A 71,900-nucleotide genomic window follows, 5' to 3' on the forward strand; every position below is an offset into this window, starting at 1 on the left:
ACGGCCTCATCACAGTGACAGGCTTCCCCAACATCCACTAATACTTTTCCAGCAGCTCACCCTGGCCCTGAACATCCTTCCTGGTGTTTGAGTGGTTGAGTTCGGTCTTAGTCCCTGTTATCAGAGCCTTGAATAGTCTTCCTGGCCTGGTTGCCTTTGTCTGCTGCAGTGGTTGCTATTGTTGTTGTTTTTATTCTTAATTGGAGGATGATTACTTTACAATATTGGGTTGGTTTCTGCCATACGTCAACATGAATCAGCCATAGGTATACATATGTTCCCTCCCCCTTGAATCTCCTGCCCACCACCCATCCCACCCCACATCTCTAGGTGGTCACATAGCACTGGATTTGAGCTCCCTGCAACATACAGGAGATTCCCACTGGCTATCTATTTTGCATATGATAATCATGGTTGTTGTCTTAATTTATCTTATTTACTTAGAGTTGACTTACAGTGTGGCGTGTGCTAAGTCACATCAGTCATGTCCAACTCTTTGCGACCCCATGGACTGCAGCCCACCAGGCTCCTCTGTCCTTGGGTGTTTTCCAGGCAAGAATACTGGAATGGGTTTCCATGCCCTCCTCCATGTATCTATATCTATGTATTCTTTTCCAGATGATGGTTTATTGCAGGATATTGAATATAGTTCCCTGTGTTATACAGTAGGACCTTGTTGTTTATCTATTTCTATATACAAGAGATTGCATCTGCCAATCCCAAACTCCCAACCCTTCCCTCTCTGCTTGGCAAACATAAGCCTGTTGTCTGTGAGTCTGTTTTACAGATAAATTCATTTGTGTCATATTTTAGGTACCACATATAAGTGATAGAACATTGTATTTGGCATTCTCATTCTGACCTACCTCATTTAGTACGAAATCTTGAAGTCCATCCATATTGCTGCAGATACCATTATTTCATTCTTTTTTATGGCTGAGTACTATTCCATTGTATATGCCTATACACCACATCTTCTCTATTCAGTCATCTGACGATGGACATTTAGATTGCTTCCACATCTTGGCCATTGTAAATAGGGCTGCTGTGAATGCAGGGATATGGATCTTTTTAAATTACAGTTTTGTCTGGACATATACCCAGGCGTGGGATTGCTGGATCCTATGGCAACTCTGGTTCTAGTTTTTTGAAGATCCTCTATACTGTTTCCACAGTGGCTGCTGCAGTTGGTTTTGACACCTCCCCTGGGGTTTGGCTTCTGTTGCCCTTTGCTGTGGAGGCTACAAGGACAGATCCTCGTCTTCCGGGCTGACCTCATGCCCACGGGGAAAAGCATGCCTCCGAGGTCCAGGTTTTTGCTTTGACCTGGTAGTTGCTTATTGTCTTCTTGCTTCTTGGATGTTTTTAAGAAGATTTAAGCATCTTTATCCTGTTTAGTTTTAGTTATTTTCAGTGGGAGGTTGGTGTGAATAATGTGGTAAATAGGGACCAGTCATGACCTTTTGGATTTCTCTGCCTGCCCTGACTCTAGAGCCTTAAACTCAGTGTCCACAAGCTCATCTCCCCGGAAAACCCCAGCCTCTCATAGCCTGAGCTCCACAAAGGCCACTAGAAAGTGTGTGATCCCAGCCATCCCACAGCTGGTCAGCCTTTATATAAAATGAGAATATACCTCTTCTTCAAGTTAAGTGTTTATAAATAGGCATGTTATTTCCTAATAATAAATATTGTAGTAAACAAGGACTCTGCTTGAATAAGACATTTAATTTCATCCCCAAACTGTCAAAATATACAAATTTAGTTACAAGACACTTTTACTGCCATCTGCCAAAATTGTAGTAAACACACATGTCCTGTCTTTGAAAGAAAACAACATATAATTTTTTTTTCTGAAATAAGAAATGTCTATGTTGTAAGTAGCACTCCCTTTGATCTGGCAACTCGAACGCTTGTAACAGACATGCCGAATGAGTCTTTTTTATTCTTGTGCCATTTCTAGCTCCTAAATCTGTTCCTTTCTCCATCGTCCATTTTCCTGTCACTGTTTTAGTTCAGGTCTTTATTCCTAGCTTGGACTATTGCAGTAGCCTCTCACTGGTCCTGCAGCCTGACCCTGTTCCCTCCATGGGCTCGAGCTGCTCTCCTTACTCTGCCTGCCCCTGGCACTGACCACTCTCCTGCCTGAAAGTCCTTCCTAGGTAAATTTCCAGATGCCTTTCAAGTCTGCGGCTGGGCTGGAGCGCCCCTATGTAGTCTCCTCCTCCTCAGTGCATGCTGCTCCCCTCATTCTAGTACCTGCTGCAGGAAATGGCTGGTTTACGGGTTGGTTGATGAGTTTTTTCCCACTTGTTTTTTTCCTCCATCTTGCAGGGTTGACAGGCTTCCTCTTTGCTTCCATGGCCCCCTGAACACACCTCTATAGCAGCATCTACATATATTTTGTATCCACACATTTAGTCTCTTTTCCCTCATTTGATTGAGCTCCTTGAATCAGAGACGCATCTGGAGAGTCTTTGAACCTCTGTGTCTGACACTGTGCTTGGTCCTGGTAGCTTCTTCCTTTCTCGCAAAACATGTGCCTTCCTGGCTTATCCTGTTTCTGGAAGTCCAGCCCCTCTTCCTCCCCCTGCTGGAGGGGAGGAAGGGTGTCTTACCGGTAGAGCCCTTGCAGAACACCCCTCACTTCAGTTCAGTCTCTCAGTCGTGTCCAACTTTTTGAGACCCCATGGACTGCAGCACGCCAGGCTTCCCTGCCCATTACCAACTTCTGGAGCTTGCTCAAACTCACGTCCATCCAGTCGGTGATGCCACCCAGCCATCTCATCCTCTGTCGTCCCCGTCTCCTCCCGCCTTCTGGGGAGTGGTTTTGCTGCCCTTGTCATTACCCTCAAGGCCACTAGGGGGCAGAGAAGGCTCATCCTTTCCTGGATCACGGCCCAACCAGAACAGCTGCCTTCCCTGAAGAGAGGTCCATTCTCCAGGAGCCAATGTGTTGAAGATCATTTTGCAAACTGGTCGACTCAGCAAATAACTTCAGCTTATCTGAAGCTTTGATATTCCTCAGAGTGCTTCCCACAGCTTCTATTTCATCTAAAAAGGACGGAGTTTTTCTTGATCTCAGTTCATCGTCTTCTCAATTTTGGGGACATGAGATCCCATCAGGCCTGTGACCCTGCCATGACCTGACCTCCACTTCCGGCAGTGACACAGCTGGGATGTTAACTGACCGAGTGGCAGGCTTCTACCTGATGATTTTTAATGAGTCTATTTTATGTGAAATGATCCAGTGCCCCAGGCAGGATGAAGAGAGTCTTCTTGGAGGAGGGTCCTCTTTACTAATGAGTGGTGTTGGAGAAGATTCTTGCGAGTCCCTTGGCCAGCAAGGAGATCAAACCAGTCAATCCTAAAGGAAATCAACCCTGAATATTCATTGGAAGGACTTACGCTGAAGTTGAAGCTCCAATACTTTGGTCACCTGATACAAAGAGCTGACTCATTGGAAAAGATTCTGATGCTGGGAAAGATTGAGGGCAGGAGGAGAAGGAGGTGACAGAGAGGGAGATGGTTAAATGGCATCACCGATTCAATTGAGGATGTGAATTTGAACAAACTCTGGGAGATGGTGAAGGACAGGGAGGCCTGGTGTGCTGCAGTCCATGGTGTCACAAAGAGTTGGACATGACTGACTGAACAGCAACAAGTAGGATAGGGGATGGGTGAGCCTTTGTCAGTTTCCCCTCCAAAGTGTGTCCCTCTTGGTGGCAGACTGAACTTGAAGACCAGCCCAGAGGGGAGGGGGACCCCACGGGGACAAAGTGGCCCCTCAAACCCGGTGCAGTTCCCACTGCTCCTCCTTCCACGGGTTGGTCCCTGGAGGCTCAACCCACCGCAGACATTTCAAGGACTGCAGCCTGGTGTAGCAACGCGAGCTCAAGGGCCTCTGCACGGTGACTGAAAGTCCTCTCACTGGAAGGACGTTAAGCTAAGCGGAAAAAGTCAGTCACAGAGGACAAACACCATCAGATTCCAGTTTCAGGAAGTATCCAAAGTTGTCCAAAATCATAGACGCAGAAAAGTAGAAGGTGGTTACCAGGGGCTGGAGGAGGGGCATTTGCATTGAATGGGCCTGGGCTTCAGGTTTTCGGATGGAAAAGTTCTGGAACTCTACACAATGTGGAGAAGACACGTGCTGCTGCTGAGCTGTACACTTAAAAATGGTCAAGATAGTGGATTCAGTGTTACACAGTTTGAGGTGGGTTTTTTTTTTTTTTAACCACAATCAAATAAAATAAGGTCTTCCTCTGCGTTCGACCTCCTCCTCTAGTAAGAAGCTTTGAACACTTATGGCTCAGGGAAAAGGGTTTCGTTTTATGAACTCTAGGAAAGCATCAGAGGTCTAGCATTTCAAATGTTTGACTAGCTCCGGGCAAAGAACTTGACTTCCTCCAGGAAGCAGCGCGAGTCCGAGGCCCCAGTTTCTCCGGGGATGGGATTCAAGGAGGGCCCCCACCTCGAAATGCAGGAGAGCCGCTGTTACAGGAAGCCAGGAGCGCTCCTGCAGGGCCGACGGAGGGCAGGGACACGGTGGGAGAAGGTAAACTGTGTTTGCGGGTTTCCATCCGGATCCACAGGAAAGCTGGGGATTGGGGTCCTGCGACCCCTCCCCACCGCTGGCCCGCTGCCCCCAGAGGAACCCCGTCCTGGGCCCTGGGCACAGCCAGCCTTCTCCTCCGAAGGCCCTTTCGGAAGGTCGGCTGAGGCTCAGCCCCTCGGCCCCGCGGGGGCCCCGCCTGTGGGCGCGCCGAGCTGGGTGGGCGCGGTCCCTCCCGGACTCCGACCGCCCTGACCCTGACGTTCTCACCCTGCTGATCTGGCGTAGCTTACTGAACTTCCCCTTCCACCGCCCTCGAAACCTATTTCTAGAAACCTCTTCCTCTTCCGAATTGCTCCTGACTCTGCCCTGCTCTCCTCGCGCGGCTCCTCCATCCCCTGAACTGACCGAGCGGCTTCCTCACCCAGCCCAGCGGCAGGCGGGACCCGGCGGCGCTGAGGCTGAGAGACCAGGGGACCGAGGTGCGGGTGCTGCGGGGTGCCTGGGCACGGGGCGGGGGGCGGGGATGGGGCAGGGGAAGGCGGCCGACCCCCAGGGCGGGGCACGGCCACCTGGAGGGCTTGCTTTCAGGGGCTCTGGGATGTCTCTCCCGCTCCAGCCTGCGGGGCCGGGGTTTTCGGGGAGGGGTCACCCAGAGGTTCCCGCCGTCCCAGGAGTCATGCCCGAGGGCAGCCTTCCCAGGAAGGGGCAGGTCTGGAGGGGCTGCTCTCCCCACCTATGAAGGCCTGGAAGAAAAACAAGGGGCGCGATCCGCTCCTCGAATCCCCTAATTTCACGACTGTGACACAGAGTACTATCCCCCCACCCCCGCCCTTGGGAATTCAGCGATAGCTGCCTGCCTCCTTGAGAAGCAGGGGGCAGGGAACCTGGCCATTTGGACACTGATTTTCCACATTCACTTTCCTGTTATTTCCCAGTTCAGTTCAGTTCAGTCGCTCAGTCGTGTCCAACTCTGCGACCCCATGGACTGCAGCACGCCAGGCCTCCCTGTCCATCACCAACTCCCAGAGTCTACTCAAACTCACGTCTCTTGAGTCGGTGATGCCATCCAACGATCTCATATTCTGTTGTCCCCTTTTCCTCTCACCCTCAATCTTTCTCAGCATCAGGGTCTTTTCCAATGAGTCAGTTCTTTCAGTCAGGTGGCCAAAGCTCATTTGGAGCTTCAGCTTCAGCATCAGTCCTTCCAGTGATCATTCAGGACTGATTTCCTTTAGGATGGGCTGGTTGGATATCCTTGAGGTCAAAGGGATTCTCAAGAGTCTTCTCCAACACCACAGTTCAAAAGCTCAAAAAAAAAAAAAAAAAAAAAAGTTCAAAAGATATTTCCTAGCCCTTGCACAATTAAGATTCCATTAACTGTGCATTGAAAGTGGTCAGTGTTTGGTCAGAAAGACAAAATACTTTCGGATTTTATCTAAATTTAAGTCTCCTAGGCTGTCGCATGTGAACTCTTTTCCTTCCTCCTGCTGGGCTGGGACTGAGATCTCTCCAAGAAGGGCTCCAGAAGCTTCTATGACCACCTTTTTCAGTACACGTGGACTGCCCTTGATATGGGAGGAAGCTTTGGTTGGATGAATGCCTGAAGCCATGTTCCCCTTTGGGCTATATCCTGAGAAGAAGGTGGAGGCTGCCTCAGAATGTCAGCAGGAGTTCTGGAGAAAGTCTGTTTGTCTGTCCTTTTCTCTCTGTTGCTCTCTTGGAGTCTCCAGAGTGGTCTGGCAGATGATGAGAAAATGTGAGTTGTCAAGGAGAGAGTGGGAGTGGGTTGGTTCCCTTTTGTCCTTAAAAGGATTTTCTGTACCCTTGGGAGAAGATGGTACAGGTTGGACAATTGTATGTATGTATGTGTGTGTGTATATATATATATATATTCACACACAGAGGGAGAGAGAATTAGTTCTGATTGAATATGGCATCATTGGCTGGAAGGGGTCTAATAAACACTCATCCATTTCATCATGATGAGGAACAATATGAAACAATGATGTATACTTGGGGAATAAATTCCTTTTTTCTTTGGCCTGCTGAAGGTCTCTGCTTCCTCAAGCTTATTTACTCACTAATCTTTTAAAAAATTTAATGTACAAAAATATACCACTTCTTCACTTGATCAGGAAACAATGTAAAGTCACTTCTCTTTTATTATTCAAAGTTATTCAAATTATTACTCTTTTGTTATTTATTATTCAAAGGGACATCACTTCAGTGTCCCTCTCCACTTCTAGAAACAATTTTTCTTCCTTTCCTCACATCTGTCACTCTCACCATTTGTTTCACACCATTCATTGAGCATGTACTATATGCCAGACATAATATTAGGACTCAGGGACATAGAACAAGACAGGCATGGTCTCTGCTTATAGAGTTTCATGCTAAGGGCAGCAAAGAGAAAATGAAAAAAGTAAACACAATAAATAACACTAGATAGAAGCAGTGTTACGATGGCAATAAGGAGAGTCAGGATATGGGGAATTAGGGTGAGGATGTCTTTGTACAGGGGTGTGTCTGGGTCAGAAGAGGCTCTTAGAAGGGTCCCAACAGTGACTGGGCTTCTCTCCTTGCCGTAACCTTGGAGGTGCCTGTTTTGAGCTGAGATGGGCTTTGCCTCTTGCATCATGTGGACATCCAGCAGATGCCTGTAGGGAGGAGCCAAGGCCTCCATCCATGGCCCTGATGAGCTTCTCCTCAGCTCAGCCCTATATTTCCTCTAAGGTGAAGCTTCTTGAGGGCAGGTGTATGTCCTTCCTTTGCTACCTTCTCTGATTCCTTCCTCACAGTCCACCAATACTCTTCTCATAAGAGGCGGGAACTTTCAAAATAGCTGCACAGAATAAGGGCTTTTCTCCTTCACTTTCTTCAGCTGTGGTTCTTTGTCCTTCAAGTCAGTAACCATCTGCTCAGTCATAGCGAGTATTTATTGAACGTCTTCTTGACGTTGTAGATATGTTAGTGAATGAAACAGAACAATTTCCTTCTAGTAATGGGGAGACAAAACAAGAAAGTGATAAGCAAGTGAATGCACCTTTCATTGAAAATGGCTACTGTGGAGAAAAATAAAGCAGGGCAGGGGATGGGGTGTGTTTGTGGGGTGTGGGGGGAGAGTAGCTTTTAAATATAGGATGACTGAAGAAGGCTCTTGAACCACAGAGACAGGTCTGGTGGAGACCTAAAGGAAGTGAACCTGCCTGGCATAAGTCTGGGGGGAGAATGTTCTAGCTCAGGTAAGCCACCAGCATGAAGCCCCAAGGTCACATATTTGAGGACTATCAGGGAGGCAGACAAAGCAAGGTGGAAACAGGTGGTGGATGAGGCCAAATCAGGAAGGGTCTTGTTCAGTTCAGTCACTCAGTCGTGTCCGACTCTTTGCGACCCCATGGACTACAGCATGCCAGGCCTCCCTGTCCATCACCAGCTCCCAGAGCTTGCTCAAACTCATGTCCATTGAGTTGGTGATGCCACTGTGAAGGCTTTACCTGCTCTTTGAATGGGTAGAAGGCCAATGGGGGACTTGGGGCGGATGAGTGATACCGTCTGTCTCTGAGTGTAGAAGGATGACAGATTCTAGGAGAAGGGTAGAAGCAGGAAGTTAAGTTATTGAAGTCCAGTTCAATCTGGAAAAACCAGGAGGGGCTTGACACAGAGGTGACATGCTGCTGCTGCTGTGTCGCTTCAGTCCTGTCCGACTCTGTGCGACCACATAGACGGCAGCCCACCAGGCTCCCCCATCCCTGGGTTCTCCAGGCAAGAACACTGGAGTGGGTTGCCATTTCGTGGTGTAAAATGGAGGGTTTCCAGGCAGACAGGAGGTGGGGGTGCATACTAGGGGACTGGAACTAAGGGAGCAGATGTGAGGTGGGGTCCCTGATTGTGAAAGGCATCTATGATTACAGGCCACACATTCCTTCCAAGCCCACAGGAGACATTTACAAAAATTTTATTCGGCCAAAAAGTAAACCTCTACCAGTGACAGCTATTTCATACAGATGTTGTTCTCTGACCATAGAGCAATAAAATTCAAAAATAAATGAAAAGATAGTTAGTCTCCCAATGTATTTTTTAATAATCGCTTTTTAAAATTTATGGGTTGGAGGAGAAGGAAATGGCAGCCCACTCCAGTGTTCTTGCCTGGAGAATCCCAGGGACGGGGGAGCCTGGTGGGCTGCCGTCTATGGGGTCGCACAGAGTCGGACATGACTGAAGTGACTTAGCATATGAGTCAGACTTAGGGTGGCAGTTGTGTTAAGGTGAAGGTAATTGTGTTTGATTTCTTTGGACTGTTGTATTTTCATAGATAACCACCTGTGGGAGAGATTGGTCTAGAAAAAAAAAAGGTTTCTGTAGTTCCTGGAGAAGTTAGACATTCTGTTGTTCTTTTCTCTTAGAATTACGCAGTCATGCTTGAGAATATTTTCTAAGTTTCTAAGAAGTTGCCATAGATATAGCTTGGTCTGTTTGTATTGAAATCAAAACATTGACATGGTAGGTTTTAAAAAGAAGTGACAACTTTTTGACAATAAAACTGGGTGGGGAAATTACCCAGTCTTGGGCAAAAAAAAAAAAAAAAAAAAAAATTATGGGTTGGAAAGAAATCACAGTTGAAATTAAAACATATTTAAAACTGATCAACAAAAAGCAGCAGCATTGGGATGTCAGTTCTTCTCAACCAAAGCTGTGAATTCAATGCAATAATGTTCACCATTTCATCAGGAAAGTGACAACTGATTGAAAAGTTCTAGAGAAGATGAAAAAGCTAAGAGTAGCAAGAAAATTTTGAACACGTGCAAGGGGTTGGGACTTGCTCGATCAGAAAAGTAGGACTTATTTTAAAATTATACTAATGGAGTCATATTGATTTTGGTGATTAAGGCTTTCTGGTTCACAAATGGACCAAATCCAGGGGACACAACAGAGAACCTTGGGGCACACTTGGACAGTAGGGTCCCTGGTACCTGACAGAATCATCTGGGAAGGACGGACTACTGGAGAAATGGACGAGGAATCTTGGTTCTTTCTGTGGATTCTGAATCAGTTAGGAACTAAAGGTGACTCCCACCCGGGCTTCTCAAACGTGAAGGTTCATGAGAATCACCTGGAATTTGTGAAACTACAGGTGCTGATGCAGGGGGCTGGGGTGGGGCCCAGGACTCTGGGTTTCTAACAGGGACCCAGTTGTTGGCAATATTGCTAGTCTGTGAATCCCATTTTGAGTAGCAGCATCTTAACTTGTAAGACTATTAATTGTTTATTTAACCAAGGGGTCCAGAGGGTGTTCCAGCAGCTCAATGACATCATCAGGGACCCTCTTTATCCTTCTGCCCTGCCAACTTTAGCTTGGTGATAAACGTTGACTTCTCGTCCCTCCTATTTGTTGCCTCATTGCCCACAATATCTGCTGTGATTTCCTGCAATCACATTAAAATTTCATGCAAGAAGAAGGGGCAAGTGGTGACAAGAGGAGCTCTCGACTTGAGTCTGCCCTCACCATCAGGAAAACAATAGCATTTCCAGAAGGCCCAAGCAAGTATTCCCTAAGCTCTCACCAGGGAGAAGGGGGTCCCTTGGACACCCTTAGCTGGAAGGGAAGTTGGGAGAGAGAATGTATTAGTTTCCTACTGTTGCTGTTACAAATTGACACAAACTTAATTGCTCAAAACCCAAAGATTTATTATTTGACAGTTCTGGAGGTCGCATGTCCTAAAATCAAGGTGCTGGGCAGGGCTGTGATCCTGAGAATCTGTTTTCTTGCTTTTTCAAGCTTGGCTCATGACCTCTTCCTCCCATCTTTAAAGTCAACAGTGTAGCATTTTCGAGCCTCTCAGTCTCTGATCTCTGCTTCTGTTCACCCATCTCTTCTCACTCTAGAACCTCTCATAACGTGATTATATTGGACCCACCTCAGTGACCCTCATAGCTAAGTCGGTAAATAAGATGCCTGCAATGCAGGAGACCCAGGTTTGATTCCTGGGTTGGGAAGATCCCCTGGAGAAGGAAATGGCAACCCACTCCAGTATTCTTGCCTGGAGAAACCCATGGACAGAGGAGCCTGGCGGGCTACAGTCCACGGGTTTGCCAAGAGTTGGACACAACCTAGCGACTAAACTACCACCACCATGGTGACCCAAGGATATCTCCCCATCACAAGGTCCTTAGTTATACTGGCTAAGCCCTGAATCAGGTAAAGTAATGCACTTGGTCACAAATTCCAGGGATTAATTAGCACATGGCCATCTGCGTCCCCCCCGTATCTGAGTGAGTGTGTAGATTTCCTCCAGCATGTAGAGTTGGTGAAGTGTATTGAGAAGGGGTCAGTGTTTGTTTAGGCAATCAACAATATTTTGACATTTTTACCAATATGGATTTATTTTTAAATTTATTTTCTTTTTGCTTTTTTTTTTTTGGTGTTGGGAGTACAGATGAATTTTATTTTCTCCTTCATCATTTTTAAGGTTTTCCCAAATTTTACAACAAACACTTATAACTTAATAAACCCCACCCCTCCCAGTCTGATTTTCAAAAAGGAAACTGGAGGGTGGTAAAATACCCAGCTCTGAATTGAGCTCTAGCTAGCAAGGACATGGGTTTGTTTTAGAGACAAGAGCACAGAGAAGAATCTGGGAAACAGGATTCCTTGTCCCCGTCTAGTCTGAGTCTAGGACTTCAGTTGTCCAAATCCTCAAAGAAAAGAGTCAGAAACAGAAGGTACTTTCATGCCGTTCCTCTATTCACTCTGTGAGTTGATTACTGAAAGTGAAAGTGGCTCAGTCATCCGACTCTTTGCAACCCCATGGACTGTAGTCCATGGAATTCTCCAGGCCAGAATACTGGAGTGGGTAGCTTTCCCCTTTTCTAGGGGATCTTCCCAACTCAGGGATCAAACCCAGGTCTCCCGCATTGCAGGCAGATTCTTTACCAGCTGAGCTTTGACTACTGATGTGTTTCTTTTTTGTCCCAACAGAAGCACTCGAAGCCCAAGTCACGAGAGCAAGTCAGAGCGGGGCTCCTCCACGATGGAAGTGAGGCTTCTTCTCTTAGGGAAGCGTGGCGCAGGGAAAAGTGCCACAGGAAACAGCATTCTGGGCAAAGCTGTGTTTGAGTCCAGGTTCAGTGACCAGCCGGTGACTAGAAGCTGCCAGAGAGAGAGTGGGGTCACGCAGGGGAGGGAGGTTGTGGTCATCGACACCCCCAACCTTTTCTCTTCAATAGATGACATCGCTTTTGCGGATAACATTAAGCGCTGCTTGGAGCTCTCGGCTCCCAGCCTCCATGCTCTGCTTCTGGTAGTTTCCCTTGGCAACTATACGGTGGAGGACAGACAAACAGCCGAGCACATCCAGAAGGTGTTTGAAGAGAAAGCCAGGAGGCACACCATTATCGTCTTCACTCGGAAGGACGAAGATGGCTCGCTGGAGGACTACGTTAAAAACAACACATCTCTTCAGGACTTGGTTCAGTGCTTTGGTGGTCAATACTGCGCTTTCAACAACAAGGCAAGTAAGGATGAGAAGGATGCCCAGGTGAAGGAGCTCCTCTGCAAGGTCAAGTATTTGGTGGAAAACAACGGACCATATGTGGTGAACTTAAGGGATGAAGACAGTAGACTCCAGGTGAGAATTCTTGTTAAGGTCTCCAAGGATCTCTGTTGTTAGAGCTGGTGAGATAAAGGCACAAATAAGTGAAATGTTGCATAGGATTTTTTTTTTTTTTTTTTAAGGACACGGCAACGCACTCCAGTATTCTTGCCTGGGAAATCCCATGGACAGAGGAGCCTGGCAGGGCTCCATGGGGTCGCGAAAATGTTGGGCACGACTTATCCACTAAACAACGACAGCAATAAGGGGACATTTATCCATAAACTGGAAAGATGAGGCTACTTTACTGGCAAATTAATAGATACATTTAAGTCCTTTTCTGACTTTACCCTTCATAGTACTGGACACACAAATGACTCATTAGACCCTCTCTTCCCTTGGCTTCAGTAAAACCACACTCTCCTTGTTTTCTTCTCCTCTCCTGCTACCGAAGAGTTTGCTGAGTCCACCTCTACGATCTCTAACAGCTGACATCTTCAGGGCTTGATTCAAGCCCTTCCTCCACTCTTGACACTTTTTTCTCCCTCAGGTGATTCCGCATTTTTACAGCTTTGAGCTTTAGCTATGGCTGATAGTTTCCAAATTAATCCCTTCAGTCTAGGTCCTTCCTCTGAGTTCTGATTCCTTTATCCATCCGATTGCTATTTGACGTTGCTCTCTTGACGTATCTCAAAATTAACATGTCCAGAATTTTGTTTTTCCCTCTGAAATCTGTACAACTTCAGTTCTCTCCTCAATGACTGTCTTGCTCACCATGCTTTTCAAACCTAAGCGCAGACGTCAGCTTTGAAACCACTGCCAGCTGGCATCTGGCTTCCAGGGTGTCATCGTCTTGTGTGACTGAGGCACCTGGAAGCACCTGCTTCTTTCTGTCACCATGACTACCATCTGATCCAGGTCATTCTCTGCTCCTGCCTGTTCAGTTCAGTCGCTCAGTCATGTCTGACTCTGTGACCCCATGGACTGCAGCATGCCAGGCCTCCCTGTTTACTCCCAGAGTTTACTCAAACTCGTGTCCATCGAGTCAGTCATGCCATCCAACCATCTCATCCTTTGTCATCCCCTTCTCCTCCTACCTTCAATCTTTCCCAGCGTCAGGGTCTTTTCAAATGAGTCAATTCTTCACATCAGGTGGCCAAAATATTGGAGTTTCAGCTTCAGCATCAGTCCTTCTAATGAATATCCAGGACTGATTTCCTTTAGGATGTACTGGTTGGTTCTCCTTGCTCTCCAAGGGACTCTCAAGGGTCTTCTTGCCTGTACTATTTTACAATTACTCTTTTTCCCCCTTATTCATTCTTGTGCCTTACCCTTCCTGCACCCATCCATTTCACACAAATAGGTGGAGTGCTATTTTAGTTGATTTTAAGACTTCCGATTTCATGCCAATTTAAGAAACATTTTATTTATTTATTTTTTATTTTTGGCTGTGCTGGGTCTTCATTGTCGCCCATGGGCTTTATCTAGTTGTGACAAATGGTGGCTACTCTAGTTGCAGTGCACGGGCATCTCATTTCAGTGGCTTCTCTTTTTGTGGATCACGGGTTCTAGAGTTTTCGGGCTTCAATAGCTTTGGGACTTGAACTCCAGAGCACAGGCTCAGTAATTGTGGCACCTGGGCTTAGTTGCCCTGCAGCATATGGAATCTTCCTGAACTAGGGATTAAGCCCATGTCCTTTGCATTTTCAGGCAGATTATTAACCACTGGACCACTAGGGAAGTCTCATGATTTCATGTCAGTTTAACTGTGGGGAGTGAGGCTTCTCCAGGCAGTTGAAGGGGATGTTAATTATGTGTTTGGCTGTCCATCCTTCATTGTCTCCAGTTGCCTGTCTGGATGGGGAAGGATCCAAATTGTGCTGGATCTCACGTTAGAAGCATCATCTCTCTCCTGGGGGTGCAGTGAAGGAAGAAGACCTTGGAGATAACATGGGAAGCTTGATTTCCAATCTCCTCCCTTCCCTGTCCTTCAAAGGCACTGCACAAGCCTCACTTGACTAGTTTCTTCTTCCAGGGAGTCCAGAAGCTCTCCTTAAGCTTCTGGATTTTCTCCAGGAATAGCAAGGACCCTGGGAGACTTTGGAAAGAATTACTATTACTAGTGGAGTAATAGTATGGGCTTCCCTGATGGCTCATAGTGGGGACTGTGGGAAAGTAAATTTAGAAAGTGCTTTAGGAACAATCCCTGGGTGAGATGGCATTTAAGCCCCACAAATCCACCTAGACATGGAAGTAATCCAGATGTCCATCAAAAGACAAATGGATAAAGAAGCTGTGGTACATATATACAATGGAATATTATTCAGCCATAGAAAGGAACATCTTTGAATCAGTTTTAATGAGGTGGATGAACCTAGAATACAGGTAGATGAACCTAGATACAGAGTGAAGTAAGTCAGAAAGAGATAAACAAAGAGAAACCCAACCTTCTTACTTCTGGGAAGCCTATTGCAGCAGTAGCAACAGTGGGGTCCCAAGATCAGTTTCATCATGGATGAAACTACACAGGCCAGCAGGGACCATGACCATGACCATGACCATGACTGATGTGACCACATTCTAATCATCAAATTACTCTGAATTATATACTTGTGTCTCCATTCCTTTACTTTGTGAAAAACTGAGATTTTAGATCTGTGTGCCTCATTTCCCCTTTTCGTTTTCTTTCTAGGATTCTGTGAATGAAGACACATCTCAGCATAGTATGAATGAAGACACATCTCAGAGGAAGGACCATCCACATGGTAAGATAATCCTTAAAAACTGTTAAGCTCATATCTGTATTCTTTTGAATGCATCATGCATCAAAATAAAGTGGAAAATTATCTAGATAAGTTAGAACAAAAACTCATCCTGTAATAATGAGCGATGTTGAGCATCTTTTCATGTGTCTATTAGCTATCTGTATGTCTTCTTTGGAGAAATGCAAGCTTAGGTCTTCTGTCCACTTTTTGATTGGGTCATTTGTTTTTCTGGTATTGAGTTGCAGCACTGTTTGCAATAGCTAGGACATGGAAGCAATCTAGATGTCCATCAACAGATGAATGGATAAAGAAGTTGTGATACATATATACAATGGAATATTACTCATCCATGGAAAGGAACACATTTGAGTCCATTTTAATGAGGTGGATGAACCTACAATATAGGTAGATGAACCTAGAATACAAAGTGAAGTAAGTCAAAAAGAGAAAAACAATTATTGTTTATTAATGCATATATATGGAATCTAGAAAGATGGTGCTGATGAACCTATTTGCAGAGCAGCAATGGAGACGCAGACACAGAGAACAGACCTGTGAACATGGTGGGGGTGGGGAGGAAAGGGTGGGATGAATGAAGAGATTGTAGCATGGAAACATATACATTACCCTATGTAAGATACATAGCTAGTGGGAATTTGCTGTATGACTCAGGGAATTCAAACCGGGGCTCGGCAGCAATCTAGAGGGGTGGGATGGGGTGGGAGGTTCAAGAGGGAAGGGCCATATATATATATATATACACACCTATGGCTGATTCATGTTGATGTACGGCAGAAATCAACACAATATTGTAAAGCAATTATCCTCCAATTAAAAATAAATATTTTTTTGGCAAAAGCTGGAAAAAAATAATGCATCCTGGAGCCCTAGCTGAGGCTGGGGCCCACAGTTTGTCCCCGAGGGAGTCTCAAACATTTGTGAATAAGTGCAGCACCAGCAGAGGCTCTGGACATGGCACAGGTGCCCCCAGCCTTCTTGCAAATGTTTCAGAGCTGGGCTTGCCTCTTGCAACTTCTTTCCTGCCTCAGCCTCTTCTTCCAGCCTGGCATCCCAATGTTGGACTCCTGCTGGAAGCAGAAATAAATCCACATATATGCCTGCTCAGTGGTGCCTGACTCTTTGCAACCCCATGGACTGTAGCCCACCAGGCTCCTGTGTCCATGGGATTCTCCAGGCAAGAATATTAGAGTGGGTTGCCATGCCCTCCTGCAGGGGATCTTCCAGACTCAGGGATTAAACCCTAGTCTGCATCTCCTCACTGGCAGGCACATTCTTTACCACTGGGCCACCTCAGTTCAGTTCAGTTCAGTTGCTCATTTGTGTCCAACTCTTTTGGACCATGTGGACTGTAGCATGCCAGGCTTCTCTGTCCATCACCAACTGCTAGTCGTGGTGGTGGTGGTTTAGTTGCTAAGTCATGTCCGACTCTTATGATCCCATGGACTTTAGTCCTGTCAGGCTCCTCTGTCTGTTGGATTCTCCAGGCAAGAATACTGGAGTGGGTTGCCATTTCCTTCTCCAGGGGATCTTCCTGACCCAGGGATCAAACCAGGGTCTCCTGCATTACAGGCAGATGATTTACCAACTGAGCTATGAAGGAAGCTGAGCAACTCCTGGAGTTTGCTCAAATTCATGTCCATCGAGTCAGTAATGCCATCCAACCATCTCATCTTCAGTCATCCTCTTCTCTGCCTGCCTTCAATCTTTCCCAGCATCAGGGTCTTTTCCAGTGAGTCAGTTCTTCACATCAGGTGGCCAAAGTATTGGAGTTTCAGCTTCAGCATTAGTCCTTCCAATGAATATTCAGGACTGATCTCCTTTAGGATGGACTGGTTGGATCTCCTTGCAGTCCAAGGGACTCTCAAGAGTCTTCTCCAACACCACAGTTCAAAAGCATAAATTCTTCAGCACTCAACTTTCTTTAAAGAAAGCTTTCTAAAGAAAGCTGTGCCACCTAGGAAGCCCAAAATAACTTCATGGATAACACTAAACAGAATAACATCTTCAGAATTCCGAGATGGAGCTCAGTATCCATGTGGTGATTGCCTTTAATGGTGTATCGTGCACAGAGTATGAGTCAGTATGCACAGATCTGCCTTGTTTTGTTCAGTGGATGTAACTGGTTCATGGTATGGGCATATACAACTAATTCAGCCATTTTGTTGTTGTTGTTGATGGACTCCTGGGTTATTTCCAGGCTAGTTCTGGGCAAGAACTGAATATTTCACACTAAGGTAGATGAGATCTGTGTTCTTGTAATTGTAAATCAAATTTACAATTTTAATAATGAAAATTATTGCAGCTGAGGGCTTCCCCAGTGACTCAGAGAGTAAAGAATCTGCCTGCAATGCAGGATCGACACTGAAAATGAAAGTGCAGTCACTCAGTCGTATCCGACTCTCTGCAACCCAATGCACTGTAGCCCACCAGGCTTCTATGTCCATGGGATTTTCCAGGCAAGAATACTGGACTGGGTTGCCATTTCCTTCTTCAGGGGGTCTTCCCAACCCAGGAATCCAAGTTGGGTCTCCCACATTGCGGGCAGACTCTTTACTGTCCACCAGGGAATCCTGACATTATGTGCTGGGAAATATATTGGGTTGGCCAAAAAGTTTGTTCAGATTTTTTCATCACATTCTATGGAAAAATCTGAAAGAACTTTTGGACCAAATATATATATATATATATATAAAGCCCATAAATTATTTAATCTTCATAGCATATAATATATAATTCTCACAATAACCCAACAATATAGTCCTCATAACAATCCTATAAATAAGGTGCTATTTTCATTATTCTCATTCTACAGATGAGTGAAATTAGCCAGAAATACGTGAACTTAGACAGTGGTAGGGAGTTAAAGTTCTGTCTATGGCCTTCAGCCAAGACCCCCAGAAATATTTCTGTTATTGAACAAAATTGGGTCGAATGATTTGAGACAGTAAGGGAATATCACACATGATGGGGACCAAGAAGCACCATAGAAATGATGGGGTTGGAGAAGACTTTCCATAGGACGTTGGCTTGTGTGAGGTGATTTTGGGGAAAGTAGTAACTCTCCCAGGCTTCCTTGCTGGTTCAGCACTGAAAGAATTTGCCTGCAATGCAGGAGACCCAGGTTTGATCCCTGAGTCAGGAAGATTCCCTGGAAAAGGGAATGACAACCCACTCTAGTATTCTTGTCTGGGAAATCCCATGGACGGAGGAGCCTGGTGGGCTACAGTCCATGGGGTTGTGCAGAATCGGACATGACTGAAGTGACTTAGCAGCAGCAGCTAAAAATACGGGGCATTTCCATCACCTTAGGAGTTCTTACTCTCCCTTCTTGAAAGGAGCCTCTCTCTAGACTTCCATTGATATGAGTTAATTTTGTGTGTTCTTGAACTTCAGATAATGACATTACATAGCATGTGGCTTTGTGTTTGGCTTTCTTCACTTAGCGTGTTTTGGAGACCCATCTAGGCTGCATATCAGTCCATCACTTTTTGTTAAATTCCCGAGTTGTGTTCTATTTTATGAATATACCACTAAGATGCATTTTAAACTCACTCTTCATGGTTCTGCCTTAGGCCATGAACTTCATGCCCCAGTACTTAACTTTGGTAGCAAAATAAGAGGAATTCCAAGGCTCAAGACCAGTTAAGGCCACGTTTAACGTTTTCACGTTCCTGAGAAATCTCAAGCCCTTTACACCTCTCTTAAGTTGGTCATGGCCCTTTTCATGGCTTTCACTGACGGGTAGCTTCTGGCTGGGACTAGAGGTCTCCTGGTTCAGAGCATCATGGCCGTTCTCTACAAAAACTGGCAACAAGAGATTTTCGAAAACGCAAAAGAGGTTTATGAGCTATCCTAAAAGCTGTCCACATCTCTGTATTCTACTGTGAGAATCGACTCTGAATCTGTCCTTTTGTCCCAGGGTCAGGGGAGCAGCATCAGCAGACGACAGGATGGGAACCGAGCCCCAGGCCACCAGCCCTGAAGGTCCTGCTGGTGGGGAAGCGTGGTGTGGGGAAAAGTGCAGTTGGAAACAGCCTTCTGGGGAAGCGGGTCTTTGAGACTCGATACAGTGAAGAGCCAGTAACCCAGAGGTGCATGTCTGAGAGCAGAATCTGGAGAGAGAGGCAAGTTTTGATCATTGATACTCCAGACTTCTTATCTTCAAAGGACATTGAACAAGACCTTGAGAACAACACCTACCCAGGTCCTCATGCTTTCCTGCTGGTGACCCCCCTGGGCTCCTTCAATGAGAAAGATGACATGGTGCTGAGCACCATCCAACGCATTTTTGGGGACAAATTCATCGAGTACATGATCGTTCTCCTCACCAGGGAAGAAGATCTAGAGAATCCAGACCTAGAAAAGTTCTTAGCCAGAAGTAAAAGGCTCAAGGAGCTCATCAACAAATGCAAAAACCAATACAGTGTCTTCAACTACAGAGCTACGGAGGAAGAGAAGCGATGCCAGGTGGATAAACTCCTGCAGGAAATTGTGAGCATGGTGCAGCAGAATGGGGACAAGCCTTGTACTTTCAGAGAGAAAGGTAAGTGAGGTCTAGAAAACCTTTTATGCATACTTAAAAAGTAGACCTAAATGTCCAAGAACTGTATTTTCTGAAGGGCAGAGAGGACATCAAAATGACAGGTATCATCTATTGACCAACTCTTCTCTCTTTCTCCTTTATTTCTCAAATATTTTTTTAAATTTTATTTTATTTTTAAACTTTACAAAATTGTATTAGTTTTGCCAAATATCAAAATGAATCCGCCACAGGTATACATGTGTTCCCCATCCTGAACTCTCCTCCCTCCTCCCTCACCATACCATCCCTCTGGGTCGTCCCAGTGCACTAGCCCCAAGCATCCAGTATCGTGCATCGAACCTGGACTGGCAACTCGTTTCATACATGATATTATACATGTTTAAATGCCATTCTCCCAAATCTTTCCACCCTCTCCCTCTCCCACAGAGTCCATAAGACTGTTCTATACATCAGTGTCTCTTTTGCTGTCTCGTACACAGGGTTATTGTTACCATCTTTCTAAATTCCATATATATGCATTAGTATCCTGTATTGGTGTTTTTCTTTCTGGCTTACTTCACTGTGTATAATAGGCTCCAGTTTCATCCACCTCATTAGAACTGATTCAAATGTATTCTTTTTAATGGCTGAGTAATACTCCATTGTGTATATGTACCACTGCTTTCTTATCCATTCATCTCCTGATGGACATCTAGGTTGCTTCCACGTCCTGGCTATTATAAATAGTGCTGTGATGAACATTGGGGTACACGTGTCCCTTTCCCTTCTGGTTTCCTCAGTGTGTTTGCCCAGCAGTGGGATTGCTGGGTCATAAGGCAGTTCTATTTCCAGTTTTTTAAGAATCTCCACACTGTTCTCCATAGTGGCTGTACTAGTTTGCATTCCCACCAACAGTGTAAGAGGGTTCCCTTTTCTCCACACCCTCTCCAGCATTTATTGCTTGTAGACTTTTGGATTGCAGCCATTCTGACTGGCATGAAATGGTACCTCATAGTGGTTTTAATTTGCATTTCTCTGATAATGAGTGATGTTGAGCATCTTTTCATTTGTTTGTTAGCCATCTGTAAGTCTTCTTTGGAGAAATGTCTATTTAGTTCTTTGGCCCATTTTTTGATTGGGTCATTTATTTTTCTGGAGTTGAGCTGTAGGAGTTGCTTGTATATTTTTGAGATTAGTTGTTTGTCAGTTGCTACATTTGCTATTATTTTCTCCCATTCTGAAGGCTGTCTTTTCACCTTGCTTATAGTTTCCTTTGTTGTGCAGAAGCTTTTAAGTTTAATTAAGTCCCATTTGTTTATTTTTGCTTTTATTTCCAATATTCTGGGAGGTGGGTCATAGAGAGGATCCTGCTGTGATGTATGTCGGAGACAGTTTTGCCTATGTTCTCCTCTAGGAGTTTTATAGTTTCTGGTCTTGCATTTAGATCTTTAATCCATTTTGAGTTTATTTTTGTGTATGATGTTAGAAAGTGTTCTAGCTTCATTCTTTTACAAGTGGTTGACCAGATTTCCCAGCACCACTTGTTAAAGAGATTGTCTTTAATCCATTGTATATTCTTGCCTCCTTTGTCAAAGATAAGGTGTCCATAGGTGCGTGGATTTATCTCTGGGCTTTCTATTTTGTTCCATTGATCTATATTTCTGTCTTTGTGCCGGTACCATACTGTCTTGATAACTGTGGCTTTGTAGTAGAGCCTGAAGTCAGTAGGTTGATTCCTCCAGTTCCATTCTTCTTTCTCAAGATTGCTTTGGCTATTCAAGGTTTTTTGTATTTCCATACAAATTGTGAAATTATTTGTTCTAGCTCTGTGAAGAATACCCTTGGTAGCTTGATAGGGATTGCATTGAATCTATAAATTGCTTTGGGTAGTATACTCATTTTCACTATATTGATTCTTCCAATCCATGGACATGGTATATTTCTCCATCTATTAATGTCCTCTTTGATTTCTTTCACCAGTGTTTTATAGTTTTCTATATATAGGTCTTTAGTTTCTTTAGGTAGATATATTCCTAAGTATTTTATTCTTTCCGTTTCAATGGTGAATGGAATTGTTTCCTTAATTTCTCTTTCTGTTTTCTCATTATTAGTGTATAGGAATGCAAGGGATTTCTGTGTGTTGATTTTATATCCTGCAACTTTACTATAATCATTGATTAGTTCTAGTAATTTTCTGGTGGAGTCTTTAGGGTTTTCTATGTAAAGGATCATGTCATCTGCAAATAGTGAGAGTTTTACTTCTTCTTTTCCAATTTGGATTCCTTTTATTTCTTCTTCTGCTCTGTTTACTGTGGCCAAAACTTCCAAAACTATGTTGAATAGTAATGGTGAAAGTGGGCACCCTTGTCTTCTTCCTGACTTTAGAGGGAACGCTTTCAATTTTTCACCATTTAGGATAATGATTGCTGTGGGTTTGTCATATATAGCTTTTATTATGTTGAGGTATGTTCCTTCTATTCCTGCTTTCTGGAGAGTTTTTATCATAAATGGATGTTGAATTTTGTCAAAGGCTTTCTCTGCATCTATTGAGATAATCATATGGTTTTTATTTTTCAATTTGTTAATGTGGTGTATTACATTGATTGATTTGTGGATATTGAAGAATCCTTGCATCCCTAGGATAAAGCCCACTTGGTCATGGTGTATGATATTTTTAATGTGTTGTTGGATTCTGAGTGCTAGAATTTTGTTAAGGATTTTTGCATCTATGTTCATCAGTGATATTGGCCTGTAGTTTTCCTTTTTCGTGGCATCTTTGTCAGGTTTTGGTATTAGGGTGATGGTGGCCTCGTAGAGTGAGTTTGGAAGTTTACCGTCCTCTGCAATTTTCTGGAAGAGTTTGAGTAGGATAGGTGTTAGCTCTTCTCTAAATTTTTGGTAGAATTCAGCTGTGAAGCCATCTGGACCTGGGCTTTTGTTTGCTGGAAGATTTTTGATTACAGTTTCAATTTCTGTGCTTGTGATGGGTCTGTTAAGATTTTCTATTTCTTCCTGGTCGAGTTTTGGAAAGTTGTACTTTTCTAAGAATTTGTCCATTTCTTCCAAGTTGTCCATTTTATTGGCATATAATTGCTGATAGTAGTCTCTTATGATCCTTTGTATTTCTGTGTTGTCTGTTGTGATCTCTCCATTTTCATTTCTAATTTTATTGATTTGATTTTTCTCCCTTTGTTTCTTGATGAGTCTGGCTAATGGTTTGTCAATTTTATTTATCCTTTCAAAGAACCAGCTTTTGGCTTTGTTGATTTTTGCTATGGTCTCTTTTGTTTCTTTTGCATTTATTTCTGCCCTAATTTTTAAGATTTCTTACCTTCTACTAACCCTGGGGTTCTTCATTTCTTCCTTTTCTAGTTGCTTTAGGTGTAGAGTTAGGTTACTTATTTGACTTTTTTCTTGTTTCTTGAGGTATGCCTGTATTGCTATGAACTTTCCCCTTAGGACTGCTTTTACCGTGTCCCACAGGTTTTGGGTTGTTGTGTTTTCATTTTCATTCCTTTCTATGCAAATTTTGATTTCTTTTTTGATTTCTTCTGTGATTTGTTGGTTATTCAGCAGCGTGTTGTTCAGCCTCCATATGTTGGAATTTTTAATAGTTTTTCTCCTGTAATTGAGATCTAATCTTACTGCATTGTGGTCAGAGAAGATGCTTGGAATGATTTCTATTTTTTTGAATTTACCAAGGCTAGATTTATGGCCCAGGATGTGATCTATCCTGGAGAAGGTTCCATGTGCGCTTGAGAAAAAGGTGAAATTCATTGTTTTGGGATGAAATGTCCTATAGATATCAATTAGGTCTAGCTGGTCTATTGTATCATTTAAAGTTTGTGTTTCCTTGTTAATTTTCTGTTTAGTTGATCTATCCATAGGTGTGAGTGGAGTATTAAAGTCTCCCACTATTATTGTGTTATTGTTAATTTCTCCTTCCATACTTGTTAGCATTTGTCTTACATATTGCAGTGCTCCCGTGTTGGGTGCATATATATTTATAATTGTTATATCTTCTTCTTGGATTGATCCTTTGATCATTATGTAGTGTCCTTCTTTGTCTCTTTTCGCAGCCTTTGTTTTAAAGTCTATTTTATCTGATATGAGTATTGCTACTCCTGCTTTCTTTTGGTCCCTATTTGCATGGAAAATCTTTTTCCAGCCTTTCACTTTCAGTCTGTATGTGTCCCCTGTTTTGAGGTGGGTCTCTTGTAGACAACATATGTAGGGGTCTTGTTTTTGTGTCCATTCAGCCAGTCTTTGTCTTTTGGTTGGGGCATTCAACCCATTTACGCTTAAGGTAATTACTGATAAGTATGATCCTGTTGCCATTTACTTTATTGTTTTGGGTTCGAATTTATACACCGTTTTTGTATTTCCTGTCTAGAGACTATCCTTTAGTATTTGTTGGAGAGCTGGTTTGGTGGTGCTGAATTCTCTCAGCTTTTGCTTGTCTGTAAAGCTTTTGGTTTCTCCTTCATATTTGAATGAGATCCTTGCTGGGTACAATAATCTGGGCTGTAGGTTATTTTCTTTCATCACTTTAAGTATGTCTTGCCATTCCCTCCTGGCTTGAAGAGTTTCTATTGAAAGATCAGCGGTTATCCTTATGGGAATTCCCTTGTGTGTTATTTGTTGTTTTTCCCTTGCTGCTTTTAATATTTGTTCTTTGTGTTTGATCTTTGTTAATTTGATTAATATGTGTCTTGGGGTGTTTCGCCTTGGGTTTTTCCTGTTTGGGACTCTCTGGGTTTCTTGGACTTGGGTGAATATTTTCTTCCCCATTTTAGGGAAGTTTTCAACTATTATCTCCTCAAGTATTTTCTCATGGTCTTTCTTTTTGTCTTCTTCTTCTGGGACTCCTATGATTCGAGTGTTGCAGCATTTAATATTGTCCTGGAGGTCTCTGAGATTGTCCTCATTTCTTTTAATTCGTTTTTCTTTTTTCCTCTCTGATTCATTTATTTCTACCATTCTATCTTCTAATTCACTAATCCTATCTTCTGCCTCTGTTATTCTATTTGTTGCCTCCAGAGTGTTTTTAATTTAATTTATTGCATTCTTCATTATATATTGACTCTTTTTTATTTCTTCTAGGTCCCTGTTAAACCTTTCTTGCATCTTCTCAATCCTTGTCTCCAGGCTATTTATCTGTGATTCCATTTTGATTTCAAAATTTTGGATCATTTTCACTATTATTATTTGGAATTCTTTATCAGGTAGATTCCCTATCTCTTCCTCTTTTGTTTGGTTTGGTGGGCATTTATCCTGTTCCTTTACCTACTGGGTATTCCTCTGTCTCTTCATCTTGTTTAAATTGCTGAGTTTGGGGTGTCCTTTCTGTATTCTGCCAGTTTGTGGAGTTCTCTTTATTGTGGTGTTTCCTCACTGTGTGTGGGTTTGTACAGGTGGTTTGTCAAGGTTTCTTGGTTAGGTTAGCTTGTGTCGGTTTTCTGGTGGGTGGAGCTGGATTTCTTCTCTCTGGAGTGCAATGAAGTGTCCAGTAATGAGTTATGAGATGTCTATGGTTTTGGGGTGACTTTGGGCAGCCTGTATCTTGGATCTCAGGGCTGTGTTCCTTTGTTGCTGGAGAATTTGCTTGGTATGTCTTGCCCTGGGACTTGTTGGCCCTTGTGTGGTGCTTGGTTTCAGTGTCGGTATGGAGGCATTTGATGAGCTCCTGTCAATTAACATTCCCTGGAGTCAGGAGTTCCTTGGAGTCAGGGTTTGGACTTAAGCCTCCTGATTCCAGTTATCGGTCCAATTTTTACAGTCATTTCAAAACTTCTCTTTCTATACAGCACCACTGATAAAACATCTACGTTAAAGATGAAGAGTTTCTCTACCATGAGGGTCACTCAGAGAGGTTCACAGCATTACATGGAGAAGAGAAGAGGGAGGAGGGAGTTAGAGGTGACCCGAATGAGATGAGGTGGAATCAGTAGAGCAGAGAGTGGGCTAGCCAGTAATCACTTCCTTATGTGCACTCCACAACTGGACCACTCAGAGATGTTCACAGAGTTATACAGAGAAGAGAAGAAGGAGGAAGGAGACAGAGGTGGCCAGGAGGATAAAAGCGGGGAATGAAAAGGAGGGAGACAGATCCAGCCAGTAATTAGTTCCCTAAGTGTTCTCCACCGTCTGGAACACACAGAAATTCACAGAGTTGGGTAGAGTAGAGAGGGGTTAGGGAGGAGACACAGGCGACCTGGTGGAGAAAAAGGAGAGTCCAAAGGGAGAGAGAGCAGTCAAGCCAGTAAGCTCGCCCCCTAGTGAAAAATGGGTACTGAAGATTGGGTTCTTAAAGGTACAAAATTGGTAACAAATACATAAAAGCAAAAATTAAAAATCTAGAGTAGAGTTTGGAATTTCAAAAATACGATGTTAAAGAAAAGAAGAAGGAAAAGAAAGAGAGAAAAAACAAACAAACAAAGTCACGAAAATTATAAAGAAAATATAGGTACAAAATTGATAACAAATACCAAAAAGCAAAAGTTAAAAGTCTAGAGTAGAGTTTGGAATTTCAAAAATACAATGTTAAAAAAAGAAGAAGAAGAAGAAAGAGAGAAAACAAACAAACAAACAAAAACAAACAAAGTCACAAAAATTATAAAGAAAATATAGGTACAAAATTGATAACAAATACCAAAAACCATAAATTAAAAATCTAGAGTAGAGTTTGGAATTTCAGATATACAATGTTATATAAAAGAAGAGAAAGAAAGAGAGGGAAAAAAAGTCACAAAAATTATATATATAAAAAATATATATATATATAGGTACAAAATTGATAACAAATACCAAAAAGCTAAAATTAAAAATCTAGAGTAGCATTTGGAATTTCAAAAATACAGTGTTAAAGAAAAGAAGAAGAAAAAAAAAGTCAAAAAAATTATAAAAAATATATATATGAAGTTTGCTTTTAAAAAAAAAGGGGGTCTTTTTTTTTGCTAAGTAATAGTAGGTTATAAAAGTAAAAATTAAAGGAATAATAGAGGACTTAAAATTCTTTAAAAATTTAAAAAAAAGGAAAGAAAGAATGATCGTAAGAATAGTAAAAATATATCTAGGACTTTCTCTAGTTTTGTTGTGGGTATTGTGGGTTCAGTTCATTTTTGGCTAATTCCTTGGTCTGACTTACATTTCTCAAGATCTATAGGCCCCTTCCTATGAAGTCGGTACGAACCACAGGGTTTTAATCTATTGCCTGTAGCTTCCAAGGCGGTTCCCTCTGTTATAGCTTCTTCTGTTTGCTGGTCTCTTTGGTGTCTGCTTTCCTCTCTGACACAAAGGTGATGGTAGAGGACACTTTTTTTTTTTTAGGCTCACTTGTTCAGTCGTGCTGTGGGGAGGGAGGGGCGCTGCAAACAAATAACACTGGCGTGTGCTCGCAGTGCCTCAGCCACACTGGGCCTGCCCCCACTCATGGCTCGTGTAGCCTCCCTGCCCACACTGCTCAGGCTCTAGGTTGCTCCGCTGGGAACCATCCATGTCCGGCCGTGGGCTACTTGCACCTCCCAGATCCAAGCCGCTCAGGTTCAGGCACTTGGGCAGTCCTCAGAGGGGCAGACTCGGTTGGGCCTGCGTTTTGTGCCCTTACCAGGAACGAGCAGCTCAGGTGATGAGGTGTTTGGCAAGCGCGATTGCTGCGACTTATCGCCTCCCCGCTGCTCAGTTATCTAGGTGTACAACCAGCACACCTTCTCAGGTGGATGTTGACCGTCCAGACCCCCGAGAAGTTTTAGTTAGCAAAACTTGGCTGCTTACAGTTTTATAGATAATGTCTCACTGGGGCTGCGAATGCCCCCTTCCGGCTCTGACTGTCTGTCACCAGAGGGGGATGGTCTGCAGCCGGCTATCTCTGTTCAGTCCTTTGTTCCGTGCACGGGCCTGGCGGTGTCTTAGGTTAGGGCTGGCTTTTTGCGTGGTAGATATCCCACAGTATGGTTTGCTAGCCCAAATTATTTCGCTCAGATAGTGCTCGGGTTATTCAGGCCAGATCCTTACTCTAAGCGATGCAGCCTGCGCAGTGCCGCGCCTCCCTGCCCAGCCCCCGCTTGCTAGTGGAGTGTGCAGGCATCTGCGCTGCTTCTCCGCTGGGGGAGTTACCATAGGGCTCCTAATCTGCAGGTTTTAATTGTTTATTTATTTTTCCTCCCTGTTATGTTGCCGTCTGTGCTTCCAAGGCTCGGCACAGATTCGGCAGTGAGAAGGTTTCCTGGTGTTTGGAAACGTCTCTCTTTTTAAGACTCCCTTCCAGGGATGGAGCTCCACCCCTCCCTCTTTTGTCTCTTTTTTTGGCTTTTATATTTTTTCCTACCTCCTTTCGAAGACTTAGGTTGCTTTTCTGGGTGCCTGATGTCCTCTGCCGGCATTCAGAAGTTGTTTTGTGGAATTTACTCGGCGTTTAAATGTTCTTTTGATGAATTTGTGAGGGAGAAAGTGTTCTCCCCGTCCTACTCCTCCGCCATCTTAGCTCCTCCCCTTCTCAAATTTTACTAAATTATTTTCTAAACTATTTATTTATGGCTGTGCTGGGTCTTTGTTGCTGCCAGGGCTTTTCTCTAGTTGCAGGAAGTAGCCCCAACGAGATCAGGGGCTACTCTCTCGTTGTGGTGGGCTCAGTAGTTTCGGCTCCTGGGCTCTAGAGCACAAGCTCAATAATCGTGGCATGTGGAATCATCCCAGATCAGGGATCGAACCCATGTCTCCTGCATCGGCAGGCAGATTCTTTACCACTGAGCCTCTAGGGAAGCCCACATTTTACTAAATTTATGTTCCTTTCCATGCAGTGTCCTGTAAGTAAGTTAGCAAGTGTTAGTCACTCAGTCGTGTCTAACTCTGTGACCCCATGGACTGTAGCCCACAGGCTGCTCTGTCCATGGGATTCTCCAGGCAAGAATACTGGAGAGGGTTACCAATCCCTTCTCCAGAGGATCTTCCCTACCCAGGGATCAAACCTGGGTTTCCTGTATTGCAGGCAGATTTTTTACCATCTGAGCCACCTGGAAGTCCTGACTTGGTCTCTAATTCTCTCCTGACTCTTCTCCTGTCTTCAACTGGATGGTGAGCATCTTGAGGGGAAAAGTTGACCTTTTCCAGTCTCTTGTCTTCCCTGTAGTGTATCTGTTGCCCAGGGCTTAGCACTTAGTGCTGGTGATGAGACAGTAAAGAACCAAGAGAGTGGATAAAGAGGTCAAGGCGGGGGAAAGGTAGAGGCAGAGGGAGGGAAGGAGAGGAGAGGGGAGGAAGAAGAGAAGTGTAGAACCAATGATCCAGGACTGCCTCCTAGCTCTTTACTCTTCCCTCTGTTGGAGAAGGGGGGCCATTTTACTGGACAAGCACAGGGAGCCTGGGTGCTCCTGAGGGTCATGCCCCACATGGCCCTACGTGGGTTTGATTGATCCAGCCACACTACCCTACCCACAGCTTAAGCAGAAGTCCCCATCTACTCAGTGCTACAAGTCCTATTGACCTGAGCTCAGATTCTTCCAGCCTAGTTCTACTCATCCTGTCCTCTTCTGCTTCAAAGATCCTCACTTGTAAAGAACATCAGACCAAAAGGAGCATGTCTGTTCAATGTGCCTTTTCACATTCTTAATGGAGATCCTAAAAGCACAGGCATGTGGGAAAGTCAGAGGGGCTGCGTGGAGGAAGCCTGACTTGAAACAGGCTTTGGAAAGTGGATAGAGTTTAGAGGACTGAGCAGAATGTTCCAGAGGGTACACTAGCAACTTGAAGGCAGGGTGTAGAACTGAGCATCTACTTGTGAGGGGACCAAGGGGCGTGGTCTTGATGGAGATGAAGGGCTCACACCTCTAGAGGTGGAATGGGGACGTGAGACAAGATTGTAGAGGTAGGTGGTAACCACTTTCTCTCAGGGTATGAGAGAGGGACTTAAGATATATACATATATTTTTATCCTATAAGTATAACCATGAGATTGTGGGTTCAGGATAAATAATTCAATAATTTCTCTTGGAGAGAAGAGCATGAGATAGGCTTCTTTCTCTCTTTGTTTTGAGGTGGATATTAGTAACTTGGTAAAAATTCACAATTGAGAACTATGAGGCCTGAACAGAAGAGTGAGATCGCAGTACAAGTGCAAAGTCATAAGGAAAACCCCAATAAAATGTATTGTAAGAGCTCTGTGCATCTCTGATCTCATTTATAGGGTAATGTCTCCTGCTTTCCTTTCAACAGAGCCCCTGCGCATTATCCTCGTGGGGAAGAGTGGGACTGGGAAGAGTGCCAGTGGGAACACCATCCTTGGGAGCCCGGAGTTCCACTCTCAGCTGAAAGCACAGCCGGTTACCACGAGCTGCCAAGTTGGCAGGAGAACATGGAATGGGCAGGATGTTGTGGTTATGGACACTCCAGCACTCTGTCAGGAGTCCAGAGCTGAAGGGGACCTATCCCAGCTGGAGAAGGCAGTCAAGGACTGTAGGCCCTACTATAAAGAAGGGAGTACAGTTCTGGTTTTGGTGTTACAGCTGGGACGGATCACTACAGAGGACAAAAAGGCAGTGGTGGACCTAGAGCGCATCTTTGGAGCAGAAGTTATGAAATACATGATCGTGCTGTTCACCAGGAAGGAAGACCTAGAGACTGGGAAACTTGATGATTATGTCAATAACACAAATAACAAGTATCTTAAGAACATAATTGAAAAATGTAAGGGGAGATATTGTGCTTTTAATAACAAAGAAACTGACCAAGCCAGGGAAGACCAGGCAAAAGAGCTTTTGACAATGGCTAGTGAAGTGATAAAGGGCGGTGGACAGCATAAACATCCCCGTACATGGAATGTAGGCAAAATAATGAAAAAATATTCAGGAAAAGCCCTCAAAATTACTAACTAATTTAAAGGAAAGGTTCTAGGAAAATGAAATGCCTGGGGTCTCCTTAAGTTGAAGATACCCTCAGGCTACAATCATGGGGGAGGAATGGCAGGGGGATGGGAAGAGGGACCATGACTTTGAGAGCTTGAGATATGAATGCATCTCAGCTTGTGATGCTTCAGCTCTTTGTAGGTAAATATACAGGGCATGTAGTAGGGGATAATAAAGGAGAAGGAAGAAATAAGGTAGGGAAATCTTGGAAAGGGCTTCAGATATTAGGCTGATATTAAGGATCAGAGTCAAGTCACAAGAATCACTTCACTTATGTAGGTAGACTGGAGTCAGGACAGACACTGGAACTAAGGCCACAGCGAGCCTGGGGTCAGAATACAGATAGTCACATGAGAACCAGGGGATTCAGCTACATGAGAGTAAGACAATGTCCTGCCAACTCCTGGGCATGGCAGAACGGAGAAGTTGGACTCTTGTGAGCCTCTGTTGCTGGGCACTGCTTGCCAGGTTCTCCTAGCTCCCCAGCTCTCAGGACCTTCTTTTCCTTATGTGGTTACTCCTTACTCCTTTGTTCCAAGCTGGAGTGGAAAGTGGGACCCAGTCTACCCTTCTTTTCTCTCCCTGAGGAAATGGACATGAATCTGTGAAGTATCAAAAGATTTTATTGCTAATCATTCATGGTGGCACAGACTAGAACAAAAATTAGAAGCATGGTAAAATTGCTAATTAGATAATCTTGCAAAATTTAAAATTCTAAGTAAAATTCTAGATTTCCTGTAGAATTTTCAGAAAAAGTTACTGAAAACTCCTTTGCATTTATTTCTCTCTTCGTCTCCCTTTCTCTTTCTCTCCACCCCCATCCCATTCCCTGAGGCTTATGCATCCATGCTCAGTCATGTCCAACTCTTTATGACCCCACGGACTGTAGCCCACTGTGGACAGGCTCCTCTGTCCATGGGATTTTTCCAGGCAAGAATACCGGAGTGGGTTGCCATTTCTTCCTGCAAGGGATCTTCCCAACCCAGAGAATGAAACCAAGTCTCCTGTGTCTCCTGCATTGGCAGATGGATTCTTTACCACTGAGCCAACTGGGAGTCTCCTCCCCAAGGCTTAGGAACTCAAATAATAATGGCTTAAACACATTAAGGGTTTATTGTGTGTCTTATGTCAGGAAATCCAGGAGTAAGCAGTTTGGGGCCAGTGTAGCACTGACATTCCAGTGTCTTTCTGCCTTTCTGCCCCTAGTCATTGGCATGGGTGTCTCCATACTTAAGGTTGCTTCTTGGTTCCTACTCACAGCTAGGCAGATTATGTTGAGAGCTATCTAGTGTGGGTGATAAATGAGAACTATGAAATCTCCCAGTTAGGTGTAAGGTCAGATGTTTTCAATACTAACCATGTTTTGAGGACATGATCTATATCATCTGCTTTTTTAAAATTTCAAAATATTAGGTTATCTCAAGATTAACCCATTTATAAGAGCATGGATTGTCATCATTAATACTTTTGTACTCTGTATAACTCTTAATAAATTCTGGAAGGTGTGTGTAAATATATTCAGTTGAGTGAAATAATAAAGAAGAAATTTATTATGAATTCATGTCCTCCTCATGATCCCTATTTTTCTGACTTGGGGGAAGATCATGCTTCCATATAGAGGAAATGAAGATGTTTAGATTACTTGACTCTGATGAAGTTTTTGTATCTTTGATGCATGAAGACCTTTAAACTGGGTGACAGTCACTTTACTAGCCTCTGCCAACTCAAGAATCTTCTACTCTGAGCATTTCACAACAGCGAGGACAAACAAAAGTAACTGGTATTAGAGGCAGGTATATAGAAGCCATTCTGTGCCTCTTGCCACAGCTTCCCTTTGGCTTAAATGTGGGAACAAATCCCAAGGTGCTACCCGTGATTGAGCAGGTGACATCAGGGACCTGCATGAGGTGAGTATTGTGTGGGCTGAGCAACATGATGTACATTGCCAGAGGAGAAGAAAAAGAGGCAGGAAGAATATTTGAAGACTTAATGGCTGCAAGCTTCCAAAATTTGATGAAAAACATTAATCTACACTTTTAAGAAACTCAATGAACTTCATGTAGGATAAATTCAAAGAGACTCATATCCACTATAAATTACAAAAGACAAAGAAAGAATCTTGAAGGCAGAAAGAAAGAAGTGACATTGAATTCAAGGAATCCTCAACAAGATTAACAGCTAATTTCTCATCAGAAACCATAGAAGCCAGTGGTCCTTAGGATGGCACATTCAAAGTACTGAAAGAAAAGTCTGTAAACCCCACAGGATTTATCCAGCAAAACTGTTCTTCAAAAATTAATATTTAAAATATCCTCAGATAGAAGTGGAAAGAATTTATTGACTTCAGAACTACCCTACAAGATAAGATCCTGAGGAAAAAGAACAAAGCTGGAAGTATCATGTTCCCTGACTTCAGATTATACTACAAAGCTTTAGTAACCAAAACAGTATGGTACTGGCACGAAAAAAGATACACGAAAATGAACTCAAAATGGATTAAGTCTCTAAATGTAGGACTGGAAACCATAAAAATTCTAGAAGAAAACATAGTTGTTATAACACTCTTTGACATGTCTTGAAGTGAAGTGAAGTGAGTGAAGTGTTAGCTGTTTAGTCATGTCTGACTCTTTGTGACCCCATGGACTGTAGCCCACCAGGCTCCTCTGTACATGGAATTCTCCAGGCAAGAATACTGGAGTGGGTAGCCATTCCTTCTCCAGGGGTTCTTCCTCACCTGAACCTGGGTCTCTTGCATTGCAGGCAGATTCTTTACCATCTAAGCCACCATTTACCATCTAAGCCACCAGAGAAGCCCAGCCCTAAATGTAGGGCTGGAAACCATAAAAATTCTAGAAGAAAACATAGTTAGAACACTCTGACATGTCTTAGTAATATCGTTTTGGATCTGTCTCCTCAGACAAGGGTAACAGATGCAAAAATAAACAAATAGGACCTAATTAAGTTTAAAAGCTTTTGCACAGCTAAGAAACAATCATCAAAACAAAAAGGCCACTTACTAAATGGGAAAAGATATTTGTAAATGATGTGCTTGATAAGGGGTTATTACCCAAAAAATATAAAGAACTCATACAACTTAATATGAAAAAAACACAACCAAACCATCTGATTAAAAAATGGGTTGAATTCTTATTGACAGGAATATGTGGAAATTAAACAGCACATTCCTCAATAACCAATGGGCCAAAGAGGAAATCACAAGGAAATTTAGAAAATATTTTGAGATGAATGAAAATGAAGACATATCAAAACTTATGAGATGCAGTTAACACAAGGATGCTTAGAGGGAAATATAAAGCTGTAAATGCCTTTATTAAAAAATTAATAATATAATCTTCCACCTTAAGAAATCAGAGAAAGAAGAGTCACTAAACATAAAGCAAGTTGAAGAAAGAAAACAATAAAGCTCAGAGTAGAAATAAATGAAACAGGCAATAGAAAAGCAATAAACAAAATGAATGAAACTACAACTTGGTCCTTTGGAAAAAAAATCAACAAAAATTTTGTGGCTAGTCTGACTAAGAAATAGAAGGCTAAAATTACTAAAATTAGAAATGAAAGAGAATATAGTGCTATTGACCTTACAGAAATAAAAAGGATATAAGCAAAAACAAAGACAACTGTACACTGACATATTAGATACCTTGGGTGAAATGGACAAATTCCTAGAAAGACACAAGCTACTGAATGTGACTCAAATTGAAATAAAATCTGAACATATCTATAACCTGCACATAAGAGATTAAATTAGCAATTAAAATAACTACCCCCAAAGGAAAGCCAGATAGTTTCATCGATGAATTCCACTAAACATTTAAAGGGAGAATTAACACCAATACTTTTTTCCAGTAGTCATGTATGGATGTGAGAGTTGACTATAAAGAAAGCTGAGTGCCTAAGAATTGATGCTTTTGAACTGTGGTATTGGAGAAGACTCTTGAGAGTCCCTTGGACTGCAAGAAGATTCAACCAGTCAATCCAAAAGGAAATCAATTCTGAATATTCATTGGAAGGACTGATGCTGAAGCTGAAACTCCAATACTTTGGCCACCTGATGCAAAGAACTGACTCATTGGAAAAGACTCTGATGCTGGGTAAGATTGATGGTGGGAGGAGAAGGGAATGACAGAGGACGAGATGGTTGGATGGCATCACCGACTCAATGGACATGAGTTCAAGCAAGCTTTGGGAGCTGGTGATGGACAGGGAGGCCTGGAGTGCTGCAGTCCATGGGGTCGCAAAGAGTCAGACATGAGTGAGTGACTGAAATGAACTGACTGAACACTAATACTTCTCAAACAAAAAGTAAGAGAGGAGAAAGTACTTCACAACTTTTGTATGAGCTCAGTATTATCCAGACAAAGATATTACAAGAAAAGGAAACTACAGACTTATGAATATAAACATAAAACCCTCAACAAAATACTAATAGAGTACAGCAACTTATAAGAGCAAGTATATTCCTGGATTTACCCCAGGAAAGCCAGATTGATTCAATATATGAATGTCAGTCAATGTGTTCCACCATATCAGTAGAATGAAGGGCAAAAATCAAATGATCATCTCAATAGATACAGAAATAAGTTTGACAAAATCCAAGACCCATTTAATGATAAAAACACTCTATAAACTAGGAAGAAATAGAGTCATGATATCCTTTCACTTATTATCCTTGTATGCTTCTCAACTGTTTTACAAATTCTAGACTCCTTGGTATTTTAAGCAAAGCTCTTCATGATGGGGCATCCATTCAGATCTCCACTATTCTTAGTCCTGCAGTCATACCCGAGGCTCCTGCCCCTCTGCCTGCATTGCTTCCTACAACAGCTCTCACACTTCTCCCAGTTCCCCCACCTTCCCAGACATACACACACATGCTGTGGATGACTACGACCCCAGTTCATCATGGAATATTCATTTTAAATCTCACTTTTTTTTTTTTTTTTTTTTTTTTAGGTTCTTGCCATGTGTTACATGAGATCTTAGTTCCTCAGCCAGGGGTTGAACCTGTGCTCCCTGCAGTGGAAGCCTGGAGTCTTAACTCCTGGACAACCAGGGAAGTCCCTTAAATCTCATATTCTAAGGGAAAGATTTCTGACTCACCCAAGACTGACTGAAGTGCCTCTATTTGATTCTATCATGTTTATTGCACACCCAGATCAGGCTTGCTATGCATATTTCTTGTCTGTCTCCCCAAGTATATTGTAAAATCCTTGGTGACAGAAGACTCCATTTTGAATTATATCCTGATATTTAATATGTCCAAGACCCTCAATTTATGATTTGTCACTCAGATGTCACTTGAGATCCCCTACTCCTTGATGAATTGGTGAAATTTGGTCCAGGCTGAAATTACCACAAATGTAAGAGTTCAAAGTCCTTCCCACAATTTCTAAGTTCTTTTTACTTCTTCAGCTTTTTCTGTTTCCTCATTCCTATGAAATTATGCACTGTTTCTATTTCAGCCTATGACTCTAACACAGAGTTTTCACTGATTTTTTAAAAACCAGCATTCACATACATTTATTCATATTCAGCCTTTTCTTTCTTTTTTCAGTTTTAGACAATTTACCAGAGACTCTGTAGAGTACAAAACTCAGCACACAGGATTCCTCTCCCTTTTTTGTCACTCACTTTTCTTTGCTCTCCTCTCTTAAAAACAAACAAACCAACAAACAAAAAAAACAAATAAAGAGACTTCCTTGATGGTCCAGTGGTTAGGAAGCCTCCTTCCAATGCAGGGGATGCAGTTTCGATCCTTGGTCAGGGAACAAAGATCCCATGTATCGTGAGGCAATTAAGCCCATGAGCCACAGCAAAGATCCTGTGTGCCACAGCTAAGACTCGACACAGCTAAATAAGCAAATATTTACAAAATCTTTTTAAGATGTTTTAACTCATGTATGAGATCCTGTCCCTGAGTACATAGTAATATCTCTCTTTTAGTTCAACAAGCTTTGGTTGAAAAAACAACAAACTCCTCATCCTCCCCACATTGGAAACATATCAATTGAACAAACATTAGAACCTTTCCTGTGTATTCAGAATATTAAATAAATAACAGGTGACCAACAAATGTGGGCCAAAGAATATTCAGAACATTCCATCAGGTTTAACAAGAAGATATATTTGTACTGATTTCTGGTATGCAACTTGTTTTCTATGAATATGTAAAAGACTCAATTCTAAATCTTTTAGCTGCTGGAGAAGATCTGTCTCTTTTAAAATTTTCTCCTTTTTTTCCCCCTCCAGCTGTTTGCTGCCTGTTATTTCAGGCTGTTTGAGTGCTGAAAGCACTGAAAGTGTCTTCTCTAGGTTCCTGATTTCCCCCTCCGTCTCAGGGTCTCCTGATGTTGACTGAGCGAAGATACTTGATGATGCACTTCCTGTTTCACAGATTTTGGCCTCCTTTGCCCTTTATTTTGTAGGGGCTGTTTATGATAATGGCTTACTATTTCTCCCTTGTGGTTTCATATTCTGGGGTGGTTTCTCATACAGCTTGAGAACAGTACATGTTTGTTTCTTACCACTGGATTTCTTAAAGTCTTTCCAATCTTAGCTCCTCACTGGGTACCTCACTTAGAATTGCTTTGTAAATAACTGATTTCGCTGGAAATACTATGCCCCCAAATTTCTACTAATACTGTGGCCATATTTCTCTATTTGATGGCAGGTTGTGTCTGTGAAGAACAAAGCTGGTAGAATCCAATTGTGTAGTCATTGACACGTAACCTGGCAGCACACGTAGCCATTTACACTGTGCTCCTCTGCATTTGGGTACCAAGGAAAGTCTGTATAAGTAGAGGCCACTGGTTTGGAAATATCTGTTTTTAACACCGCTTGCCTCCCTTAGTCTCCTTGATTTCCAAACCCAAACAGTACTAATACGGCTGTATGAAAGTTTCAATAGACTGCATTTCAAGAACCAGGTCCAAAGTGAAATTTACAACCACATAACAAGTGGCAACAAGCAAATTTTTGCTTTGACAAGAGTTTGGCTAGAAGGCCAAGCTCATCATCAGTGGCATCTTTTTTTCTTGTTGTTGTTGTTGCAGAGTTTATTTTTTAATTTAGAGAACCTTGGGTATACTGACAAGCTCATGGAGTTTTAACAGCCAGGGCCTATTTCAAAAGTGTAATCTGACAGAAAGGAAGAAGTAAGCAGAGAGCTCTTTGCTTGCCTCTGGAGTTGATGACAAGTGGCCCCACCAGTGTTGCTCAAAATATTCTGGAACCTGTGCTTCCAGTTTGACCAAGACAGTCCATTTGCCAGGTTTGCTCATGGTTGTGTTGGCAAGTATTGGTCTGAGCAAAGAACTGATGGGAAAGTAGACACAAAGGCTGAAAAAGCAGAAAGAACAAAGGTTGGGACCTCAACAAACCCAGGCAGCCCTCACTGCACCAAGACAGTCAGACAGTAAAGCCATTGGCATTTCTTTCTTTCTTTTTTTTTAAATTTATTTTACTTTACAATATTGTATTCGTTTTGCCATACATCAACATTAATCCACCATGGGTGTACAATGTTCCCCATCCTGAACCCCCCCCCCCACCTCCCTCCCCATATCATACCTCTGGGTCATCCCAGTGCACCAGCCCCAAGCACCCTGTATCCTGCATCAAACCTGGACTGGCGATTCGTTTCATATATGATATTATACGTGTTTCAAGGCCATTCTCCCAAATCATCCCACCCTTTTCCTCTTCCACAGTCCAAAAGACTGTCCTATACATCTGTGTCTCTTTTGCTGTCTCACATACAGGGTTATCATTACCATCTTTCTAAATTCCATATATATGCGTTAGTATACTGTATTGATGTTTTTCTTTCTGGCTTACTTCACTCTGTATAATAGGCTGCAGTTTCATCCACCTCATTAGAACTGATTCAAATATATTCTTTTTAATGGCTGAGTAATACTCCATTGTGTATATGTACCACTGCTTTCTTATCCATTCATCTGCTGATGGACATCTAGGTTGCTTCCATGTCCTGGCTATTATAAACAGTGCTTCAGTGAACATTGTGGTACACGTGTCTCTTTCAATTCTGGTTTCCTCGGTGTGTATGCCCAGCAGTGGGATTGCTGGGTCATAAGGCAGTTCTATTTCCAGTTTTTTAAGGAATCTCCATACTCTTCTCCGTAGTGGCTATACTAGTTTGCATTCCCACAACCAGTGTAAGAGGGTTCCCTTTTCTCCACACCCTCTCCAGCATTTATTGATTATAGACATTTGGATCGCAGCCATTCTGACTGGCATGAAATGGTACCTCATTGGTTTTGATTTTCATTTCTCTGATAATGAGTGATGTTGAGCTTCTTTTCATGTGTTTGTTAGCCATCTGTACGTCTTCTTTGGACAAATGTCTGTTTAGTTCTTTGGTCCAGTTTTTGATTGGGTCGTTTATTTTTCTGGAATTGAGCTGTAGGAGTTGCTTGTATATTTTTGAGATTAGTTCTTTGTCAGTTGCTTCATTTGCTATTATTTTCTCCCATTCTGAAGGCTGTCTTTTCACCTTGCATAGAGTTTCCTTTGTTGTGCAGAAGCTTTTATTTTAATTAGGTCCTATTGGTTTATTTTTGATTTTATTTCCAATATTCTGGGAGTGGGTCATAGAGGATCCTGCTGTGATTTATGTCAGAGAGTGTTTTTCCTATGTTTTCCTCTAGGAGTTTTACGGTTTCTGGTCTTACGTTTAGATCCTTAATCCATTTTGAGTTTATTTTTGTGTATGGTGTTAGAAAGTGTTCTAGTTTCATTCTTTTACAAGTGGTTGACCAGATTTCCCAGCACCACTTGTTAAAGAGATTGTCTTTAATCCATTGTATATTCTTGCCTCCTTTGTCAAAGATAAGGTGTCCATAGGTGCGTGGATTTATCTCTGGGCTTTCTATTTTGTTCCATTGATCTATATTTCTGTCTTTGTGTCAGTACCATACTGTCTTGATGACTGTGGCTTTGTAGTAAAGCCTGAAGTCAGGTAGGTTGATTCCTCCAGTTCCATTCTTCTTTCCCAAGACTGCTTTCACTATTTGAGGTTTTTTGTATTTCCATACAAATTGTGAAATTATTTGTTCTAGCTCTGTGAAAAATACCGTTGGTATTTCAATAGGGACAGGGAGGCCTGGCGTGCTGCGATTCATGGGGTGGCAAAGAGACGTACACGACTGAGCGACTGATCTGATCTGATCTGCATTGAATCTATAGATTGCTTTGGGTAGTATACTCATTTCCACTATATTGATTCTTACAATCCATGAATATGGTATATTTCTCCATCTATTAGTGTCCTCTTTGATTTCTTTCAGCAGTGTTTTATAGTTTTCTATATATAGGTCTTTAGTTTCTTTAGGTAGATATATTCCTAAGTATTTTATTCTTTTCGTTGCAATGGTGAATGGAGTTGTGTCCTTAATTTCTCTATTTTCTCATTATTAGTGTATAGGAATGCAAGGGATTTCTCTGTGTTGATTTTATATCCTGCAACTTTACTATATTCATTGATTAGCTCTAGTAGATTTCTGGTGGAATCTTTAGGGTTTTCTATGTAGAGGATCATGTCATCTGCAAACAGTGAGAGTTTTACTTCTTCTTTTCCAATTTGGATTCCTTTTATTTATTTATTTATTTATTTTCTGCTCTGACTGCTGTGGCCAAAACTTCCAAAACTATGTTGAATAGTAGTGGTGAAATTGGGCACCCTTGTCTTGTTCCTGCATTTAGGGGAAATGCTTTCAATTTTTCACCATTGAGGATAATGTTTGCTGTGGGTTTGTCATATATAGCTTTTATTATGTTGAGGTATGTTCCTTCTATTCCTGCTTTCTGGAGAGTTTTTATCATAAATGGATGTTAAATTTTGTCAAGGGCTTTCTCTGCATCTATTGAGATGATCATATGGCTTTAATTTTTCAATTTGTTAATGTGGTGTATTGCATTGATTGATTTGAATATATTGAAGAATCCTTGCATCCCTGGGATAAAGGCCACTTGGTCATGGTGTATGATATTTTTAATGTGTTTTTGGGTTCTGATTGCTAGAATTTTGTTAAGGATTTCTGCATCTATGTTCATCAGTGATATTGGCCTGTAGTTTTCTTTTTTTGTGGCATCTTTGTCAGGTTTTGGCATTAGGGTGATGGCCTCATAATGAGTTTGGAAGTTTACCTTCCTCTGCAATTTTCTGGAAGAGTTTGAGTAGGATAGCTCTTCTCTAAATTTTTGGTAGAATTCAGCTGTGAATCCATCTGAACCTGGGCTTTTGTTTGCTGGAAGATTTCTGATTACAGTTTCAATTTCTGTGCTTGTGATGGGTCTGTTAAGATTTTCTATTTCTTCCTGGTCCAGTTTTGGAAAGTTGTACTTTTCTAAGAATTTGTCCATTTCTTCCAAGTTGTCCATTTTATTGGCATATAATTGCTGATAGTAGTCTCTTATGATCCTTTGTATTTCTGTGTTGTCTGTTGTGATCTCTCCAATTTCATTTATAATTTTGTTGATTAGATTTTTCTCCCTTTGTTTCTTGATGAGTCTGGCTAATGGTTTGTCAATTTTATTTATCCTTTCAAAGAACCAGCTTTTGGCTTTGTTGATTTTTGCTATGGTCTCTTTTGTTTCTTTTGCATTTATTTCTGCCCTAATTTTTAAGATTTCTTACCTTCTACTAACCCTGGTGTTCTTCGTTTTTCCTTTTCTAGTTGCTTTGAAAGTGAAAGTGAAGTCGCTCAGTCGTGTCTGACTCTTTGGACCCTATAGACTGTAGCCTACCAGGCTCCTCCGTGGGATTTTCCAGGCAATAGTACTGGAGTGGATTGCCATTTCTGTCTCCAGGGGATCTTCCCAACCCAGGGCTCGAACCCAGGTCTCCCACATTGTAAACAGACGCTTTACCGTCTGAGCCACCAGGTGTAGAGTTAGGTTATTTATTTGACTTTTTTTCTTGTTTCTTGAGGTAAGCCTGTATTGCTATGAACCTTCCCCCTAGCACTGCTTTTACAGTGTCCCACAGGTTTTGAGTCGTTGTGTTTTCATTTTCATTTGTTTCTATGCATTTTTTTATTTCTTCTGTGATTTGTTGGTTATTCCGCAGAGTGTTGTTCAGCCTCCATATGTTGGAATTTTTAATATTTTTTCTCCTGTAATTGACATCTAATCTTACTGCATTGTGGTCAGAAAAGATGCTTGGAATGATTTCAATTTTTTTAAATTTACCAAGGCTAGATTTATGGCCCAGGATGTGATCTATCCTGGAGAAAGTTCCATGTGCGCTTGAGAAAAAAGGTGAAATTTATTGTTTTGGGGTGAAATGTCCTAAGGATATCAATTAGGTCTAGCTGGTCTATTTTATCATTTAAAGTTTGTGTTTCCTTGTTAATTTTCTGTTCAGTTGATCTATCCATAGGTGTGAGTGGAGTATTAAAGTCTCCCACTATTATTGTGTTATTGTTAATTTCCCCTTCCATACTTGTTAGCATTTGTCTTACATATTGTGGTGCTCCTATGTTGGGTGCATATATATTTAAAATTGTTATATCTTCTTCTTGGGTTGATCCTTTGATCATTATGTAGTGTCCTTCTTTGTCTCTTTTCACAGCCTTTGTTTTAAAGTCTATTTTATCTGATGTGAGTATTGCTACTCCTGCTTTCTTTTGGTCTCTATTTGCGTGGAATATCTTTTTCCAGCCCTTCACTTTCAGTATGTATGTGTCCCTTGTTTTGTGGTGGGTCTCTTGTAGACAACACATATAGGGGTCTTGTTTTTGTATACATTCAGCCAGTCTTTTTCTTTAGTTGGGTCATTCAACCCATTTACGTTTAAGGTAATTATTGATAAGTATGACGCTGTTGCCATTTACTTTATTGTTTTGGGTTCGAGTTTATACACCCTTTTTGTGTTTCCTGTCTAGAGAAGATCTTTTAGCATTTGTTGGAGAGCTGGTTTGGTGGTGCTGAATTCTCTCAGCTTTTGCTTGTCTGTAAAGCTTTTGATTTCTCCTTCATATTTGAATGAGATCCTCGCTGGGTACAGTAATCTGGGCTGTAGGTTATTTTCTTTCATTACTTTAAGTATGTCCTGCCATTCCCTTCTGGCCTGAAGAGTTTTTATTGAAACTCTTTATCCTTATGGGAATAAGGATATCCTTATGGGAATCCCCTTGTGTCTTATTTGTTGTTTTTCCCTTGCTGCTTTTAATATTTGTTCTTTGTGTTTGATCTTTGTTAATTTGATTAATATGTATCTTCATGTGTTTTGCCTTGGGTTTATCCTATTTGGGACTCTCTGGGTTTCTTGGACTTGGGTGATTATTTCCTTCCCCATTTTAGGGAATTTTTCAATTATTATCTCCTCGAGTATTTTCTCATAGTCTTTCTTATTGTCTTCTTCTTCTGGGACTCCTATGATTCGAATGTTGGGGCATTTACCATTGTCCTGGAGGTCTCTGGGATTGTCCTCATTTCTTTTAATTCGTTTTTCTTTTTTCCTCTCTGATTCATTTATTTCTACCATTCTATCTTCCACTTCACTAATCCTAACTTCTGCCTCCATTATTCTACTATTTGTTCCCTCCAGAGTGTTTTTGATCTCATTTATTGCATTCTTCATTATATATTGACTCTTTTTTATTTCTTCTAGGTCCTTGTTAAACCTTTCTTGCATCTTCTCAATCCTTGTCTCCAGGCTATTTATCTGTGATTCCATTTTGATTTCAAGATTTTGGATCATTTTCACTATCATTATTCAGAATTCTTTATCAGGTAGATTCCCTATCTCTTCCTCTTTTGTTTGGTTTGATGGACATTTATCCTGTTCCTTTACCTGCTGGGTATTCCTCTGTCTCTTAATCTTGTTTAAATTGCTGTGTTTGGGGTGTCCTTTCTGTATTCTGCCAGTTTGTGGAGTTCTCTTTATTGTGGAATTTCCTCGCTGTGGGTGGGGTTGTACGGGTGGCTTGTCAAGGTTTCCTGGTTAGGGAAGCTTGTGTTGATGTTCTGGTGGGTGGAGCTGGATTTCTTCTCTGGAGTGCAATGAAGTGTCCAGTAATGAGTTATGAGATGTCAATGGGTTTGGGGTGACTTTGGGCAGCCTGTATGTTGAAGCTCAGGGCTGTGTTCCTGTGTTGCTGGAGAATTTGCATGGTATGTCTTGCTCTGGAACTTGTTGGCTCTTTGGTGGTGCTTGGTTTCAGTGTAGGTATGGAGGCATTTGATGAGCTCCTGTCAATTAATGTTCCCTTGAGTCAGGAGTTCTCTGGTGTTCTCAGGATTTGGACTTAAGCCTCCAGCTTCTGGTTTTCAGTCTTATTTTTATAGCAGCCTCAAGACTTCTCCATCTATACAGCACTGTTTATAAAACATCTAGATTAAAGATGAAAAGTTTCTCCACAGTGAGGGACACCCAGAGAGGTTCACAGAGTTACATGGAGAAGAGAAGAGGGAGGAGGGAGTTAGACGTGACCTGAATGAGATGAGGTGGAATCAAAAGAAGAGAGAGCAAGCTAGCCAGTAATCACTTCCTTATGTGCTCTCCACAGGCTGGACCGCTCAGAGATGTTCACAGAGTTATACAGAGAAGAGAAGAGGGAGGAAGGAGACAGAGGTGGCCAGGAGGATAAAGGGGGGAATCAAAAGAGGAGAGACAGATCCAGCCAGTAATCAGTTCCCTAAGTGTTCTCCACCGTCTGGAACACACAAAGAGAATCACAGAGTTGGGTAGAGAAGATAAGGGGGAGGGAGGAGATAGAGGTGACCTGGTGGAGAAAAAGGAGAGTCCAAAGGGGGAGAGAGCAGTCAAGCCAATAATCTTGCTCCCAAGTAAAAATGGGTACTGAAGATTGGGTTCTTAAAGGTACAAAATTGATAACAAATATCAAAAAGCAAAGATTAAAAATCTACAGTAGAGGTTGGATTTTCAAAAATACAATATTAAAGAAAAGAAAGGGAAAAAGTCACAAAAATAATAAACAAAATATATATATGAAGTTTGCTTTTAAAAAAATGGGGTCTCTCTCTTTTTTTTTTATTTGAAAATAATACTAGGTTATAAAAATGAAAAATAAAGGAGTAATAGAGGACTTAAAATTTTTAAAAAAATTTAAAAAGAAGAATGATAGTAAAAATAGTAAAAAATATATCTAGGACTTTCTCTGGTGTTGTTGTGGGCAGTGTGGGGTCAGTTCATTTTCGGATAGTTCCTTGGTCCGGCTTATATTTCTCAAGATCTATAGGTCCCTTGCTATGTAGTCGGTACTAACTACAGGGTTTTAATCTATTGCATCTGTCACTTCCAAAGTGGTTCCCTCTGTTTGAGCTTCTTCTGTTTTCTGGTCTCTTCAGTGTCTGATTTCTGCCCTGACACAAGGGGGCGGTGGTGGACACTTTTTTAGGCTCACTTCTTCAGTTGCGCTGTGGGGAGGAACGGAGGCTGCAAACAAATAACACTGGCATGTACTCGCAGTGTCTCAGCCACAGTGGGCCTGCCCCCGCTCACGGGGCGTGTGCCTTCTCTGCCTACACTGCTTAGGTTCTAGGATGCTCTGCTGGGAACCATCCAAGGCCGGCCCTGGGCTGAGTGCCCCTTCCAGGTCTAAGCCGCTCAGGTTCAGGCACTCAGAGTCCTCAGAGGCACAGACTCGGTTGGGCCTGTATTTTGTGCCCTTCCCAGGTCCGAGCAGCTCAGGTGATGAAGTGTTTGGCGAGCGCCGTCGCTGCGACTTATCGCCTCCCCTGTCCCTGACACTCAGTTTTCTGGGTGTACAACCGGCACACCTTCTCAGGCAGATGTTGACCATCCAGAGGCCCAAGAAGTCTCAGTTAGCAAAGAAGCCTGCTTGCAGTTTAGTAGATAATACCTCTCTGGGACTGCAACTGCCCCCTTCTGGTTCTGGCTGCCTATCACTGGAGGGGGATGGTCTGCAGCCGGCTAGCTCTGTTCAGTCCTTTGTTCTGTGAGCGGTCCTGGCAGTGTCTTAGGTTAGGGCTTTTCATATGGTTGCTATCCCACAGTCTGGTTTGATAGCCCAAGTTAGTTCCCTCAGATTGCCTTTGGGGCATTCAGGCCAGGTCCTTACTCTAAGCAATGCAGACCCTGTTTGCTAGTGGCAGATGCAGGGGTCTGTGCTGCTTCTCTGCTGGGGGAGTTACCGTTGGGCACGTAATCTGTGGGTTTTAATTATTTATTTATTTTTCCTCCCAATTTTGTTGCCCTCTGTGGTTCCAAGGCTCGCCACAAACTCGGCAGTGAGAGTGTTTCCTGGTGTTTGGAAACTTCTCTCTTTTTAAGACTCCCTTTCAGGGCTGGAGCTCCATCCCTACCTCTTTTGTCTCTCTTTTTGTCTTTTATATTTTTTCCTACCTCCTTTTGAAGACAATGGGCTGCTTTTCTGGGTGCCTGATGTCCTCTGCTGGCGTTCAGACGTTGTTTTGTGGAATTTACTCAGCATTTAAATGTTCTTTTGATGAATTTGTGGTGTAAAAAGTGGTCTCCCGTCCTTTCCTCTGTCATCTTAGGACCGGCAATGGTGTCATTTTTGGTACTTGCCCCAAGGCACTTTCTTCATTTGTTCCAATGTAGAAGGATGTTTCTTGTCCACAGTTGGAAACTATTGTTTTGCTGACATCTGTACTAGCTATTATCAGCACAGTAGTAGCTTTACATTCTATATGTCTGAATTTTTATTGTCTATAAACAGATTTGTGGCAAAAGTTTCATGACACCTATCACACAGTAAGGTACAGATTTACTCTAATAAAATAAGGTGTGCCCTTATTTTTAGGAACATACACATTTGACTGTATGGTTGAGGTGCTGGGGATAATAAGTCTCTCATGAGGTTGAAGTAAGATGGTGACTGAGATTGGAGTATCCCTGATGGCCTCTGTCCTTTCATTCTTGAAGGATGTTTTCTCTGGTTATAGAATTCTGGGTTGACAGTTCTTTTCTTTCAACACTTGGAAAATATTGTGTCACTTCCTTCTGGCCCCCATGATTTCTGATGAACAGTCTGGAAATGGTTCTGAACCACCACAGAGGCAGAGCACGACATGTCTCTCAAGCATCTGCCATTTCTGTCTCCCTGCCTAAAGAACAGTAGGATCCAGGCACTACTCCCCATCCCACTATGTAAGTAGGGTTGGGGGTAAAAGTCTCCTGTTGTTTCTGAATTTGGCCTTGCACATTAGCTACTTCATGATCACGGTTTACTTGAATGTCACTCTGCTCTGGAGTGAGTCTCAGCTTGATTTGGTTTTGGTCAGCAGCTGACCTCCAGGATCCATGTCCTCCCTAGGTGATTGCTGCCATCACCATGCTATTCTCAGGGGAGACTAATGTGGAGGCAGCCTGCATTCCCCTTTAGTGCCCTGCTGACCCACATCTATGTAAGACCTGCCATTTCATCTCCCTGAACGGCAACAAGATGTAGTTGTTGTGTGTTGACCGGGGGTAACCAGAGAAAATCACCAGAGAGGGACATGTTCATTTCCCAGGGCTGTCATAACAAAGTAGCACAAATGAAGTGGCTTATAATAACAGATAATAAATCATTTTTATAACAATTTATTCTCTCAGAAGTCTGGAGGCCAGAAGTCCAAAATAAAGGTGTTGGCAGGGCCATGTTCCTCCTGAACGCTGTCAGGGAGGATCCTTCTGAGAGGGTAACAGGCAGGAAGCCTAGGGGTCCTCCCAAGGGGAGGAAATAGACTGCAAGTGTCAGACGGTTTTTCCTCTCTCTTAAGAGGCAAACAAACCACAAGTGTCAGATTTTTATTCCTTTTATATTAATTAAACGGACTTTTAATTTTAACAAAATTAAAAGGAGTTTTCTTTTAAAATTCTGTGTTGCCCAGATGACACCTGCTTCCCCCTGAACATTTCTCAAACCTTGAGCTAACCAATGCATTTTTCTATGAAATGTTTTTCTTAAGCTGTGTTAATGAACTGTGTATTTACCTTAGAATCTGCCTTTCTTCAAGATTCATGTCAGTTGTTGCATGGCCTGGGATGACTCACCTGGTGCCAATGCTATCTCAAAATGCTTGTTATGGATGAGGGGCCTGGTGCAACTCTCTCAGTTTTGAGGCATTTCCTTTCTCTAATTAGCATCTTGCTAATAGGTATATAACCCCTTACTATAAACTAGCAAGGGGGCACTCTTTCTGCCCCCTTCTGATGTCTATGTCAGAAGCTCTCTCTATCTCCTTTATACGTTAATAAAATTTTATCACACAAAAGTTCTGAGTGACCAAGCCTCATCACTGGCCCTGAATCGAATTCCTCTCCTCCAGAGGTCAAGAATCCCAGTGTCATTCATGGCGCATGGTGACAACCTTCCTTGCCTCTTCTAGCTTCTAGTTGCCTCAGACAGCCTTACTTCAACCTCTGCTTCTGCCTTCATATGACTGTCTTCCCAATGCATGTGTCTGTGTCCAATATCTCCCTTCTAATAAGGATACCAATTGTATGGATTAAGGTTCATCTCAGCAGCTTTACCTTAACAATCAAACCTGCTGAGACCTTGTTTCCAAGCAAGGTCACATTTGTATGGTTAGGGCTTCAGTATCTTTTGGAGGGGAACACAATTTAAACCATAAGAGAGAAGAAAGGCTTAAAAAGTGAAGCTGAATATAAATGTTAATAGAGTACAAGACACTAAAGCTAAAACCTTCCTAAGGACACTCTCATGAGCTCATTGTAATTTCTGGACATTCATGTAAATATAATCATATCTTTATGTATCTTTTCCCTGGTTTCTTTCACTTAGTATAATGCTGTCAAAGCTCATTCACATTGTAACATGTAGCCAGACTCCATTTTTTTTATGGTTATTAAACAGCACTCCATTGTATGCATATATCCATTCATCTGTTGATGTGCATTTGGGTTGTTTCCACTTGTTTTGGACTATTATGAATAATGCTGTTTAACCATTCATGTAGAATTTTTGGTATGAACACATCTTGGCAGTCCTCTTGGATGGACACTTAGGGAATGGAATCACTACATCATGTGGTAATCTATGTTTTAATTTTTTAAGGAACACCGAAGAGCTTTCCATAGCAAATGTGTCATGTTATATCCTCCCCAGCAGGGTATAAAGATTAAATTTATCCACATACTTATCAGTATTTGTTATTTTTTCTTTTTAAAAAATTATAATCATCCCACTGAGCATGAAGTGGTATGTTATTTGGTGCAGGTTTACATTTCCCTAATGACTGATAATGTTTATCTTCTTTTCATATGTTTCTTGGCCATTTGTGTATCTTTATTTGAAGAAATTCCTATTCAAATCTTTTTCCCATTTACAAATTAGGCAATTTGTCTTTTTATTGTGGGGTTTTTAGAGTTACAACTTCCCTGGCTACTCAGTCAGTAAAGAACCTGCTTGCAATACAGGAAACCTGGGTTTGATCCCTGGATTGGGAAGATCTCCTGGAGGAGGGCATGGCAGCCCACTCCAGTATTTTTGCCTGGTGAATCCCTGCAGACAGAGGAGCTTGGTGGGCTGCAGTCAATGGGGTCACAAAGAGTCAGACACGATTGAGCAACTAAGCACAGCAAAAGAGTTTGTTATATATTCTGGATATTAGATCTTTATCAGATATATGGTTGGCAAATATTTTCTCTCATTCTGCAGGTTGTCTTTTCACTTTTTGGATAGTGCTCTTTGATGACAAAGTGTTTTAAATTTTGTATAAATATAAATTATCTGTTTTTCCTTGGTGCTTTTGGTGTCATATATTAGAGTGGGACACAACTTAGCGACTAAACTACCACCACCATTAGAAACTATTGCCTAATCTTACTTATCAGACATTTAGTCTCTGCAGATCAGAAATGCTACCCCTATTGGTAAGATACTATACTCTCGATGATTAACTGTGGGGAGAGGGAGCCTCAACTTCTTGGCCACCCCTGCCAAGAATGGAGTTTCTGTCAAACTGAGGCTGGGCTGGGGAAGGAGGAAGTAGGTCATGGTTCAAGTATGATGCAGATGCTCACTGTTCTTTCTAAGAGTCAGTATATTTTTTTTCTGAATAAATGTTTCATGTAACAAATAAATAAATATTTGTTATATGAACATAGGACAATGTTTAGAGACTTTTTAATTTTTTTCTTTAAATAATGTTTGTCAGTTATGGATGTTCATCAGTGATAAGTTTGCAGGGCTCCTGTCAATGTTTTGGAGGAGACCCTGTCAGAAGCTGAAATTAAACATTGGCCATGTTGCTAGCTCCCCTCCTCTTCCTTCTTGCAGTGTGCCTGGGCTTTGGCCAGTTTAGTTCCCCCTTCTTGCTGTCCTTCATTGTAGATGAATGAAACAGAGCTAATGGGGACCTACATGGCACTGTCTTCCAGATTGCTATTTTATCGGGAATCTTTGACTCTCCACTAAACACAAATATGCTATACTTGCAGAGGATAAGAGAAATACTAGTGTCACTTTTCATTTCCAAATAGTCATCTGTGACCTCTCAAAGCTTAATGTCACTTAAGTACCATTCTAGAGGGTTTTTTTTTTTTTTCCATGATAAACAACAGTCAAAAGCCACGAGGCTGCTCAACTATTTATTATCCATCTCATTTATTTATTTATTATTTATCATAGGCTTTGAGAACTTCATTGTTAGGATCTTGAAAGATGGAAATATTCACACACTATTCCAGTTTACAACAGAGTTTATTTCGTTTCATTCATGTGGAACTCAGAAGTGCTGCCTGCTGAGCCTGCTTTGAATGAGTCCTGATGTGGGTTTGGAGACTCCCAGGAAAACCCTTTCACTTCATCCTCAGGCCAGGTCTGCCTGAGGAGGGGTCTGAAAAGGATTCTAAGGACAGTTCAGTGCAATTTCCATGATGAGATTTCTCCCTGGCCCAGCCTTTCTCCTCCTATCCCTTCTGAACACTTCAGCAGGTATAACCAGGGGGACCCAGGCCTGTAACCTAGGCTGTCTAGCCAGTGCTATGACCTCGTGGTGACGAAGGTGTGCTGTGACCTTCAAGTGTCAAATAAGAGAGTGTAGTTTCTGAGGCAGGATGTGTATTTTTCTCTGCACAAGTGAATTTACAATAAATCACCCAGTTGCCCATTTCTTGAAAATATAGGGGTTTACAAGAAACAGAAAGAAGTCTGTGCTGTGATATACTGTGGTGTACATTGCAGTTGTTCCTTTGAAAGTGAAAGTGGCTCAGTCCTGTCCAACTCTTTGCGACCCCATGGATTGTCCATGGAATTCTCTAGGCCAGAATACTGGAGTGGATAGCCTTTCCCTTCTCCAGGGGATCTTCCCGACCCAGGAATCGAACCGGGGTCTCCTGCATTGCAGGCGGATTCTTTGCCAACTGAGTTGTCAGGGCAGCCCAGTTGTTCTTTTACTAAGAAACACCTGGAGTAACAGGCAAATTTGGCCTTGGAATACAGAATGAAGCAAGGCAAAGACCAATAGAGTTTTGCCATGAGAATGCACCGGTCATAGCAAACACCCTCTTCCAACAACACAAGAGAAGACTCTACACATGGACATCACCAGATGGTCAACACCTAAATCAGATTGATTATATTCTTTGCAGCCAAAGATGGAGAAGCTCTATACAGTCAGCAAAAACAAGACCAGCAGCTGACTGTGGCTCAGATCATGAACTCCTTATTACCAAATTCAGACTTAAATTGAAGAAAGTAGGGAAAACCACTAGACCATTCATGTAGGACCTAACTCAAATCCCTTATGATTATACAGTGGACGTGAGAAATAGATTTAAGGGCCTAGATCTGATAGATAGAGTGCCTGATGAACTATGGAATGAGGTTCGTGACATTGTACAGGAGACAGGGATCAAGACGATCCCCATGGAAAAGAAATGCAAAAAGGCAAAATGGCTGTCTGAGGAGGCCTTACAAGTAGCTGTGAAAAGATGAGAAGCGAAAAGCAAAGGAGAAAAGGAAAGATGTACACATCTGAATGCAGAGTTCCAAAGGATAGCAAGAAGAGATAAGAAAGCCTTCCTCAGTGATCAATGCAAAGAAATAGAGGAAAACAACAGAATGGGAAAGACTAGAGATCTCTTCAAGAAAATTAGAGATACCAAGGGAGCATTTCATGCAAAGATGGGCTCGATAAAGGACAGAAATGGTATGGACCTAACAGAAGCAGAAGATATTAAGAAGAGGTGGGAAGAATACACAGAAGAACTGTACAAAAAAGATCTTCATGACCCAGATAATCACGATGGTGTGATCACTGACTTAGAGCAAAACATCTTGGAATGTGAAGTCAAATGGGCCTTAGAAAGCAACACTACGAACAAAGCTAGTGGACATGATGGAATTCCAGTTGAGCTATTTCAAATCCTGAAAGATGATGCTGTGAAAGTGCTGCACTCAATAGGCCAGCAAATTTGGAAAACTCAGCAGTGGCCACAGGACTGGAAAAAGTCAGTTTTCATTCCAATTCCAAAGAAAGGCAATGCCAAAGAATGCTCAAACTACCGCACAATTGCACTCATCTCACATGCTAGTAAAGTAATGCTCAAAATTCTCCAAGCCAGGCTTCAGCAATATGTGAACCCTGAACTTCCTGATACTCAAGCTGGTTTTAGAAAAGGCATAGGAATCAGAGACCAAATTGCCAACATCTGCTGGATCATGGAAAAAGCAAGAGAGTTCCAGAAAAACATCTATTTCTGCTTGATTGACTATGTCAAAGCCTTTGACTGTGTGGCTCACAATCAATTGTGGAAAATTCTGAAAGAGATGGGAATACCAGACCACCTGACCTGCCTCTTGAGAAATACGTATGCAGGTCAGGAAGCAACAGTTAGAACTGGACATGGAACAACAGACTGGTTCCAAATAGGAAAAGGAGTACGTCAAGGCTGTATATTGTCATCCCGCTTATTTCACTTATACTCAGAGTACATCATGAGAAACACTGGACTGGAAGAAACACAAGCTGAATCAAGATTGCTGTGAGAAATATCAATAACCTCAAATATGCAAATGACACCACCCTTATGGCAGAAAGTGAAGAGGAATTAAAATGCCTCTTGATAAAAGTGAAAGTGGAGAGTGAAAAAGTTGGCTTAAAGCTCAACACTCAGAAAATGAAGATCATGGCATCCGGTCCCATCTCTTCATGGGAAATAGATGGAGAAACAGTGGAAACAGTGTCAGACTTTATTTTTTGGGGCTCCAAAATCACTGCAGATGGTGACCGCAGCCTTGAAATTAAAAGACGCTTACTCCTTGGAAGGAAAATTATGACCAACCTAGATAGCATATTCAAAACCAGAGACGTTACTTTGCCAACAAAGGTCCGTCTAGTCAAGGCTATGGTTTTTCCTGTGGTCATGTATGCATGTGAGAGTTGGACTGTGAAGAAGGCTGAGAGCCGAAGAATTGATGCTTTTGAACTGGGGTGTTGGAGAAGACTCTTGAGAGTCCCTTGGACTGCAAGGAGATCCAACCAGTCCATTCTGAAGGAGATCAGCCCTGGGATTTCTTTGGAAGGAATGAATGTTAAATGAATGTTAAAGCTGAAACTCCAGTACTTTGGCCACCTCATGCGAAGAGTTAACTCATTGGAAAAGACTCTGATGCTAAGAGGGATTGGGGGCAGGAGGGAGAAGGGGATGACAGAGGATGAAATGGCTGGTTGGCATCACTGACTCAATGGATGTGAATTTGAGTGAATTCCGGGAGTTGGTGATGGACAGGGAGACCTGGCATGTTGCAATTCATGGGGTCGCAAAGAGTCCGACACGACTGAGTGACTGAACTGAACTGAACTGAACTGAAAGTTTTACTTATAGCATCTGTCTTTACTAAGAAAGCACTGAAGAACATTCTCTTTAGGGAGGGATTGAAACAAAGCAACAAAAGTTGTCAAATTGAAACCAAAAGGAAGTAATAAAAATAATAGCAGAAATCATGCAAACCAAATGACAAACCCCATAAAAAAGGCAAGTTATGGGATGATGTCTGATGGTTATGGCAGCCTCCACATTCTTTCCTCAATTCCTGTTCTCCTAATCAACCTCTTCCACCATTAGGATCACGGAATGGCTAAGAATTCAGGGGATAGCTAAGCAAACACTGTGGATTTTGGAGGTGTGGGGCTAGAGACCTAGGTAGGCAGATAAGAATGGGGACTGTGGATTTCCTGAAAGAAATAGAAAACTGTGGGAGAAAACCCCATTTCCTTGCTTCTTGATTTCTTGGCTATTGGAGCCAAGTGGCAAATAAAGCTTATACTGTAACTGTCTGTAACCATCCATGGCTCTGATGACCCTTGGGACTCAGGAACACCGCGAGGAGTGAGCCTGGACCAACAGTGATTCCTCATGCCAGACTCCTGGAGCCAAGGGCCCTATGAACGGTCCCTTTTAAAGGGAGACTAAAAGTCTCCCGTTTAGTACCACTGCTCTCTGTTCCACTGCTGGAGGTTTATAACCATAACCACCTATGTCTGAGAATCCGTGTGAGTAAGCACACCAGGTTCACTGGTGTGAACTGGTTCCTGCCAGTGGGAGTCTGGGGATTTGTTCTCATTGGGTGAGGCTTAAATAATAGAGTTGATACCATTCCATTGGCTTCCCTGATAGCTCAGTTGGTAAAGAATCTGCCTGCAATGCAAGAGACCCTGGTTTGATCCCTGGGTTGGGAAGATCCCCTGGAGAAGGGGAAAGTCTACCCACTCCAGTATTCTGGCCTGGAGAATTCCATGGGCTGTATAGACCATGGGGTCACAGAATCAGACATGACTGAGTGACTTTCACTTTCACTTCACTTTACTATAACCCCAAACAACAAGTAAAATTTTCAAAATTCTGGTGTCATAGCAGGCACATGGAGAAAAAGCTTTCAACTTGGCAAAACTGAAGTGAAGTCACTGAGTCGTATCCGACCCTTTGCAACACCATGGGCTGTAGCCTACCATGCTCCTCCATCCATGGGATTTTCCAGGCAAGAGTACTGGAGTGGGTTGCCATTTCCTTCTTCAGAGGAGCTTCCTGACGCAGGAATCGAACTCAGGTCTCCCGCACTGTAGGCAGACACTTTACCATCTGAGCCACCAGGCAAAACTGAACCACCCATCAACTTATGGGGCAACATTTCTGTCTTTTTAAAAACAAAACACTTTTTTCACTGCCCCCACCCAATCTGCTTCCTGGCTCCGAGGTCTCAGAGGTGCAGCAGTTAGAGCAAACACAGGGGCTCAAACAGCTTCTCTGGAGGAAACCAGACAGCTCATCAAGTCCTTAAATCAGGTGAGCCTGGCTGAGAACAGATCCCAGGGAGACAGAGCTGTAGGGACAGTAGGGTAGGGGAGTCTGGGGAGGATGTGGATTCTGGCCTGAGAAGGGACCAGGTGCTGTGCAAACAAGTCAGGAGGATGCTGCCAGAGCGGGGGAGGTGGCGGTAGGGAGAGGACTAAGAATGTCTGTTAACACATTGTCCATGCGTCTCATTTTAACATGACAACATTTTGCTGAATATTGCACCTTCCATCCAGTTGTTGTTGGGATAGACATTGAGTACACTTGATAACCCAGACATTTCTTTTAGTAGGAAATGTGTCCCCAAGGTCTTTAGAGTTGGAAGGCAATTTAGAGACCACTCAGTCTAAATCTTTTTTTTTTAATTGTTATTTTATATTGCACTACAGCTGTTGTTTAGTCACTGAGTTGTGTCTAACTCTTTACGACCCCATGAACTATAGCCCGCCAGGCTTCTCTGTTCATGGGATTTCCCAGGCAAGAATACTGGAGTGGGTTGCTGATTTCTCCAGGGGATCTTCCTGACCCAGGGATCAAACCCATGTCTCCAGCATTGCAGGCAGATTCTTTACTGTTGAGCCACCAGGGAAGCTCATATTGCAGAATGTGTAAACCAACTAATTTTTTGGCAGGAAATGGGCATTTGAAGACTGCAGTCTGGCACTAAGGGTACTCATTTCTACTGGGCTTATCATTGTTTTGATGTCTTTCCAATGGACTTCAAAACTATACAAACACACTTACATGCACATACACACAATGAAGAATAAGATTCCTGAAAATTCTTTGCAGACATTTTGGGGCAAGGTTTCGGGGGACTTAAAGTACATCCCACTGGAGATGGACAGAGAAATGACTGCGTTATCAAGTCTCTTGGAACAATTTTTTGTATGGTTCATTCATCACACAAAATACAATTAGGCCTGTTTGTTACATTTGCTTTTGATTTTTACTAGGATTTTAAATATAATTTTTGCTGTATGATTATGTAAACTATTTATATGGTTTTAAGATCAAATCAATGAAATATAAGTATATCCAAACAAGTCTGATTCCCAGTTTCTGTCCCTGTCCTCTCCCTCCTCTTTGTCCCATACCCATATAAGTAACTTTTTTGTTTGTTTAGCTTTCAGATTATTCGGCCATTGTTTTTACTGATGAATGAAAAATATATGTATTACACATTTATATATGTAGATCATATTCCTCCTGGTTAGAGAAATGCTATTAAACTGTACATTATTTTCTTCTTTGCTCTTTCTGCTTAATGCTATATCCTGGAGATGTCTCCATACTAGGATATAAAGATATACCTCATTTTTTCTACAGTTGACCAGTGCTTCACTGTGTGAATATACCTTAGTTAATTCAACTGGGTCCCTACCCTAATGATGGGCATTTGATAGGTTTTTGGTGTTCTGAGATTCAAATAGTGGCACAATTAACAGACTTCTGTGGGCTTCCCAGGTGGCCCAATGGTAAAGAATCTGCCTGCTAATGCAGAGGATAGGAGACGTGGGTTCAATCCCTGGGTCATGAAGATCCCTTGGAAATGGCAACCCATTGCAGTATTCTTGCTGGGAAAATCCCAAGGAGAGAGGAGCTTGGGAGGCTACAGTCCATAGGGTCACAAAGAGTTGGACATGACTGAGCACACACACACACACACATGTGTGCACACACACACAGAGCTTTCTGCATAATTTTCTTCCATATTCTTGTTGGGTACCTTTGGAATAAATCCTAAAATTGAGATTGATAATAAAAGGGTAAATGCATATGTAAATGCACATATACAAGACCTTGCTAACTTCTCCTCTAGTTGTTTTAAACTGTTCTTTTATTCCCAACAGCCATGCAGGAGAAGATCTGTTTCCCCTACATCTTTTATTTATTAAAAAACATGTATTTATCTATTTGGCTGCATTGCGTCTTAGTTGCAGCATGCGAAATCTTCCTTGCCTCGTGTGGGATCTTTCACTGTGACACACGGACTCTCCAGTTGTGGAGGGATTAGTTGCTCTGTGGCATGTAGTATCTTAGTTCCCTGACCAGGGATTGAACTCACATCCCCTGCATTGCAAGGTGGATTCTTAACCACTGGGTCACCAGGGAGTCCCTCCCCTATACCTTTTATCAACAGATTATGCCAACTAATTTCTGGGTTTTTTCAAACCTGTAGGTGAGAAATAGTATCCTAGTGCAATATTGAATAATTAACTTTAGTTTTTCTATGTTTTGATATGTTTTTCTCTATTACGAGTGGATGTTGATGTCTTTTTACATATTCAAAGGATATTTACATTTTTATTTGGACTGTTTATTCTTATCTCTTACTCCACTTTCTATCAGGTTGTTGGTCTTTTCTTTCTCTACTTTTAGATATTGTTTGTTTGCTAAAATATTTTTATTGAAATATAGTTGATTTATTATAATTATAGCCAAGCCATTCAGTTTTATACATACACGTGTCCATGTGTGTATGCATGCTCAGTCGCTTCAGTCATATCCAACTCTCTGCGACCCCATGAACTGTGACCCTCCTGTCTCCTCTGTCCATGGAATTCTCCAGGCAAGAATACTGGAGTGGGTCGCCATGCCTTCCTCAAGGTGATCTTCCTAACCCAGGGATCAAACCTGCGTCTCCTGTGTCTCCTGCATTGCAGGCAGATTCTTTACTGCTAAGTCATTGGTGAAGCCCATATATATATGTATATAATATATATAATGTATATGTGCATGTGTGTATATATATATTCTGATTTTTTCCATTATAGGTTAATACAAGATATTGAATATAGTTCCTTTCCACTATACAGTAAATTCTTGTTGCTAATGTATGTTATATATAGTGGTATGTATATGTAATTTATATGTATATGTAACATACCACTATATATAACAAAAGGTCAGCTTTCATTCCAATACCAAATAAGGGTAATGGCAAAGAATGTTCAAACTACTGCACAACTGCATGCATTTCATATGCTAGCAAGGTAATGCTCTAAATCCTCCAAGCTAGGCATCATCAGTACATGAACCAAAAATGTCCAGATGTACAAGCTGAATTCAGAAAAGGCAGAGGAACCAGAGATCAAATTGCCAATATCCATTGGATCAAAGAAAAAGCAAGAGGATTCCAGAAAAACATCTACTTCTGCTTCATTGACTATGCTAAAGCTTTTGATGGTATGGATCACAACAAACTGTGGAAAATTCTTCAAGAGATGGGAATACCAGACTAGCTTACCTACCTCCTTAGAAATCTGTATGCAGGTCAAGAAGCAACAGTTAGACCCGGACATGTAAACAGACCGGTTCAAAATTGAGAAAGGAGTATGTCAAGGTTAATATTGTCACCCTGCTTATTTAACTTATATGCAGAGTACATCAAGCAAAATGCCGGGCTGGGTGAAGCACAAGCTGGAATCAAGATTGCTGGGAGAAATATCAATAACAGATATGCAGATGACACCACCCTTATGGCAGAAAGTGAAGAGGAACTCTAGAGCCTCTTGATGAAGGTGAAAGAGGACAGTGAAAAAGCTGGATTAAAACTCAACATTCAAAAAATGAAGATAATGGCATCCAGTCCCATCACTTCATGGCAAATAGATGGGGAAACAATGGAAACAGTGACAGACATTATTTTCTTGGGCTCCAAAATCACTGCAGATGGTGACTGCAGTCATGAAATTAAAAGATGCTTGCTCCTTGGAAGAAGAGCTATGAGCAACCTAGATAGCATATTAAAAAGCAGAGATATTACTTTGCTGACAAAGGTTTGTATAGTCAAAGCTATGATTTTTCCAGTAATCATGTATGGATGTGAGAATTGGACCATAAAGAAAGGTGAGCACCAAAGAATTGATGCTTTTGAACTGTGGTGTTGGAGAAAAGTCTTGAGAGTCCCTTGGACTGCAAGGAAGTCAAACCAATCAATCCCGAAGGAAATCAACCCTGAATATTCACTGGAAGGACTGATGCTGAAGCTAAAGCTCCAATACTTTGGCCACCTGATGGAAGAGCTGACTCATTGGAAAAGACCCTGATGCTGGAAAAGATAGAAGGCAAGAGGAGAAGGGGACAACAGAGGTCGAGATAGCTGAATGACATCACGGACTCAATGGACATGAGTTTGAGCAAGCTTTGGGAGATGGTGAAGGACAGGGAAGCCTGGCATGCTGCAGGCCCTAGGGCCAGAAAGAATCTGACAGGACTGAAGGACTGAACAGCTACTATGTATCCATAAACCCCATACACCTAATTTATCCCTCTTTCCTGATTTTCCCCTTTGGTAGTCATAAGTTTATTTTCTGTGTCAGTTAGTCTGTTTCTGTTTTGTAAGTAAGTTTACTTGATTTATTTTTGATTCCACATACAAATGATATCATGTAATATTTGTTTTTCTCTAACTTCCCTCAATATGACAACACCTCAGTTCATACATGTAGTTGCAAATGGCATTTCATTCTCTTTTATGGCTGAGTAATATCCCATTGTATATATGAACAGCATCTTCTTTATGCATTTATCTGTCAATGGACATTTAGTTTGTTTCTGTGTCTTGGCAATTATAACAGAACTGCTATAAAGCTGAAACTCCAATACTTTGGCCACCTCATGCAAAGAGTTGACTCATTGGAAAAGACTCTGATGCTGGGAGGGATTGGGGGCAGGAGGAGAAGGGGACGACAGAGGATGAGCTGGCTGGATGGCATCACCGACTCAATGAACATAAGTTTGAGTGAACTCTGGGAGTTGGTGATGGACAGGGAGGCCTGGCATGCTGCAATTCATGGGGTCGCGAAGAGTCGGACACGACTGAGTGACTGAACTGAACTGAACTGAACTGATGTACATAGAGGAGAAGGAAATGGCAACCCACTCCAGTATTCTTGCCTAGAGAATCCTGTGGACAGAGGAGCCTGGTGGGCTGCTGTCCATAGGGTCGCACAGAGTTGGATACGACTGAAGCGACTTAGCATGCGTGCACGCATTGGAGAAGGAAATGTCAACCCGCTCTGGTATTCTTGCCTGGAGAATGCCAGGGACAGAGGAGCCTGGTGAGCTGCTGTCCATGGGGTCACACAGAGTCAGACATGACTGAAGCGACTTAGCAGCAGCAGCAGCAGCAGCAGCTATGAACATAGAGGTGCATGCATCTTTTCAAATTAGAATTTTGTCTGGATATATGCCCAGGAGTGGGATTGTTGGATCATATGGCAACTCTATTTTTAATTTTTTGAGGATCTTCCAGACTGTTCTCCATAGAGGCTTTACCAATTCACGTTCCCACCAACAGTGTAAGAGGGTTCCCTTTTCTCCACTCTCTCCAGCATTTATTGTAGATTTTTTGATCATGGCCATCAAATCATCACTGTGAGTTGATACATCATTATAGTTTTCATTTGCATTTCTTGAATAGTTAATGATACTGAGCATCTTTTCATGTGCTTATTGGCCATCTGTACAGCTATTCTTTGTATAAAAGTGAAATGACCCCTCTTTTATATAACCAGGAAAAAATTTCCCCTAGTTTGACAATTGTGTTTTAGTTTGTGTATGGTGGCATTATTCTCCCACATTATCTTTTTGATTTTTATATAACCAAATTTAGGAGTCTCTTTCCTTGTGGCGGTTTAGTAGCTAAGTTGTCTGACTCTTTTGTGACCTCATGGACTGTAGTCCACAAGGCTCCTCTCTCCATTGGGTTTCCCAGGCAAGAATACTGAAGTGGGTTGCCATTTCCTTCTCCGGGGGATATTCCTGACTCAGGGATTGAACCCCAGGTCTCTTGCATTGCTGGCAGATTCTTCACCGACTGAATCACCAGGGAAGCCTGTCTCTTTCCTTACTCTATTTCAAATTTTAGAAATATTTTCCTGACCTCTAAGTTACAAAGATTTATCCATGTTTCTTCTATTATTTATACGGAATTTTCAACATTGGAAATTCTACCCTATTTGGAGTTTGAAAGGCATCAGGAAATGGATACAGTTTTATCTTTTTGTATATGATTGTCTCCATTTTGCTTATTAGTCTATCTTTCTTCCTCTTGATGTGAGATGCTACGTTATTGAATATCAATGTTGCATAATGTAAATGAATTGAATATGAATAAATACAATGTGGTTAATTTGGTCTGTTTCCAAATTTTCTGTTTTTGCTTTGCTGTTCTCTCTATTCAGGGACCAACATCATACTGCTTTAATTATAGAAACTGTGATGGTAAGTCATAAGGGGCTTTCCCTCCCTGGCTCCCCATGCACACTTCATTCAGACAGAGACCAGTTTAACAGGCCTATTCAGCCATTGGTCAGGCATCCGAGTGGGCCCCTCCTCCCAAGCACGTGAGCAACGGGTAACCAGCGACCAGTTAACAACCTCCTTCTGCCATTGGTGAGGCCACTGAGAGTCCCTTCCCCCTCTCTATTGTATATAAAAGGACCCTGAATGCTGAGTGAGATGAGAGGGTTTTTAGAGACGCTAGACTGCCATCCCCTCGGTCTACTGGCCTTCTGATTAAAGTCTTCATTCCTTGCCCCAACAACTCGTATCTGGATTTATTGGCCTGTTGTGCGGTGAGCAGAACAGCTTGGGCTTGGCAACAGACCTGATACTCCTTTGTGGGGATACTGGAACTACTTTGCTGTTTTATCCACAGCAATTAAACTGTTTAATTTTTCTGTATCTTTTGCAAACAATGTGGATAATAGAATATTACAAATTTCAGGGAGGCTGCTGCTGCTGCTGCTAAGTCGCTTCAGTCGTGTCCGACTCTGTGCGACCCCATAGACGCCAGCCCACCAGGCTCCCCCATCCCTGGGATTCTCCAGGCAAGAGTACTGGAGTGGGATGCCATTGCCTTCTCCGTTCAGGGAGGCAAAGGAAGTTAAAAAAAGACTTGAGAATGGTTCCTACTTGCCTAAATTCACTCTTTTCCCCTCTCCTTCCTTTTCTTAAGGTGGAGTCTGGGTACCCCAGAGCCTCTTGATGTTAACATGGCTGCCACCCCTAACAACCCTCTGAGGATAGTGCTGGTAGGGAAGACCGGAAGTGGGAAAAGTGCGACTGCAAACACCATCCTTGGGGAAAAAGTATTCGAGTCTAAGATTGCTGCCGAAGCTGTTACCAAAACTTGTCAGAAAGCATCCCGGAAATGGAAGGGGAGAGAGCTTCTTGTTGTTGACACCCCAGGGCTCTTCGCCACCAAAGAGAGCCTGAACACCACCTGCAGGGAAATCAGGCGATGTGTCCTCGCCTCCTGTCCCGGCCCTCATGCCATCGTCTTGGTCCTGAGGTTGGGCCACCACACACAGGAAGAGCAGCAAACCGTGGCGTTGGCAAGAATCTGTTTGGGAAAGCAGCCATGAAGTATATGATCATCTTATTCACTTGCAAAGAGGAGCTGGAGAACCAGAGCCTGAGCAATTTTCTGGAGGGTTCGGATGGAAACCTACAAAGCCTCCTGCAGGAGTGTGGAGACCGCTGCTGTGCTTTCGGTAACAGCAAAAACACAGAGCAGGCTGAGAAGGAAGCTCAGGTGCAGGAGCTGGTGGAGCTGATAGACAAGATGGTGCAGAACAACCAAGGGGCTTACTTTTCTGACCCCATTTACAAGGAAATAGACCAAAAGCTGAGACAGCAGGAGGAATACTTGATGAAAAGCTATGCTGATACATTTAACAAGCAAATTGAACAAGTAGAAGTGGAATATGCCCAAAATCCATCAGAAGAAAAGATGAAAAAAATAAAATCAATAACAGATGAGTATAATGAACAAATGATAAATGTAAGGGAAGAAGCTGAGAAGAGTATATTGCAAGCCGTTTTCGACAAGATTAAAAACATGCTTTCAAAAATATGGCAAATGTTGTGGAAGTAATGTACTGTAATTTTATTTTTACTTCTCAATTTACTATAGCTTGTTAATATGAAAGTAAAAGTGAAGTCACTCAGTCGTGTCCATCTCTTTTCAACCCTATGTATTATAGCCTGCCAGGCTCCTCTGTCCATGGGATTTTCCAGGCAGAAATACTGGAGTGGGTTGCCCTTACCTTCTCCAGGGGAATCTTCCCAACCCAGGGATGGAACTTGGGTCTCCCACATTGCAGGCCGACTCTTTACCATCTGAGCCACCAGGGAATCCCTTTCTTGTTGATATGATACTTTGTATTTCCTAAAATGGTTAAAACCATATCTTATTTCTGATTTCTTCTTACAGTCTAACCTTACTCTCTCCATTGAGTTATGGGTCTATGTCCCCTACCTTGAAATTGAATGGACTTTGTGACTGGAAAGGCCTCATCAACCTAGATGCCATTAAGAATATTCATGATTCACAGGAAGAGGTCAAAATATCAACATTAACAGGAGTTTGAAAGAAGCTGATTCTAGTCCTCATAGGTGATTTTAAGGGACTCAACACATGTAATTAAAAGATGCTTGCTCCTTGGAAGAAAAGCAATGACAAACCTAGACAGCATATTAAAAAAGCAGAGACATCACTTTGCCAACAAAACTCCGTATAGTCAAAGCTATGGTTTTTCCAGTAGTCATGTAAAAGAAAGCTTAGCACCGAACCATTGATGCTTTGGAACTGTGGTGCTGCAGAAGACTCTTGAGAGTCCCTTTGACAGCAAGGAGAGCAAACCAGTCAATTTTAAAGGAAATCAATCCTGAATATTCTTTGGAAGAACTGATGACTTCCCTGGTAGCTTAGCTGGTAAAGAATCCACCTGCAATGCAGGAGACCCTGGTTTGATTCCTGGGTTGGGAAGTTCTCCTGGAGAAGGGATAGGCTACCCACCCCAGTATTCTTCAGCTTCCCTAGTGGCTCAGACATTAAAGAATCCGCCTGCAGTGCAGGAGACCTGGCTCTGATCCCTGGGTTGGGAAGATCCCCTGGAGGAGGGCATGGCAACCCACTCCAGTGTTCTTGTCTTGAGAATCCCCATAGACAGAGGAGCCTGGCAGACTATAGTCCATGGGGTCCCAAAGAGTTGGACACAACTGAGTGACTAATCACAGCACATGCTGTAGCTGAAGCTACAGTACTTTGGCTGCCTGATGCGAAGAGTTGACTCATTGGAAAAGACCCTGATGCTGGGGAAGATTGAAGGCAGGAGGAAAAGGGAGAGACAGAGGATGAGATGGTGGATGACATCACCGACTCAATGGAAATGAGTTTGAGCAAACTCTGGGAGATAGTGAAGGACAGGGAAGCCCAGAGTGCTGCAGTCCATGTGGTCTCAAAGAGTCAGACACAACTTAGTGACTGAACAATAACAACAATTGATAAAGCAGCAGCAGAGTTTGAGAAAATTTATTCCAATTCTGAAAGAAGCTCTACAGTGGGTAAAATGCTGAGAAATAGCAGTGCATGTTACAGAGAAATCATTTATGAAAGGAAGAGTTAATTGGTGTGACAAACTCCATTTCTGTCTTATCTTAAGGAATTGCCCCAGCCACACCAGCCTTAAGCAGCCACCAACTTCACCTTGATTAGTCAGCAGTCCTCAACACTGAGGCAAGACTCTCCACCAGCAAAAAGATTATGACTCACCAAAGGCTTAGATGATGGTTGTCAGTGATTTTAAATTCAGGTATGTACATTGTTTTTTACACAAAATGCTATTGTATGCTTAATAGACTACAGTGTAGTGTGAACATAGCTTTTATGTTCACTGGGAAGCTAAAAACTTGGTGTGATATTAACTTGGTTTCAGTGATCTGGAACCAAATCGACAATGTTTCTGAGGTATGCCTGTGTAAGAGGACTGTTTCCAGACACTGAGCAACAGGCTGCTCTGGACTGATCCATAGATGGGTCAATGGAAAGTGGAAGTGGATGACAAGTGGGATCGACACAAAAGAATGACAGACAATAGCAAATAACTGGATAAATTAAGAAAGATTATTTTCACCATCTAAATTTTTCCTAAAGATAGTTGGCTTTTAAAGACAAAGCTAGAAGAATATATTACTGAGTTTATATTATGTTGTTCTTTAGTCACTAAGTCATGCCTGACACTTTTGTGACCCCATGGACTGTAGCCTGCCAGGCTTCTCTGTCCATGGGATTTCCTAGGCAAGAATACTGGAGTGGGTTGCCATTTTTTTTTCTCCAGAGGATCTTCCTGACCCAGGGATTGAACCCTAGTCTCCTGCATTGGCAGGTGGATTTTTTACCACTGAGTCAACAGGGAAGCCTGTTTGTATTTCACTTAAATGTAAAAGGTATAATATAAAAAATGCAGAAGATGGGAGGGAGGAAATAAAAGATAGTGTTCTAAAGAACTTCCAGTATATGTAAAGTGATATAACCCTCTCTGAAGAGAGGATGAGAAATTAAATGTGCATATTCTTGAGAGTCCCTTGAACTGCAAGGAGATCCAACCAGTCCATCCTAAAGGAAATCAGTCCTGAATGTTCATTAGAAGGACTGATGCTGCAGCTGAAACTCCAATACTTTGGCCACCTGGTTCAAAGAGCTGACTCATCTGAAAAGACCATGATGCAGGGAAAGATTGAAGGTGAGAGGAGAAGGGGACGACAGAGGATGAGATGGTTGGATGGCATCACCTCAATGGGCATGAGTTTAAGCAAACTCCGGGAGTTGGTGATGGACAGGGAGGCCTAGCATGCTGTAGTCCCTGGGGTTGCAAAGAGTCGAACACGACTGAGTGACTGAAGTGAACTGATTGTAAATTGTGGAGCAATCACTAAGAAAATAAAGTCAGGTATAGCTAACAAAGCAATAGTGGAAATAAAATGAAAACTTAAAAATTCATCATAAAAAAAAAGCAGAGAAAAAGAAAAAAAAAGACAGGTGGGATAAACATAAAGAAGGAAATAGCAAGATGATGAATTTAAACACAACTATATCAATAATCATATTAGATGCAAGTTATCTCAACTCTTCAAGTATAAGACAGATGGGGTAAAAAAGCAAGACCTACCCGCAAACTGTCTAAGGAAATCTCACCGTAAATATCAAGACACCGAGAGGTGAAAGTAGAAGAGATGAAAAAGATATATGATGCATAGATTAAGAATATGAAACCTACAGTGGCTATAATATCAGCGGTTTCAGGACAATACTATCTCTATCTCAGGGCTAAAGGAGGACACTTCATCTTGGTAAAAAGCCTAATTCATCAACAAAACAGTAATGTTGAATGCGATGCTCCTCATATGTAACTGAGATTCAGAAAAATCCCAGAGAACTTCAAAATTCAAGAAGTAAAAACAGACAGAAATAAATGGGGAAAAATAGACAAGTCCACAGTTAAAGTTGGAGATTTAAACACTCATGTACCAATAATATTTATTATTTCCTTTTTCCTTTAAGATTGAACACAAACAAGGGGAGGAAATTGTGTTTTGTAATTCAGATTTCTTCCTATCAAAGACTTATGGTTTCATTTCCCCATTTCCCACAACCTATCCTTGAGTGGGTGTGTTGGGATGAAGAGATGCATGGAGGAACAGAAGGAGAATGAATTCAAAGACTTAGACTGTGGCTGTAGGTCAAAGCTAGTGAAGGTGATGGAATTCCAGTGGATCTATTCCAAATCCTGAAAGATGATGCTGTGAAAGTGCTGCACTCAATATGCCAGCAAATTTGGAAAACTCAGCAGTGGCCACAGGACTGGAAAAGGTCAGTTTTCATTCCAATCCCAAAGAAAGGCAATGCCAAAGAATGCTCAAACTACTGCACAACTGCACTCATCTCACACGCTAGTAAAGTAATGCTCAAAATTCTCCAAGCCAGGCTTCAGCAATACATGAACCGTGAACTTCCAGATGCTCAACCTGGCTTTAGAAAAGGCAGAAGAACCAGGGATCAAATTGCCAACAACTGCTGGATCATGGAAAAAGCAAAAGAGTTCCAGAAAAACACCTATTTCTGCTTGATTGACTATGCCAAAGCCTTTGACTATGTGGATCACAATAAACTGTGGAAAATTCTGAAAGAGATGGGAATACCAGACCACCTGACCTTCCTCTTGAGAAACCTAGATGCAGGTCAGGAAGCAACAGTTAGAACTGGACATGGAACAATAGACTGGTTCCAAATAGGAAAAGGAGTATGTCAAAGCTGTATATTGTCACTCTGCTTATTTAACTTATATACAGAGTATATCATGAGAAACGCTGGGCTGCAAGAAACACAAGCGGGAATCAAGATTGCCAGGAGAAATATCAATAACCTCAGATATGCAGATGACACCACCCTTATGGCAGAAAGTGGAGAAGAACTAAAAAGCCTCTTGATGAAAGTGAAAGTGGAGAGTGAAAAAGTTGGCTTAAAGCTCAACATTCAGAAAACGAAAATCATGGCATCTGGTCCCATCACTTCATGGGAAATAGATGGGGAAACAGTGGAAACAGTGTCAGACTTTATTTTGGGGGGCTCCAAAATCACTGCAGATGGTGATTGCAGCCATGAAATTAAAAGACGCTTACTCCTTGGAAGGAAAGTTATGTCCAACCTAGATAGCATATTGAAAAGCAGAGACATTACTTTGCCAACAAAGGTTCATCTAGTCAAGGCTATTGTTTTTCCTGTGGTCATGTATGGATGTGAGAGTTGGACTGTGAAGAAGGCTGAGTGCTGAAGGATTGATGCTTTTGAACTGTGGTGTTGGAGAAGACTCTTGAGAGTCCCATGGACTGCAAGGAGATCCAACCAGTCCATTCTGAAGGAGATCAGTCCTGGATGTTCTTTGGAAGAAATGATGCTAAAGCTGAAACTCCAGTACTTTGGCCACCTCATGCAAAGAGTTGACTCATTGGAAAAGACTCTGATGCTGGGAGGGATTGGGGGCAGGAGGAGAAGGGGATGACAGAGAATGAGATGGCTGGATGGCATCACTGACTCGATGGACATGAGTCTGAGTGAACTCCGGGAGTTAGTGATGGACAAGGAGGCCTGGCATGCTGCGATTCATGGGGTCGCAAAGAGTCGGACACGACTGAACGACTGAACTGAACTGTAGGTCCTGCATAGCGGGGGTGCTTTGTGCATGCCATCTAAGATTTCTGGGCCTCAGTTTGCTCCTTTTTTCAAAAAAAGATCTTAGTTTCTCTTCTGGCTGAAAGTAAAGCCAGAGCCTCTGACATCACTCAGCAGTTGGAGGTGGATGCTGGTTCACGGTGCTTCCACCTAGTGTCCCATGAGGCTGATTCTTGGCACGGCCCAGGTGCGCACCCCTGAGCAGTCAGCTGTTTCCCACATACAGTGAAAGATACAAGACCAGAGTCATCTGAAGACAAATGCTTTTCCCCAGGATATAGAGCTTACTAGACTATTTGCTGTCGTGCTTTCCTTACTGAGGGTAAATTTTTTTTCAGATAAAACTCTGCCATCTTGTAAAACAGAGACCAGTCAGGGATGGGAGGAGTTGAAAGCATGGGACAAACAGTTAATTCAGTGGTTGTAGGAAGTTCTGAGCACCAAAGAGGCTTCTGGTGGAGGCAGAATAGGAAGAAGGTTCTGGAAAGGTTGGAAAAATCCAATAACCCCAAAGGACTGATCCTAAAGACTTTGGCCATCTGGGATGATTTATCCCACCAGCCCTGTGTGAGCTCCCTTTGTTCTCTATGTAAGAATATCTACTCTGAGCCCAGGCCTGTGGTGGGAATAAAGGGTGTGATAGCTGAATTGATCCAGGGGTGCTAGTCCTTCTAGGCCTTTTCCTTTTTATCTTTTCTTATCTTCCTCCTCAAGAGGCATTTATTACTCCTTTTGTCAGTTAAGGTTGCTAAAACAAATAGCAGAGACTAGGTGGCAATCAAGAAATATTTATTTCTCACTGCTCTGAAGGCTGGGAGGTCCAAGATCAAAATGTGGGGGATTTGGTGTCTGGGGAGAACCCACTTCCTGGTTGCTGTTTCCTCATCTTGTGGAGAGAGAGAGATCTAGTTTCTTCCTTTCCTTTGTTGTTGTTGTTCAGTCCCTAAGTCCTCTCCAACTCTTTTGTGGCCCCATGGACTGTAGCCCTCAGGCTCCCCTGTCCCTGAGATTTCCAAGGCAAGAATACTGGAGTGGGTTGTCATATTTTCCTCCTGGAGATCTTCCCCATCCAGGGATCGATCCTGTATCTCCTGCACTGGCAGGTGGATTCTTTACCACTGAGCCGCTAGGGAAGCCCCCTAAAAAAAAAAAAAAAAAAAAATGTACATAACTTTAAAAATACTTTATTGCTGAAAAGTGCTAATCATCATCTGAGGCTTCAGCAAGTCCTAGTAGCAACATCTAAGATCACTGACCACAGACCAGCGTAACAAATACAGTACGTCCCCTACATGGAAATCTTCAAGTTGTGAACTTTCAAAGATGCAAAGAATAAACAAGCAAATGAACTTCTCTTTTCCTAGTATCAGGAAGGACCTCTGTGTACAGCCAAAGCTCCTGCTTAGAGAGTCAACATCCACTGAATCCTGAAGGGGCTTCCCTGGAATCTTGAAGAACGTGAAAAATCCTGAAAAATCCGTGGAGCTGAACTATCCTGACAATGACAAAGGGAGAAGCAGAGGAAATGGGATGGCCCCTGGGCGAGTCTTTTTTGTGCTCCTTTCACCCTTTGGTTAGGGTCAAACTGCCTGGCTGCACACTGACTGAAACTGCCCACCCTGGCCAGGCACCGCAGTAACCACTTGCTTGAGTTATTTTATCATAGAAAGTCTTGGTAAGGAACACAAACTAATAAGCCACCACCAACCGGAAGAGTTTGGGAAAGGTCAAAAGGAGAAGCCACATGTTCTACCACATCCGAGAATCCTTCTTGCTGCATCCATCTTGACCAAGCAATGCATGCACCACCAGGAAGGACCCTGAGCCAGAATGATTGGCCAAAGACAACCGGGAAACTAATCCCATCACCATGAAACCTGAGACTTGGAGCCACATGGCAGAGCAGTTGTCCTGGATTCCCTTACCCTACTGCTCTCCCCTAGGGGGCGGGGGTGGGGGGGGCTTCCCAATAGTCTCTTGCTTTATCAGTTCCTGTGTCTCCTCAGACGATTCATTTCCGAGTGTTAGACAAGAGCCCCCTTTCGGGCCCTGGAAGGTATCCCCTTTCTGTAACACTTTGAGGGAGAATCAGAGCTCATATTTGAACACTTTCAAAGGAATTACTTTGGCAAACATCCAAGGTGGAGCACGACCCTGTCTCCTCTACTGTAAAATATTCCTGGGTTCTCCATCCAGCTTTACTCCCCTAGAAAGTCAACAAAGGTGGAATGCCATCTGGCTCACTGAGAAATTCTGCTCGTGGGGCGAGAGACGCTTTCTCATTGCGGGGAGGCCTGTGAACTGACCATCTGCATCCCTGGAGGGAAGCCATCCTCCCACAGCCCTGATCCCGAATACTTTCTTTAGTGAGTTTCCCTGGTCCAGGGCCTTCCCTGGAGGGAGGAGGAGACTGCCCAGCCCAGAGGGCTTCAAGGTCGACTCCACCAGATGTGAAGTCTCTGCCTTCCTCTGCTCAGCCCAGTCTCCTCTGAGGGCCCAGGCAGTGGGGGGAGCCAGGGTCCCCAGGAGGCCAAAAGAAAGCTGGCTCCCTCCCGACCTTGATATCAGTGCCACTCTGTGTCAATTCACCCCCTCGGTGTCCCCATTCCTGCCATGTCTTCTCCATCCCCACACCTCCTGTTACAGCTCAGGCCCCAACGGATGGCTGAGATGGAATTCTTTTATTCTGAATGTGATGCAGGCTCACACTTATTTAGTCCAACTGCCACACTGCTGCAGCACGATCTTCCTGAAATTTCTAAGCTGCTTAAAAACCTCGGGGAGAAAGCCCTTGAACCCAGCCTTGAACCCAACTGAATGAGGCAGGCCCCTCCCTGCCTCATTCAGTGATTCTCAATCTCCTGCCTGACCCAGCATTACCAGTTGGGGCACAGACTTGGATTACTGTGATTCTGAATGGCTTGCCTGCTCCCTCTGCCTGAAGTCAGTCCTGGAAGGAGGGGCTGGCACGTTTCTAGGAGGCCCAGCCCCACCCTGGCCAGGGCACCTCTGCCCCCCAAGCCTGTACTCTCCTTCTGGTTGACATCCCACCATGGACAAATTTCTCTCACACCCATTTTTAGTTTAACTTATTCATTGGCTGCACTGGGTTTTCGTTGCTGCCCGGGCTTTTTCTAGTCGTGACCAGGGAGGGCTACTCTTGCTTCCCTGTGTGGACGCTCACTTCTGGCTCACCCTTGTTTTTGTATGCCTTCCTCCCTCTACCGCACAGGTGCCTTTGGCTTTACTTCTCTCAGATCCCTGGTAACCAGCAGAGACCCCGACACTGGGCACTCAGCTACGTGTGGGTGGAGCAGGACTGGATGAAGTCAAGGAAGAGATAGGCCAACTTGGGTCAGACAGTTTGGGAAGACCGCACTGAGGAGGAGGTCCTTGGTCTGAGAACTTTGAGTTGCTTGGTGTTTCAAGGGTTTAAGGAGCTCACACATAACACTCCTTGCACAAGATTGGAATCAGCTGTGGGATAGCACTGTTGAGATAAACCACACCTTTTATCACCAGTGGGGACATGGACAATGAGTTGGGCATCACAGAGAGTTCATCACTTACCCACCCAGTCACAGAATGCCTGTGCGACCGTGGGTCTCCCCTACAGGGTATGAAGGGATGGAAAGCTATTCCACAGAAGGAGAAGTTGGGAAGGGGTCACCCAGACCCTTCCTCATCTGATTTCCTCTTTTCACTGACTTGGTGACCACCACTCAGACTTCACCCCAGTGTCTTCCCGCTTCTCTTTTCTACCACTGAAATGTGAAATGCCACCCTTTCCCCAAATTTCTACGGGTATCACACACGATTGTGCTGACCTTGGGGTTCAAGATGTTCCACTACATCCAAGCTCAACCCATGATGGAAAACCTCCTCTAAGACAAGGGTGGGCAAACGACAGCCTGCAGAGCAAATCCAGGCTGAGGCCAGTTCTGTGAACTGAGGAGCGTTTTTACATTTTTGAATCATAGAAGAAGCAAGAGAATTCCAGAAAAACATCTACTTCTGCTTCATTGACTACATTAAAGCCTTTGACTGTGTGGATCACAACAAACTGTGGAACATTCTTAAACAGATGGGAATACCAGACCACCTTACCTGCCTCCTGAGAAACCTGTATGCAGGTCAAGAAGCAACATTCAGAACTGGACAGGGAACAATGGACTGGTTTCAAATTGGGAAAGGAGTACATCAAGGCTGTTAATTGTTACCACGCTTATTT

At 42.6% G+C, this 71,900-nt stretch overlaps 1 protein-coding gene and 1 pseudogene across 3 annotated transcripts; both read left to right on the forward strand.

The window, feature by feature from the left end:
• The first annotated feature begins 4,293 nt into the window (after nt 1-4,293).
• Nucleotides 4,294-31,105, forward strand: GIMAP8 (GTPase, IMAP family member 8). Of its 3 annotated transcripts, none has more exons than XM_025291755.3 (6): nt 4,294-4,555; nt 4,885-5,034; nt 11,532-12,180; nt 14,837-14,909; nt 18,850-19,473; nt 29,662-31,105. In XM_025291755.3, the coding sequence occupies exons 3-6, from the start codon at nt 11,584-11,586 to the stop codon at nt 30,318-30,320; spliced, it is 1,953 nt and encodes a 650-aa protein (XP_025147540.3). In that variant the 5' UTR covers nt 4,294-4,555; nt 4,885-5,034; nt 11,532-11,583; the 3' UTR covers nt 30,321-31,105. The 3 variants fall into 3 exon arrangements, with proteins under 3 accessions (XP_025147540.3, XP_045022412.1, XP_045022413.1); XM_045166477.1 differs by having other exon boundaries at nt 4,386-4,555; nt 11,780-12,180; XM_045166478.1 differs by lacking the exon at nt 4,294-4,555 and having other exon boundaries at nt 4,963-5,034; nt 11,532-11,589; nt 11,780-12,180.
• A 23,312-nt stretch (nt 31,106-54,417) lies between these two features.
• LOC102389151 lies at nt 54,418-62,610 on the forward strand (annotated as a pseudogene).
• Nucleotides 62,611-71,900: the final 9,290 nt, after the last annotated feature.

Source organism: Bubalus bubalis, chromosome 8 (genome assembly GCF_019923935.1).
Source record: "Bubalus bubalis isolate 160015118507 breed Murrah chromosome 8, NDDB_SH_1, whole genome shotgun sequence".
Taxonomy (NCBI): Eukaryota; Metazoa; Chordata; class Mammalia; order Artiodactyla; family Bovidae; genus Bubalus; species Bubalus bubalis.

Excerpts from the sequence above, each read along its gene's own strand:
- GIMAP8 (XM_025291755.3), top strand. The coding sequence starts at position 11,584 with ATGGAAGTGAGGCTTCTTCTCTTAGGGAAGCGTGGCGCAGGGAAAAGT. Across the intron at positions 12,181-14,836 it reads ATGAAGACAGTAGACTCCAG|GATTCTGTGAATGAAGACAC; the intron begins GTGAGAATTCTT and ends TTTTCTTTCTAG. Across the intron at positions 19,474-29,661 it reads TTGTACTTTCAGAGAGAAAG|AGCCCCTGCGCATTATCCTC; the intron begins GTAAGTGAGGTC and ends TCCTTTCAACAG.